General features: G+C 35.8%; 4 protein-coding genes and 4 pseudogenes across 4 annotated transcripts; 3 read left to right on the plus strand and 5 right to left on the minus strand.

Annotated features, from left to right (window-relative positions):
• Positions 1 to 8720: 8720 nt before the first annotated feature.
• On the minus strand, positions 8721 to 9683 carry LOC130848678 (olfactory receptor 1030-like). The gene has a single exon (XM_057727097.1). The coding sequence runs from the start codon at positions 9681 to 9683 to the stop codon at positions 8721 to 8723; it is 963 nt and encodes a 320-aa protein (XP_057583080.1).
• Positions 9684 to 12863: 3180 nt separating this feature from the next.
• LOC130850653 (small nucleolar RNA U3) lies at positions 12864 to 12969 on the plus strand (annotated as a pseudogene).
• Positions 12970 to 19145: 6176 nt separating this feature from the next.
• On the plus strand, positions 19146 to 20080 carry LOC130848679 (olfactory receptor 1030-like; annotated as a pseudogene).
• A 13330-nt stretch (positions 20081 to 33410) lies between these two features.
• Positions 33411 to 34358, minus strand: LOC130849896 (olfactory receptor 5M10-like). Its single transcript, XM_057729142.1, has one exon. It carries the CDS (start codon positions 34356 to 34358, stop codon positions 33411 to 33413), a length of 948 nt encoding a protein of 315 aa, XP_057585125.1.
• A 3152-nt stretch (positions 34359 to 37510) lies between these two features.
• LOC130848680 (olfactory receptor 1030-like) lies at positions 37511 to 38208 on the plus strand (annotated as a pseudogene).
• Positions 38209 to 44268: 6060 nt separating this feature from the next.
• On the minus strand, positions 44269 to 45201 carry LOC130849963 (olfactory receptor 5M10). Its single transcript, XM_057729234.1, has one exon. The coding sequence runs from the start codon at positions 45199 to 45201 to the stop codon at positions 44269 to 44271; it is 933 nt and encodes a 310-aa protein (XP_057585217.1).
• A 5413-nt stretch (positions 45202 to 50614) lies between these two features.
• On the minus strand, positions 50615 to 51551 carry LOC130848681 (olfactory receptor 1020-like; annotated as a pseudogene).
• A 13117-nt stretch (positions 51552 to 64668) lies between these two features.
• On the minus strand, positions 64669 to 65604 carry LOC130847848 (olfactory receptor 10A7-like). The gene has a single exon (XM_057725498.1). It carries the CDS (start codon positions 65602 to 65604, stop codon positions 64669 to 64671), a length of 936 nt encoding a protein of 311 aa, XP_057581481.1.
• Positions 65605 to 72089: the final 6485 nt, after the last annotated feature.

A 72089-nucleotide genomic window follows, 5' to 3' on the forward strand; every position in this document is an offset into this window, starting at 1 on the left:
CAATACTCATGATATAAAATGTAATCAATGCTAATTGTGTCCTTAGAACCTACTGTCCAAGAAGAAGAGATAACAATTATAAATATATATGCATCCAATATAGGAGCACCTCAATACGTAAGGCAGATGCTAACAACTATGAAAGAGGAAATTGACAGTAACACAATAATAGTGGGGGACTTTAACACCCCACTTACACCAATGGACAGATCATCCAGACAGAAAATTGATAATAAAACACAAGCTTTAAATGACACAATAAATCAGCTTGATTTAATAGATATATATAGGACATTACATCCAAAAACAGCAGATTATGCGTTCTTCTCAAGTACACATGGAACATTCTCCATGATAGATCACATTTTGGGTCACAAATCAAGCCTTGGTAAATTCAAAGAAATTGAAATCATATCAAGCATCTTCTCTGACCACAACGCTATGAGATTAGCAATCAATTACGGAAAAAAACTGTAAAAAACACAAACATATGGAGGCTAAACAATATGCTACTAAATTACCAAAAGATCACTGAAGAAATCAAAGAGGAAATCCAAAAATACCTAGAGACAAATGACAATGAAAACACAATGATCCAAAACCTATGGGATGCAGCAAAGGCGGTTCTAAGAGGAAAGTTTATAGCCATACAATCCTATCTCAAAAAACAAGAAAAATCCCAAATAAACAATCTAACCTTATACCTAAAGAAACTAGAGAAAGAACCTACTGTCCTTAAAAGAAATAGTGGACTTCCTAGGTGGTGAAGTGGGTAAGAATCTGCCTGCCAAAGCAGGGGACAAGGGTTCGATTCCTGCCCCAGGAAGATCCCACATGCTGCGGAGCAAAGAAGCCGGTGCGCCACAACTATTGAACCTGTGCTCTAGAGCCCATGAGCCACAACTACTGAGCCTGTGTGCCACAACTACTGAAGCCCACTTGCCTAGAGCCTGTGCTCTGCAACAAGAGAGGCCACCACAATGAGGAGCCTGTGCACCACAACAAAGAGTAGCCTCCACTCGCTGCAACTAGAGAAAGCCCATGTGCAGCAATGAAGACCCAATGCAGCCCATAAATAAGTAAGTAAATAAATAAAAAAATAGATAGATGATAGATAGATAGATGATAGATAGATAGATGATAGATAGATAGATAGGTAGAAATAGCAAAATTATGAAAGGAGAAATATATCACAAGAGAGACAGAGAAAACGATGATGAGCGTTCAGAAGAGAGAATAACTACTCCAGCTAAGGATCAGGTATGCAGAGAACTTTTACCGTAAAAAATGTAATAGCTTTTTTTCTGCCTGAGAACTACTCCCAGTATGTACATCAGTGCTATATGTTCTTGCATTTACTAAAAGACACTGTGAGCATCCAATGATTAACCCCTAAATTAAGATCCCATTAATTAAGATGTAACTTTTCCAAACACCTCCAGAAGGAGTTCTAATGATGACCCCTTGGTGATGTCTTGATGAATGCCTCAGGGATGAATCCCCCAAAGATAACCATTCAGATGTAAATCCTCCTATTAGGGGAACTTCAAGGGAGGCTAAGAAATCACTGTGCTTCTACAGGTAAGTCTGACTTCTAAAACTCAAGATCTTGAAAGAAATATTGTTTGACTTATTATTTTCTTTTTGGAATATAAAATGCAACTAGTAGTGACTATAATAACTGCTACATTAAGACCAAACATTAGGCAGACAGACCCCAAACTCTTTCTGTCAAAGACAGCAGGCAACTTGTGATGTATTAGGAGGTCACGCAGGCCTTGCCACCATCCCTGACCTTCATCACAGATCCATTTCACAATACAGCTAGGATTTAGTGTAGGATGGCATGTGGAGCCTTTACTAATTTTTGGAATTTAAAAAACTAATTTTTGGAATTTAAAAACTAATTTTTGGAATTTAAAATTTAAAAATTATAATGTATTTCATATGTTGTGACATAATGTGCAGAGAAAGAAAGGAAATAATTTTGGCATAGTTAATATTTAAGTTATCAGTCACAACTTGTATCTATCTAGAGTTATTACAATACCTATTGCTTTTTAGCTCCTCTTCACCCCTTAACTAGTACTGAATCCCCTCTTCCTTTCTATCCAGATGCTTTTGTTTACTGTCCTTTCACTTTTACTTAATGTTTTTTAAAAAACCTTCCAATTCTTGTTTCATTTGAAATTACTTCATTGTAAGTTTTAGAAAGAGAGTGACAAAGTCTTTTTGCACTTATGTCTCCTTTACCAAGAACATTAAGTACTTCATTACAATTTGTTGAATACATTAATAGTATTTCTTGGTAACACATAATGATCATTAGCCAAGAGTCATTTCATTTCTGCATTTCTCACTGGGAATAATCATATCTTTCGGCCTGCTTCTTCAAGCCAAGGTGCAAATTGTGGGCATCAGTTTGAGACTTTAATAAAATTTCCTTTCGACTAAAAATAAAGAAAATAGAAAACAGAGGCTTACTTCTGGTTTGGATATAAGAAAGATGCAAAGACACAGTATGTGATCTTTCTTTGGAGCTTATAGGCATGTGTACGTGCACACAGTTTATGCAGAGCACTGCACAAAATCATAATTGAGATGTTTCCCCAAACACAGATGTTTCACTTCATTGAGTGTGTGATTCATCCCAGCTATCAATTTGCTACCAAGATATCACAACCTGCACTGGAGAACAGGGGTTGGCACTGAGTTGCAGCTGCTCTGCAAGAAGTGTCTGGAAAGGAAATACTCTGAAAGCAGCATATTTATTTGTATGATGGCAGAAGAGAGATTTAGGAGATTTATCATATTCTTGAGCACCCAAGAAAACCCAGAGAGAGAACAGGTGGTAGTTAATCAGAACAGAGAAAAATGGAAAGAAAAAGATCAAGATGTAGCAATTTCAGATTTATAAATACGTGGCAGGAAATTGGACTGGAGATATGCATTTGCAGAAGGACTCATTTATTATGTGTCACTTGATGACTGCCTTGGGACTTGAAATGGCCTTGACTCACAGGCCCAGTGAATTGTGTGAGATCCAGACATATCCGAACTGAAGTAGAGCGGAAGCACTGAGAAGGAGAGAGATGCAAAAAAGGCTATGAAGAGAATGTGTTTACAGAGAAAGGAAATCACAGTGGACTTGGCTGCCTGAGTAAGACCATAGTTAAGGTGAGCATCTTCTGAGCAGGATACTTGTGAGTTCACTAGCTTGAAGCCAAGGAGAGCCTATATCTGATGGAGGAAGAACCAGCAAAGAAGTAGCTTAAGGTCAGTAGAAAGCTACAAATTGTTAAACCTGCAACTAGGAGATTGTACACAATAAAGAGAATCCATTACAAAATAAAATATACAATATCCTTGTTCAAAAACAATCAAGTATTTCAAGACAATGAAAGCAAAGCATTAAACCTAATGCAAAGAGCATCTGAGAACAGAAGCCTGTTAATTGCACACATTGTATGTCCATGAAGCCTGCCATTCCTGCAACGCAGAGGCCAGCACAGCTGATAATGGGGGTAAGGAGGGAGAAGGAGAGCATCCTAACTCCTGAAAAAATAAGAAATGAGAAGAGGAAGGAAAAATGAACCCCAAAGCAAGGGTTAGGTGCTCGTGAGATTGTCCTAAAGGGGAATCCACCCATCGATGAATTTTGTAGGACATTAAATTACAAGTAATTGAGAAAATATTTTGTTCCAGATAAAAAAGGCAGTAAAGATAAAGAAAAACTTTTAGGAAGAATTCAATGTAATAATAGTCCTTAAGCTTCCTCTATTTTTTTTTTTTTTTTTCTGTATCTGATGGAAAACTATGAAAAGCTATTGAAACTTCCCTGGTGTCTCAGTGGTCAACACTCCATGCTCCTAATGCAGGGGGCCCGGGTTCAATCCCTGGCCAGCAAACTAGAGCCCACATGCATGCTGCAATGAAGAATTTGCATGCCATGGCTAAGGAGCCCATGTGCCACAACTAAGGAGCCTACCTGCCACAACAAAGACCTGGCACAATTAATAAATAAATAAATAAATAAATATAAACACACCTGCACAAAATCTTACCAAGACATCAACAAACCAGTATTCAACTGGCTTTTAGATTGCCTGCCTCTAATGATAATAGCTGTTCTATCAGGATCAGCTCCAGCCCACATCTGAAGACATATCCGTACATTTCTGTGTGGTGAGCAGAATGTTTGCCTTTCTTGGTTCTTTCTTGCCTTTCTTTCAGGGACTGCTCTGTAAAATATTGTTCAGAAAGATCAATAGGAATTTCAGTAAGTCTGTTGTACAGGAAATTAACTGAATTTCAAACTCTGCTACTGAAAACAGAAAAGGCTACGTGTCCATATTTTGAGCAAAGAGGGTCAAATTGTGGGCATCAGTTTAGACTTTACTGAAGTCTCCTCTTGACTAAAAATAAAGAAAATAAGAAACACAGAGGCTTACTTCTGGTTCAGATATGCACATGTTTTCTTTTTCTCTACCTTTAATTAAGGAAGTTCATTCATTCTCCCTAAGCTCAAAAACTTAGCCACATTTCTAGCAGGATAGGGGACATAGGGACCTGGTCCTAAAGCAAATCTCAGTAGGATTTAAGAGCATCAGCCATGACTGTGACCGTGGGAATCAGTCTTCTCAGGATTAACTGGAATTCCTAGGATCAGAAAGCAAATCACATACCTCAGTTGTATTCTCCATAATTTCAAATTACTGTTGCTCTAAGAGCTGTATGGAAGGTACACAAAAAAATTCAACTTTAAATTTGTGAGAATTGTCTGATTTTTTGTTTTCTTTTATGCTTGAAAATGTCTTCTCTCCCAGATCCAGGGCTCTTATCAATGTTCTTCCCGAGGAGTGTGGATGTCTTGGGCAGAGTCAGGCTTGAGCAGGAAGGTGAAACCAACAATGTGGTTGACCAGCACATCATGTGTGGGTCATTTAATTGATTACTCAAAAAAAAAAAAAAAAAAAACTCTAAGAGATAGTGACTTACTCTTGAAGTTTCAGCTAAGATGATAGAGGCTCCACTGAAGGAACAGTGAAGGACTAATTCACCCTGTGCCACTTGGCTAGTAAGTGGCAGAATAGGGTTTGAATTCCTGCCTCCATGTACCCAGTTGACCACTTTTTCAACTGTAGGTAGCTGCCATTCCTCAACCTGATGTCACAGTTTGTCCTCATTCCTTCAACACTGTTTCCGTTTTTCCCTTGTTTTCTTTCCAGTCAGTGCTTTCATTGTTCTCATCTGGTCCAAGTTGATCCTGACACTAGGAAAGGCTTAAATGGAAATGTCCTCAAAAGATCCTTTCTCTGCCTCCACGGAACTGGGTTTGATTTCCCCCTTCCATGCTGCCTTCTCACTCTGCCCCATCCTTGGCTGACACACTCTGTTTTCATTAGCTGCTAATATTTCTATTGCCGTCACTAGACTGAAAACTTTTGTGAGCAAGGCTTTGATCTCCGCCACTAGCACATCCTTGGAATTAATAGGTGATGACCAAATATGAGCTGAATAATTTAAGGAGTGTGCAATGTGCATTTAATTCGGTGACTCTACAACAAATCTTGGTTTTCTCCTCTCAGGTAACCTAGCTCATTGAATGCATAATCTCATCCCTCAAAACTGAAAGTTGTAGGGAGAGCATATGAGATGAGAGACTAACTTGTTTAAAAACCACAGAAAAGAAAACAGAATGAGAGTAATTAGTTATAGGTAAAAGGCATTCAGTATTAAATGTGCCAGCATTAGGCTTTGCATCACACAAGCATCAGCTCAGTTAATCCTCACCAACTCTGTGGGCTGTTTTATTACTTTCACTTTACAAATGGGAAACTGAAGCAAGTAGAGGTCAATTAACTTTCCCTGGTACATAGAGTGAATAAATTGTGTGGCTGGGATTCAAACAGGCTAATAGATTGTCTTTGATACCATGTTGTTTAGGAAAGAAATGTGGCAACTTCATCCAATACTGCACCTTCTCTGGGTATAGTAGAATTCACTCATTCATTCGTTCACTCATTCATCCATCCATACAGTTAACAAACATTCAGAGAAAAGCTTCTGTTTGCCACTGTATGGTCAATGAAGAAAGTGTAAGAAAAAGCCGAAAGATGGTTTGTGTCCTTCAAGTGCATCTGTTTCATGGTGGGAGGGATGAAGCATGGAAGTTGTACAATCAGACTTTACATAATTAAAAATTAGAGGGAGTAGAGCTTGCACTACACAAAGAACTATAATGCAAAGGGCATAGTGATGGTTTATTAACTCAATAGATATTTATTGAGAACCATCTATATTCTAGGTTTGGGGATAAATTCTGACTTTAAATTAGTGAGCAAAGCCAGACGTGGACCATAGACCTGGCCCTCGTGAAGCTGAGAATCCTGGGGATAATATAATCATGACTCAATCACACCCATAATGTTAAAATTACAGTTGCAAAAAGTTCTATGAATTAAATTTCTATGATATTGTGAGAACATATCCTGAGAGGATATGACTTTGAGAGATCAGCCAAGGAGGCACTGAAAATGCAAAGGGATAAATATAACTAAATCCCAACAAAGGCAAACACTGAAACTGAAAATTAGCAAATTAAAGAAGATAATAGTTCACCTACAGAGAAATAACAATCTGGTAGTGCATCCATCTGTATAACCAAATTAAAAAAAAAAAAAAAAACAGAAAATGAAATACTTTTAAGCACTGAAAGCAAATATTTGTCTACATTCACACTCAAGTGAATTCTTCTTTGAGAATGGACAAGTGAAATTCTTAGATAAGTGAAAACTGAGAAACTCTCACTGAAAGAACTGATTAAGAGTTTATAACACACTGAAGAAAACTAAACCATGAATGAAGAGTGGGAGCAAAGAGAACAGAGAAAGAAACATTGATAAAGTCACTAAAGTTAAATGAACATGGATATTGAATCAATATTTAATATAATTATAATTTTAATCATATGCTGTATATAATATTTAAATTTCATTATTAAATAATAATTTATTATGAATGATTTATTCTATACCTGCAAATGACAGCATATAAATTAGAAGCAGCATGTATTCAGAATTAAAATATTCTAAGTTCCTCTTATTATTTCATAGCAAAGTAGACTTACTGATGAATGAAGACTAGGTTAAGTATGTATATTAAAACTTCAGGGAATTTATTAAAAATACATAATAGAATGTGTCTTAGTCAAACAAGGAGTAAAAAGGAAAAAATACTAGAAAATATGATTTAATTCACAGTAAGTAAAGGGAAAAATGACATAAGGAAAATTTGTAAAATGCACAAAATAAGCTGTTAGAAAATATCCCAAAATGTCAATATTCACAGTAAAATAAGAAACACATTGATTAAAAGCACTGAGGACCTGAAAATAAAAGAGTAGAACTACACATAATAGGAATAATTACCTAGAAACAATAAAAATACTGCTGAATATATATGAATATCAGACAAATTAGACTTTTAGACTTTATACACCATAGAAGGGATCAAAAATATAAATGATAAAAGGAATAATAAGTTCATTACTTGACATGATCTAATAATATAACCTCAATATTTAAAATATACAAAAAATTAGACAAATCTGCATCATCTTTCTCCATTTTTGTATATGAAAAAATGAAACATTTGTAAGGAAACTGAAGATCTAAAAAAGAAAAATCCACTAGATGGACCTAATAGGACCTTGCTCTGCTCATTCCCATCTCTTGTGAGGGTTTTCCCCAAGGTATGCCTTAGGAGGAGATGCCAAAGATGAGCAGTAGTGTCCAGGACATGGAGGGGTGCAGTATCTGAGTTTCTAAAATACCTGAAAAAAAAGAACCTACTTATAGCACAAGGAATGCTGCTCAATGCTCTGTAATAACATAAATGGGAAAACAGTTTGAAAAAGAATAGATACATGTAGAAATGAATCACCTTGCTGGACACCTGAAACTAAAACAACCTGGTTAATCAACTAAGCTTCAATATAAAATAAAAATTTTTAAAAATGAAAAGACACTGGCATTGTGTGAAGACATTAATGATTCGTTATGCTAATACTGGTGGTTTTTATAATAGTAATTTGGGCTGTGTATTGGAAACATTTCATAACAAAAAACAAGTGAAACCACAAAGCCAGTTCTATGAGAGGGATGCATATTGGTTTACAACATTTAAAAGAAATAATTAAAAAATTCTATAAGATATTGGTATTTCCATCATAAATATTATAAATGAGGATTATATTGGACCAGGACAGACATCTAAATAACCTGATTCCCAAAGATCTTCATTCCTATATAATTGGAATAAAGGGGAAAAAAACAGACCTGGAAAAAAAAAAAAAAAGCACATTGTATGTTTGACAAGTTTCTGAAAAATAGATCAGAAACCATTAATACCTAAAAATCTAACAAATTGTCAATGCCTTAGCATCATTTGGTAATTCTGTCTATTAAAACTCTATACCCATATGAGTATTGTGCACAGAATTATCTGTCATTTATTAATTTTATAGAACAATAAAGATGCTATCTGGTCCTGTGTTTTAATTTCTATATTGCATTTTAATATGTTGAGAGTCGCAACTCACAATTTGAAAACATTCTTCCAAGTCTCATAGGTGATTTACAAAAGACAAAAAATAGTCAATGATCAAAATTGATTTGCTAATTTAAATGTGCACTAATCGGTCAGAGAATATAGAAATGTTACATAGCTATGAACAAAATGTCTACCTTATTTGACAATTTCTCTTGAATTATTTTCCGTATTGCTCTTTTAACATCTTTGTTCCGAAGGCTGTAGATCAAAGGGTTTAACATAGGACTCACAAAGATATAAAAAACAGCTACGATTTTGCCCTGTGCTACAGATGCCTCAGACGGGGGCCTCAGATGCATGCAGAACAGTGTCCCATAAAAGACAGTGACAGCCATCAGATGGGACCCACAGGTGGAGAAGGCCCTGCGCCTCCCCTCTGCAGAGCACATACGCAGAATGGCCATGAAAATGAAAATGTAGGAGATGAGGATGATGGTGAGAGAACACGTGAGGTTGAAACCAGCCACCACGAACATGGCAGTCTCCTTGGCATAGGTATCTGAGCAGGCCAGGACTAAGAGGGGTGGGTCTGCACAGTAAAAGTGGTTGATTTTGTTGGGTCCACAGAAGGAGAGACGGAACATCAGGATGGTCTGTGCTAGGCCATTTGCAAAACCATAAATATAAGGAGTAGCAACAAGAGAGAGGCAGACACAGCGGGACATTTTGCTGGCATATAACAAGGGTTTGCAGATGGCCATGTAGCGGTCATAAGCCATCACTGTGAGCATATAACAATCTGTGATCCCCAAGGAAATGAAAAATTGGAACTGTATAACGCAACCAAGGAAGGAAATAGTTTTTCTCTTGGATAAGAGGTTAACCAGCATCTGAGGAGTGACAGTGGTGGCATAACAGAGATCTACAAAGGACAGGTGGCTGAGGAAGAAGTACATTGGCGTGTGAAGTTTGGAGTCACTTCTGATTAACAAAATCAGGCTCACATTGCCGACGACTGTGACCAGGTAGATGACTAGCAAAACCACAAAAAGGACAGGCTGCAACTCAGCTTGATTTGTCAGTCCCAGGAGAATAAACTCCATCACTATTGTACAGTTCTCCTTTACCATTGTGCTTGATTAGCTTTCAATGAGATCTAAAGTAAAGGAAATAGAAATGCATTTGTCTTTTGTTATTTTTCCACTACCTACATCATGTCATCGGATGCCTACTCCTCTCAAACTTGTAAATACATGCGGCATAAAGAAATAGTCCTGTAAGCATGCCATTGATGTTTGCAATATGTGAATTAATAATAAGCTCCTTTACATAAAGGCAATCATATTTACAAATGCTTTGCTGCAAGTCTTTTCATAGTGAAAAAGCCTTTATCTTTTCTGCAGATATCATTATCATACATTGGTCATATAAAATTCCTTTAAACATTATTTTCCTTTGAAATTATAACCTCTTGTTTTCAGTATAACTTTTGATGTGGTATCCAAAGCATCAGTCATTGAAACTAATGTGTTTTCACAGCTGAATGGACTTAAGCAAAGTGGGACTGATATGCAGCACAGATAGATTCTTATAGAACCAGAGTCTTTCTACCTGCTCCTCTAAACTCAAGATCATTTTCAAGCTGGTCCCTCACCCTGCAATGCATGTTCATTTTATCCACTCTTGTCTACCTTAGGTATCCCTCATATCACCAAATCTTACTTAACTTTCAAGACTCAGTTCAAGATATCCTGGGCTTTGTATATTACAGCCAATTATTGGGGGCAAAAATTGGTTCATGGGGTCATTGGTTCATAAAAGTAAATCAGTGTTTATGTATAAAAAAAAAGATTAGTATACTGTACATAAACTATACACACACAGACACACACACACACATCAGTGGTATTAAATAGTAAAGAGGGAGTGACTGAGTGGGGAGAATAATGTATTAAACTTCCTTGCCGGGGAGGAAACAATTAATGAAAATGATTGACAAACACATTTCCAAATTATAATAATTTTTTGGAACTCTACCTCATTTTAACCTCTGTAAAAATAAGGTAAATCTCTATAATAGGAATTCAAATTTTTCTTTAAAACATGTAAAACATCATATTGATAATAACCACATTACCTATATAACTATGACAGTATACAAGAAATCATAAAGTGCATCTCCAATTTTTGTGCATGATAAGGTGACCAAGATGGAAAAATCTACGTTTTCCTTCAGTAACATATAACCAGGTATGTCATTGTTTTACTGACTCTTATTAATAGCTACGGTGCCAGGGATAGACACTGGTCACTTTTGAAGGCACTTTGTGAATGGACCACTCCTGTTTTCTTGACCTTTTACACTACCTCGTTCTGCAGTTGAGAATTTTGGACTTACTGACCAGGGCGATAAAATAGAAGGTAAGTTATGTAAATCAATGGAATCATTATCATTTGGTTTTTCTTTTTTAAGTTCATAATATTGTAGTAATTGTCATAATAAGTCAACATTCTTTTGTCTCTGCGATTATATCTTCAATGCCTTTATTTATTAAATTATTTATTATTTATTCAATAATTAAACAAGACTCAAAATAATTAAAATCTCCATTCATTTTTTACTGTTGATAAATGAGGCAGTGTAAGCAATGAAACTTCCATTTCTTATAATTGAGTACTTTATGGTAATAATCTTCCTTTACAGGAAGAGCTCGCAATATCTTACATGATTGGGCAAGGAAGACTGAGAAAGAAGTGGACAGACATGGCTCTGGGAACAAACAAGCCTTGTACTCTTGACACTCACGCTCACCCTGAGGCTCTGTTATGTGCCCTTTGATGTACTTCTCTTTCCATTATGATACTATGCCACTATACATTTATAAATCCTTGTACTCAGAGAAGACTAGCAGCATGCAATGCAAGACATTTGCTAATTCATTAGAAGTGGTTTCAGGCCATAATTTTATTTTTATTGATGAAAATATTTATTTCTAGATTCCAAAATATATTTTAAGAATATGTAATCCTACCTGTGAAAAAACAGTGATTTCCCAATGACAGCAAGGATGTGAAGAATCTGAGGAGTTTATAACAGAATTGTCATAGAGGGACCATCTCCCTATGGTTCAATTATTTCTCAGAGAAAGCAATTTAGACTATAAACACCCACTACTGTTTTATTTTTTTAAGTCTTAAAATCATTGAGGATGGGACTTTTGGGCACTCCTCAATATCATCAGGGAATCAAATATCCTGAAATGATACAACAATGGGATTCATTATTTAACTTATGCCTTAATGTCTTGATATTTTGAGACTTGACTTAGGGGAAATATGAAGTTCTCCTGTTTTCATCATGTAAGATAGAATAGTGCATGACGTGAAGAATAAGTTGAGGAATTTGGAAAACCATTGGAAGATCTGTTAACTTTTTTTGAACTTGGACTACTTATTTCCTGATTCTGAGCCTTCTTCTTTATTTTTTAAATAGTTATAATAATAAATACATAGCAAAGCAAGTGTCAATATGAAGATCATATAAATGGGCTGATGATTTTTCCTTTGTCACTCTAGCCCTACTAGACCTATTATTTTTCTTCTCTACTTTATTTTTGTCCACCTGGAGTTTAATCCTTAGATTCTATCAATAGAGCTCCTTTGGTATCTAGTTTCAATCTGAGTTTGGCCAATGGGAGAAACCATGAGTATGGCAGAGGTGGGAAGGAGAGAAAAGTAGCTCAATTTCTTTTTTATTTTCCTCCCGTTTTACAATGAAGGTGTTAGAGTGACTGAATCCTTCCAAGGAAAACTGCTGAGGTGTGTGTTGGGAAGAAGATGGCCAGGGATGTTCTTCTTAGTTCCAGTTTCATTGGACTCCTGACAGTAGCCCTTGGGTTGGCCCCTTCAGGACTGGGATGGAAATTGCCTTCTGCACTCAGCCTCCAGGTGCTTCAGCTGCTTTGACTGATCCTTTAACATTGTCTGTGTTCGTTCTCTTTACAAAATTAAATTATCTTCATTAAATTCTCTTCAATAAACCATCTGAGTAGAATTTTGTTTTATATGTCATGTCTGTGACTTAGACCACAGTGGCAGACTATAGTTACTCAATAAATGTTGCAGTGGAAGAGATATTTCTGGCTCCACCATTGTTGGATGTTAGAAGGGTCATTGGATCATGAATTCATTGTAGGCTACACACAGGAGTCAGATACTAACACCACTACCATTTCTGCAGATAAAATTGGATTTGAAGCTGTGGCCTAGACATGCTCTTCTGCCCCTTTACACTGAATTGAAGTCACCCAAAGACTATACTTTCAGGGATCATTTCTATAGTTTGTGAATTGAAGTCACCCAGCCCAGCAGAGCAGTGAGAAAACTCTTGCTCCCTCCTTCCCTTTCCAGAGCTGTTACCAACCAGCATAACTGATTGAGATGGGACATGTATCAATCACACAGAGAAGAAGAGGATGCTTTGTATTAATAGCCATGCAGCTGCATGATCTTCATAAGCTCATCAATCTCCGTTCACCCTACCAGGTGAATATGTGGGAGTATACGGAGAGGAATGTAATGTGTCCTTCAAAATCTTTCCCTTCAAAGTCATTTAAAAACTTCAGACTTAATCCTTTTTAATCATAGATCCCCCCCCTTCATCTGTGTATGCATTCCAGAAATCTCTGTCATCCTCGATTTCCTCCACTCATTCCCACTCCCTCCTGTATTCAAATATCACCTCCTTGACTTTTCAATTTCCCAACACGAGGAAGAAGAAGGAGGAGAAGAATAAAAGGAGGAGGAGGAGAGGAAAGAAGAAGAGAAGAAAGAAATTCCCACAATTGAAAGGAAATTCCCAGTGCTGGTAAAAGAGGCTTTTAACTGCATTCATTATCTTTGTGCTTCTCTCTGATCTTTCTTGGCCTCTCATCTGCATGATTATTCTTTGCTCTGCTGCTGTCCATCAGGACAAGTGTATCTTCGGGTCATTACTCTCTCTTGGTTGCACAGCCTGCTAATTCCCCTGCTGACCCAGCAGCATCTTGGCTCTTGGGGGAATGACAGACCCCACTTAGGTCTGTGCTTTGTATTTATTGCTACCTGGCCTGGGAAGTCTGTTGTGTAGGACTCACCTTCACTGGTGCCATGTGTCCCAGTTAACAAATTGTAGCCATTTTCATATTCCTCTGTTAGGATGATGCTGGCAGTTTGGATATATGTCTACTGTTCATGTCCCATGGAGACTGAAGTAACTTTAAGAGCATTAATTCCAGTTCAAGTGTGAACTGCCTAAGTAAGTTGAGCCCAAAGTTCACTTTGCTTTGGCTGCCCAGCTAATTGACTCAGGGCCAAAGCCTCCAGCAAGGAGATTGGGAACCAGTCTCAGAGAGAGCTCCTGAGGCTTTGAATCATCTCTTGTTTTTTTTCTATTGATTATTAGTATTTCCATGCCCAAAGGCATAACTTAGGACTCAACTTTTTCCTGTCATAATCTGCATTTTTTTTATGTCAAGCATGAATGGTGAGCAGAGTGTAGGGGAGGAAGAGTGGCTTAAATATATGGAAGATATAATACTATTTTATAATTTTCATTATTCATAATAGTATTATCATGACCCTGGTCAGAAATACTAAATTTGACTCTGATTTCAAATACTAATGTAAATAAGAGGTAAAGATGAAATATTACATGTTAATAGTTATCAGGAATCATAAACTAAACATATCTTTGTATAAATGATCCATGCTAATGTCTACTTGAACTAATTTTATTTAGACTGTTTCAATAAGATCCTAGTCTAAAAATTGATTCAAGGTAACTTGCATTTTAATTCATGAGATGAAATGACCTTAATTAACCAGTAAAAATGAGGTAAAGTATTATTTACATAAAAGGCCACTGATTCATAGGCCTTTGTCTGGCATCACTGTTTAGTTATTTGATAATTCTTTACTAAACATTAACTGTGCACCCAAAATGTATACAGAGCAATACTCGTGATATCAAATGTAATTGACATTAATTTTGTCCTTAGAACCTATTGTCCCTAAAAGAAATAGAAAATTTATGGAAGGAGAAATGTATCACAAGAGAGACAGAGAAAATGATTATGAGCATTCAGAAGAGGGAACCTATTTCAGCTGAGGATCAGATAAGCAGAGACCTTTTACTATAAAAAATGGAATAGCTTTTATCTGCCAGAGAACTATTCCCAATATCAACATTGGTACTATGTGTTTTTGCATTTACTAAAAGACATTATGTGCATCTAATGATTAACCCATAAATTAAGATCCCATTAATTAAGATATGACTTTTCTAAACACCTCCAGAGGGAGTTCCAATGATGTCCCCTAGGTGATTTCTTAATGAATGCTTCAGGGACAAATCTCCCAAAGTTAGCCATTCAGGTATAAAACCTCCTATTTGGCGACCTTCAGGGAGGCTGAGAAATCACTTTCCCTTCACAGGTAAGTCTGACAGTTTTGAAAATCAAGAACTCTTAAGAAATACTGTTTGACATTTTATCTTTGGAGCCTAAAATGGAATTAGTAGTGAGTATGAGAATTGCCATATGGAGACGTAACAGTAGATATACAGACCCCAGACACTTTCTGCCAAAGACAGCAGGTAACTTGTGATGCATTAGGAGGTCAGGCAGAATTTGCAACCATCTTTGACCTCAGTTACACATCCATTTCACAAAACAGCTAAGATTTAGAGTATATGTGGAGTCTTAGCCAATTCTTGGAACTCAAAAAGTTCATAATTGTACGTCCCTTATAACTTGTTTTCTTTCTCCAAGCTTAGAGCCTTAGAATTTGGTGCAAGAAAATGTACTCCCCATTCCTATGACTTTGATGATTATTCATGTGTAATTTTTAAGAAAAAAGTTTAAAGGAATTTTGGGTAAATGAAAGTAAGTTTATAGGTGAGAAAGAACAAAATAGATGTGAACACATTTCCTTCTTCATTTGAAAGGGCTTGTCTTAGGTTTTTTCAGTTTAGTTTTGCATTGAAATATGACAGCTTTGGTGTATCTACAATGATCCCAACAGGTTTACACTGCTTTATTCAAGAGGAATACACTTTTCTCTACTCTTTTTATGTCCCTTCTCAACACTGCTATGGATTTTATTGAACTTTCAACTGAATCATTCCATTTGGTCAGCGTTCTTAGATAACATTGCATAGGGCTTATGGTATTTGGCTTTCTTCCCTTTACATTGTACATAGATCTTTAATTCATTCCTATACTAAGCATAAGTGTAGGTCTTTTCAATAGTTCCATTATTTGATATACTACTAACTGTAAAATAGATAGCCAGTGGGAAGTTGCTGTATAACAAAGGGAGATTAACTCGATGATGGGTGATGCCTTAGAGGGCTGGGACAGGGAGGGTGGGTGGGAGTCACAGGAGGAAGGGGATATGGGGATATGTGTATAAATACAGCTGATTGACTTTGGTGTACCTCATAAGCTGGTATAAGAGTGTAAAGCAATTATATTCCAATAAAGAGCTTAATAAAAAATATTTCTATTATTTGAACTGTAATGATTTTATACATAGAACTATTATCTTTTGGGGAATATTCTTATTCCTTCCATTTTCTCATTCACCTTCCTCTTGAAATTAAGAAAAGGATTTCAACAATTTTCAGTGTAGCCACCTGGTGGAGACCCATGGCATCATGGGCTATGCTATGTAAGGGGGGGCTGAAAAATTCTCGGACACCATTCAACACAAACAGTCTGCATTATCATTTTTACAACTCTGATTACTTTACTGAGAATGATAACAGTGAGTTCTACTTCTCCACTCCCTCACTTGGGCTCATAACTTGCAAAATAACTAACTAATTCCACTTTTACAAGGGGTGTTTCTCCATGTGAATCCCAGAAATTAAGTCCTGAACTGCATGGAATAAATAATAGAATGGTGTGATCCTTGATAAGAAGGTTTTCTTCCTTCCTCTTCTATTTGTTGGGTGCAAGAAAACTTAAGACAAAATCATGGAAACTTTCAGAAAAATATTTTCTTTTCGAGCTTCCTTAAACGAACAGACTGTTATGAGGACTGAAGTCAGAGGCTGGGGTTTTCCTTCATCAAATCTAATAGAAAAAGCAAAAAGTTCATGTACCATTGGTGACAGCAATTTCTATAATTAGGGGGAATTTGTGGCAATACCTTAGAATCCACTGAAATAGGAAGGTGTAAGTTATCAGAGGGTAAAACTATGTGATAAAAACTCTTTTGTTTAGTTCAAACATATCACTTCAGTGGTTTCATTCAGTGCTTCAACCCTGGCTGTGCGTTAAAATCAGATGGAAAGCTTGTTAAAAAATACACCAATATGTGTATCCGCCTCAGTTGAGCTTGCAGAAAGCTCAAGGATCAGTGCTTTTAGAAATGCCACACCTGATTCCAATGTGAAGCCAGAGCTGATAACCCCTGATATGAGTATTGGATTTGTGAAAATATGATTTTAATAAAGTAATAGAGTTGTGTTTTAAAAATTGTGATTTTCTATGTCTTCCTGGACTTGCAAAATTTGCTGAGGTGATTAAAGATAGCTTGTTTTTTCAGTCAACTTCCACCTGTTTCTAACAGTCCAACCTGCAAATTTTAACTGTCAATTATTGAGGTTTTAAATCAGGTACAATTATCATTAGATTGTGCTTTATTGTAAAAGCACTGCTTAACTGTTCTCCCTTTAGAGTTTTTGTAGCAACTCAATCTCCATTGGTAACATCAGGGAAGTAAGAATTCTACATACCATGGAAAATCAGCTGATGTGAATGGCAAAGAAACCTCACTGGTTCATCCATTTATTCAACAAATGGATAGTGCTTTTTGACTCTGATTCAGGCATTTGCCCAAATTAAGGGGATATGGCACAAATAAAGTCCATATGCCTATGCAGCTAATGTTCTAAGGGTGGGAGGGACAGACAATAAAAATATGAAACTAAAAATTATTCACATAAATAATAATTTCAGAAGTGATATATGATATGAGAAAAAAATCATAATTCATGATTAAAGAGCTATTTGGAATGGAGTCACTTAGACAAGAAGCCAGGCACGCTTTCCAGAGATGTCATGAGATGAGAGAGCTAAATGAAGTGATGAAATGAATCACTTAAAGATCTGAGGGAAGAACATTCTAGGCAGAGGGAACAGAATATGCAAAGGCCCTGAGGTAGGAACACACTCGCTTATCGTGTTTAAGGCACAGCAAGACGTTCAACGTGGCAGGAAAAAGGACTGAAGAGAAAGTGGGGGAAGAGTTTGGAGAAGTGGATGGGAAGACATCACACAAGTCCTTATAGACTCTGGTAAGAAGTTTAGGTTTTAGCCCAAGTGTGATGGAAATTCTTGGACAACTTTACCATATCACTAATGTGATGTAGTTTGTATTTATAAAAGATAGTGTCTTGTGTTGGAGGATAGGAGATTTCAAGTGTGGGAGAAGGAAAATAGGGATGTAACTTAGGCAAGAGATAATTTTGTCTTAGACTGGACTGATAGCAGAGAAAATGCTGAGAAGCTATTTTAAGATTCAATAAGTATAACGTATATGGGGAAAAATCTGAGAAAGGGTATATGTTTATGTATAACTGAATCATTTTGCCATACACCTGAAATTAACACAACACTGTAAATCAACTATACTCCAACAAAAATAAAAATTTAAAAAAAGAATGAGATCTTAGAGACACTTGTGAATAAAAATGAAGGCAGAATTCAAAAAATAAATAAAATATTCAATAGATAATGTGTTAAAGGGAGACCAAACAAGAATTTTAGATAGTTGAGACATAAGGTGCAAATCAAAGGTATGAGATTAATTGAAATGTGAATCTAAAATATAATATATATATATATATATATATCTCAAATAAATTGAGATTTTGTGAGATAAAAAGAGATGAGTGAGATCATAGCAGGTATTAGGAAAAGAAATAACCCAGACTATCAATTGTTGATTTGGAGCAAAGGAAATGGGATGGATAGAACATCAAAGGACTGGGAGAAGTTTATTGCTGCTGGAGAGTAAGAAATAAGGAAAAAATTGAATCTGAATAAATATAAAACAGGCTCTCAAGAAGAGTATGCAACTCCAATTATGGAAGGTTTGCCTTTACTGACAATAATAGAACCAATCTACAGAAAGCTAGCCATTCCCTCCATTCCCTGGTCAAGCATCTATGTCATGATCAGACAATGGCAGTAGGTTAGTTTAAGCATCAGGTGTTCCACAGCCTAATGAGGGAAACGAAAGAGCTACATCAGATTCCTTGCATGCTAGTTGAGTTAAGGTGGGAGTTGCAAAGCAGCAAGCGCAGATGGTGCATGAACTTCAAAATATGCTCATCAAATATACTGTCCAGTTTAATCAGCACCACTGACCACCTGAGGAATCTATTGAAACTCCTCTCTGAGGGAAATAATAGCCTAGTTAAACCTCTCTTTTCAAAACCAGTTTGTTTTAGTTCTGATTAATTTTGCCTATTCTTGAACTGCATACAACTTATTTCTTTTTATATATGAAACAATATTCTTCTCTTATTAGAGAATATAAAAATGAAGATATTTCCCCAGGGCAATGGCACTGAGGTGACTGAGTTTACTCTGCTGGGACTTACCAGTCAGTAAGAGCTGCAGCCCTTTTTTTTTTGCGGTTTTTCTCCTGATGTATCTCATCACCTTGACCGGGAACTTTGGGATGATTTTATTAATCAGATTCACTCCCCAGCTGCAAACCCCCATGTACTTTTTCCACACCCATTTAGCATGTGTAGATATTTTTTATTCTATGAACGTCGCTCCTCAGATGCTTGTTAACTTCTTATCGGAGAAGAAAACCATTTCCTATGCGGGGTGCCTGGCCCAATGTTTTGTTTTTGTGACTCTGCTCCTTACTGAGTATGACATGCTTGGAGCCATGGCCTATGACAGGTACATGGCGATCTGCAATCCCCTGCATTACAACAGCAGGATGTCCAGGCCACTTTGCATCTGCCGAGTCACTTTCCCCTACCTCTGGGGTTCTATGGTGGGCACAGTGCAGGTAATATTGACCTCTCGCTTGTCATTTTGTGGACCCAACATCATCAACCATTTCTACTGTGCTGACCCACCCCTCTTCATGCTGACCTGCTCTGACACTCACATAAAGCAAACTGCCCTGTTTGTGTCTGCAGGGATTAAGCTCACAGGCTCCCTACTCATCATCCTCATCTATGTTTTCATTTTCACCACCATTATGAGGATCCGTTCCAGTGAAGGGCAGCCCAAAGCCTTCTCTGCCTGTGGTTATGTTCTATGGGTCCCTGTTTTGTATGTATCTGAGACCAGCAAATGAGCAATCTGTTGAACAGGGGAAAATTGTGTCAGTGTTCTGTATTTTTGTGAATCCCATGCTGAATCCATTTATCTACAGCCTGAGGAACAAGGATGTGAAACAGGCTTTAAGAAGAATATTTACAAGAAATCTTGGTACAATGGAGAAAAGTTCTATTTTGAGTTTCCCAATAAAAAAAAAGTCTCAAAAACTATCCAAAAGTATAACTTCTTAGTTCTGTCAATATTGAAATGTGATTCTCTGGAATAGCAATAATATTATATATGTATATATGCCAAGCTTGGGATCAAGTGAGAGTCTAATGGAAACTGAGAATGGAAGCATTGTTTGGAAATGACGATTTACAGAAAACACAACAACAGAAGTCAGATGTTTGTGATTAAGCAAGCTGAAGTTTTTAGTCTCACTCAAGAACTCATCTCCACTTGATTAACATGCATTTCTACTTTTTCTTCCTAGGTCACCAATATTGAGCATCACTGAGCTACTCTTACCAGCAAAGGGATGTGCATTATAGTGTATTTCATTAGTAAGAAACTGATCTACTTCCCTATGATATATCACATATATTCCTTTAATGAAAACTATCTTGTCAAAAAAAATCTCATTTCTCTAATTGTCAATGTTTGTTCTGAATAAACCTTTGGTGAATTTTTGTGTCTACATCTTTTGAATGTAAAACTGTATATGTTTTATTATTTCAACCAAAAAACCTGATATTTTACATTTTAATAATCAAATGATTTGTTTCATTAGCTCCCTTGAATCAAAACAGACACCTTTATTAATGGGAGATATCCTTTTCTAACTTAGAATTTTCACTTCTTATATGAGATTTATATCATTATGTCCCCACAATATAAACAATTATTTGTGCCATAATTTTACATATTACCTATTACCTTTCAGTTCTTGTCTAGCCACAATTTAAAAATAACATCTATTCTAATATGTATGAAAATTTGGTTTTAGTGTTTTGAAACTAAATTGTAGTATAAGCATATTCCAGACAACCTGATACTCTTTGGATTTGATCTTTGTTTAAAAGCATAATATAACTTAACATTGATATGACATATATAGTTCACCACTTCCTTTTAATATTTAGGGAGGTTCTTTTTTTCCACCTTTAGGAAAACCTTTATGCATATAAGTTACTAATTCTGATCAGTTTTTACATTAAGATAGATTTCCACAGTTTCATTCTTAGTTGTCTTGATATATCTTTCTTTTTTGGGTGTAGTCATGTATGAAATCAACACCAACAAATGAGACCCTAGTTTTCCCACATCCTTAATAACACTGGGAGTATCATTTCATTGTGTGAATATAGTAGATATAAATGCAACATAGAAAACATTCACATATCAGATACAATTTATTGGAACTCCGCTTTTATTTATTTCACTTTTTCTCAATTTTATAGCCTAGTACCATAGCTACTATGATAGTGATATTTAATCTCAAGAAGGAAAAATCCTTTGCTTGGAGGAATTTTCTCTTGAGAAGTAAACTTCTGAATGAAAGAAAAAAATTGGTTCCAGATTAAAATATTGTAAATAGAGATATTGACACTCACTAGCCCTCATCACTCACTCCTAATAAACATAAAAGGACAGCTTTGTTTACCCCTGAAGATCTCAACCTATTCAGAAGCACAATATTTTTTTTTTCTCTGTCTTTGACTTAATTAGGGCATGTTAATTTTTTTAAGAACTTTTATTGAAATACAGTTAACATACAATAAACTGCATATATTTAGAGCGTACAATTTGGTATCCCAATCTCCCAATTCATTCCCCCCTCCAACCCTCCCCGCTTTCCCCACTTGGTGTCCATATGTTTGTTCTCTACATCTGGGTCTCTATTTCTGCCATGCAAACAGGTTGATTTGTACCATTTTTCTATAGTCTGCATATATGTGTTAATATACAGTATTTGTTTTGCTCTTTCTGACTCAACTTCACTCTGTATGACAGTCTCTAGGTCCATCCATGTCTCTAAAAATGTCCCAGTTTCATTGATTTTTACAGCTGAGTAATATTCCATTGTAGGTATGTACAACATCTTTTTTATCCATTCATCTGTTGATGGACATTTAGGTTGCTTCCATGTCCTGATTATTGTAAAGAGTGCTGCAATGAACATTGGAGTGCATGTGTCTTTCTGAATTATGATGTTCTCTGGGTATATGCCCAGCAGTGGGATTGCTGGGTCATATGGTAGTTCTATTTTTTAGTTTTGAAAGAAACCTCCATACTGTTCTCTATAGTGGCTGTATCAATTTACATTCCCACCAACAGTGCAAGAGCATTCCTTTTTCTCCACACCCTCTCCAGCATTTACTGTTTGTAGATTGTCTGATGATTCCCATTCTGACCGGTGTGAGGTGATACCTCATTGTCGTTTTGATTTTCATTTCTCTAATAATTAGTGATATTGAGCAGCTTTTCATGTGCCTCTTGGCCATCTGTATGTTGTTTTTGGAGAAATGCCTATTTAGGTCTTCTGCCCATTTTGTGATTGGGATGCTTGTTTTTTGTTATTGAGCTGAATGAACTGTTTATATATTTTGGAGATTAGTCCTTTGTCTGTTGATTCATTTGCAAATATTTTCTCCCATTCTGAGGGTTGTCTTTTCATCTTGCTTATAGTTTCCTTTGCTGTGCAGAAGCTTTGAAGTTTCATTAGGTCCCACTTACTTATTTTTGTTTTTATTTCCATTACTTGAGGGGGTGGATCAAAAAAGATCTTGCTGTTATTTACATCAAAGAGTGTTCTTCCTATATTTTCCTCTAGCAGTTTTATAGTGTCTGGCCTTACATTTAGGTCTTTTATCTATCTTGAGTTTATTTTTTTGTATGGTGTTAGGGAGTGTTCTAATCTCATTCTTTTACATGTAGCTGTCCAATTTTCCCAGCACCACTTATTGAAGAGGCTACCTTTTCTTCATTGTATATCCTTGGCTTCTTTGTCATAGACTAGCTGACCGGAGTTTATCTCTGGGCTTTCTATCCTGTTCCATTGATATATATTTCTGCTTTTGTGCCAGTACCATACGGTCTTGATCACTGTAGCCTTGTAGTATAGCCTGAAGTCAGGAAGCCTGATTCCCCCAACTCCATCTTTCCTTCTCAAGATTGTTTTGGCTATTCGGGGTCTTTTGCATTCCCATACAAATCGTAAGATTTCTTGCTCTAGTTCTGTGAAAAATGCCATTAGTAATTTGATCGGGATTGCATTCAATCTGTAAATTGCTTTGGGTAAGATAGTCATTTTCACAATGTTGATTTTTCCAATCCAAGAACATGGTATGTCCCTCCATCCGTTTGTATCGTCTTTGATTTCTTTCATTAGTGTCTTACAGTTTTCTGAGTACAGGTCTTTTCCCTCCTTGCTTAGGTTTATTCCTAGGTATTTGATTCTTTTTGTTGCAATGGTGAATGAGATTGTTTCCTCAATTTCTCTTTCTGATCTTTCATTGTTAGTGTATGGAAATACAAGAGATTTCTGTGTGTTAATTTTGTATCCTGCAACTTTACCAAATTCATGGCTTAGCTCAAGTAGTTTTCTGGAGGCATCTTTAGGATTTTCTATGTATAGTATCATGTCATCTGCAAACAGTGACAGTTTTATTTCTTCTTTTCCAATTTGGATTCCTTTTATTTCTTTTTCTTCTCTGATTGCTGTGGCAAGGACTTCCAAAACTATGTTGAAGAGTAGTGACAAGAGTGGACATCCTTGTCTTGTTCCTGATCTTAGAGGGAATGCTTCCAGTTTTTCATCATTGAGAATGATGTTTGCTGTGGGTTTGTATATGGCCTTTATTATGTTGAGGTAGGTTCCCTCTATACCCACCTTCTGGAGAGTTTTTATCATAAATGGGTGTCGAATTTTGTCAAAAGCTTTTTCTGCATCTATGGGGACGATCAGGTAGTTTTTATTCTTCAATTTATTAATATGGTGTATCACATTGATTGACTTGAATATATTGAAGAATCCTTGCAATCCAGGGATAAACCCCACTTGATCATGGTGGATGATCCTTTTAATGTGTTGTTGGATTCTGTTGTCTAGTATTTTGTTGAGGATTTTTGCATCTAAATTCATTAGTGATATTGGTGTGTAGTTTTCTTTTTTGTAGTATCTTTGTGTGGTTTTGGTATCAGGGTGATGGTGGCCTCATAAAATGAGTTTGGGAGTGTTCCTTCCACTTCAATGTTTTGGAAGAGCTTGAGAAGGATGGGTGTTAGATCTTCTCTAAATATTTGATAAAATTCACATGTGAATCCGTCTGGTCCTGGACTTTTGTTTGTTGGGAGATTTTTTAATCACAGTTTCAATTTTATTACTTGTGATTGGTCTGTTCATATTTTCTATGTCTTCCTGATTCAGTCTTGGAAGGTTATACCTTTCTCAGAATCTGTCCATTTCATCCAGGTTGTCCGTTTTATTGGCATATAGTTTCTTGTAGTAGTCTCTTATGGTGCTTTTTATTTCTGTGGTGGCTGTTGTAATTTTTCCTGTTTCCTTTCTAATTTTATTCACTTGAGTCATCTCCCTCTTTTTCTTGATGAGTCTTGCTAGAGGTTTATCAATTTTATTTATCTTCTCAAAGAACCAGCTTTTAGTTTTATTGATTTCTGCTATTGTTTTCTTTGTTTCCATTTCATTTATTTCTGCTCTGATCTTTATGATTTCCCTCCATCTACTAACTTTGGGTTTTGTTTGCTCTTCTTTCTTTAGTTTCTTTAGGTGTTAGGTTAGATTGTTTATTTGGGATTTTTCTTGTTTCTTGAGGTAGGATTGTATCGCTATAAACTTCCCTCTTAGAACTGCCCTTGCTGAATCCCATAGGTTTTAGATCATAGTGTTTTCACTGCCATTTGTCTCTAGATATTTTTGGATTTCCTCTTTGATTTCTTCAGTGATCTGTTGGTTATTTAGTAGTGTATTGTTTAGCCTCCATGTGTTTATGTTTTTTACAGTTTTTTTCCTGTAATTGATTTCTAATTTCATAGTGTTGTGGTTGGAAAAGATGCTTGATATGATTTCAATTTTCTTGAATTTACCAAAGCTTGATTTATGACACAAAATATGATCTATCCTGGAGAATGTTCCATATGCACTTGAGAAGAATGTGTAATCTGCTGTTTTTGGATGTAATGTCCTATAGATATCTATTAAATCCAGCTGATTTATTGTGTCATTTAAAGCTTGTGTTTCCTTATTAATTTTCTGTGTGGGTGATCTGTCCATTGGTGTCAGTGGGGTGTTAAAATCCCCCACTATGATTGTGTTACTGTCAATTTCCTCTTTCATAATTGTTAGCATTTGCCTTATATATTGAGGTGCTCCTATATTGGGTGCACATTTATTTATAAATGTTATCTCTTCTTCTTGGATTCATCTCTTGATCTTTTTGTAGTGTCCTTTCTTGTCTCTTGTAACATTTTTTATTTTAAAGTCTATTTTATCTGATATGAGTATTGCTACTCCATCTTTTTTTTGATTTCCATTTGCATGGAATATCTTTTTCCATCCCCTCACTTTCAGTCTGTATGTGTACCTAGGTCTGAAGTGAGTCTATTGGAGATAGCACATATATGTTTTTTTTTTTTTTTTTTTTTATATTCATTCAGCCAGTCTGGGTCTTTTGTTTGGTGCATTTAGTCCATTTACATTCAAGGTCATTATCGAGATGTATGTTCTAATTATCATTTTCTTAATTGTTTAGTTTATGTTTTTGTAGGTCATTTTCTTCTCTTATGTTTCCCGCCTAGAGAAGTTCCTTTAGCATTTGTTGTAGGGCTGGTTTTGTGGCGCTGAATTCTCTTAGCTGTTGCTTGTCTATAAAGCTTTTGATTTCTCTGTTGAATCTGAATGAGACCCTTGCTGGGTAGACTATTCTTGGTTGTATGTTCTTCTCTTTCATCACTTGAATTATATCATGCCAATTCCTTCTGGTTTGCAGAGTTTCTGCTGAGAAATCAGCTGTTAACCTTATGGGAGTTTCCTTGTTTGTTATTTGTCATTTTTCCCTTGTTGCTTTTAATAACTTTTCTCTGTCTTTAATTTTGGTGAATTTGACTAGCAAGACAATTTTTTTCTTGGTGTGTTTCTCCTTGGGTTTATCCTGCCTGGGACTCTCTGTGCTTCCTGCACTTGGGTAGGTATTTGCTTTCTCATGTTAGGGAAGTTTTTAACTATAATCTCTTCCAATATTCTCTTGGGTCCTTTTTCTCTCTCTTCTCCTTCTGGGACCCCTATAATGTGAATGTTGGTGTGTTTAACATTGTCCCAGAGGTCTCTTAGGCTGTTTTCAGTTCTTTTCATTCTTTTATCTTTATTCTTTTCTGCATCAGTGATTATCTCCATTCTGTCTTCCAGGTCACTTACTCACCCTTCTGCCTCAGTTAACCTGTTATTGGTTCTTTCTAGTGTATTTTTCATTTCAGTTATTGTGTTGCATAGCTCTGTCTGTTTGTTCTTTAATTCTTCCAGGTAAACTTTTTGATCTTTGCATCCAGTCTTTTTTTCAAAGTTCTGGATCATCTTCACTATCATTATTCTGAATTCTTTTTCTGGAAGGGTGCCTATCTCCTCTTCATTTAGTTGTTTTTCTGGGGTGTTAGGTTGTCCCTTCATCTGGTACAAAGTCCTCTGCTTTTTCATTTTCTCTATCTTTCTGTGGCTGTAGTTTTCAGTTCCACAGAAGGAAATACTGCTAATACTACTTGACACTGCTGTCTGCCATCTTGTGGAAGAAGCTAACTAGGAGGCTCATGTGTGCTTCCTGATGGGAGGGACTGATAGTGGGTAGGGCTGGGTGGGCAAAGCTTTAAGACTTTAATCGGATTTGGTGAAATCAGTAACACTTTAATCTGCTTGTCTGCCAATGTGTGGGGCTGTGTTCCCACCTTGTTTGATATTTGGCCTGAGGCTACCTAGCAGTGGAGCTTACAGGCTCTTTAGTGAAGCTAATGGCAGACTCTGGGAGGGCTCATGCCAATGAGCACTTCCCAGAACCCCTGCCTCCAGTTCCCCTGTCTCTTCAGTGAGACACAGCCACTCCCCACCTCTGCCAGCAACCCTCCAACACCAGCAGGTAGGTCTAGTTCAGTCTCCTATGGGGTCACTGCTCCTTCTCCCTGGGTCCTGGTGAGCACACTTTTTTGTGTGCCCTCCAAGAGTGGAGTCTCTGTTTCCCCCATTCCTGTGGGGGTCCTGCAATCAAATCCCGCTGGCTTTCAAAGTCTGATTCTCTGGGCATTCCTTCCCCCATTGCTGGACTCCCAGGTTGGGAAGCCTGATGTGGGGCTCAGAACCCTCACTTTAGTGGGTGGACTTCTGCAGTATAACTGTTCTCCAGTTTGTGAGTCACCCACTCAGCATTTATGGGATATGATTGTAATGTGTTTGTGCCCCTCCTACCATCTCATTGTGGCTTATCCTTTGTCTCTGGATGTGAGGTGTCTTTTTTAGTGAGTTCCAGTGTCTTTCTGTCGATGATTGTTCAGCAGTTAGTTGTATTTCCGGTGCTCTTGCAAGAAGGAGTGAGCTCATGTCCTCCTACTCTGCCATCTTGATCCGTCTCTAGGGCTTTCCTGTGCCAGTTTCCTGGTACAGCTCTCCTTCCTTCTTCTCTCTCCAGGTCACGGATTCAGATCCTTGAAGATGTCATGTGCACAGATGTTCCCCAGCTGCGCCTCGGAGCAGAGCAAAGAGACACAGCCATCCTTGTCCCGGTCCAGCAGCTACAGTTTCAGCTACAGCTCCAGCCTCATCCAATCAGAAGCACAATTTTTTTAAAAAGAAAAATAATAAGTGCTTGAATTAGAAGGACCCTGGATAACCATCCAGTTCAACACTTTTAGAGAATAGGTTTTAAATCTTTCCTTTTTTTTTTTTTTTTTTTGCTGTGCTTTCTTTAGTTGCGGTGAGTGGGGGCTACTCTTCATTGTGCTGCGCATGCTCCTCATTGCCATGGCTTCTCTTGTAGTGAAGCACGGGCTCTAGGTGTGTGAGCTTCAATAGTTGCAGCACACGGGCTCAATAGTTGTGGCTCACGGGCTTAGTAGCTCCACGGCATGGGGGGTCTTTCTGGAGCAGGGATCGAACCCATGTTGCCTGCATTGGCAGGCAGTTTCTTAACCACTGCACCACCTAGGAAGCGCCCCTGCTTTTTTTTACTTTCATTTCCTAAACTAACATTCATAAATAAAGATCCTTTAATTTTGTATCTTGGGATCTAGATGAGTTTGGAAACATGCATTTTTTTTTTTTTTTTTTTGCTTATCCAATCAATAATTGTTTCTCATGGAAAATTGGTGCATAGATATGAAGAACAAATTTTAATTTTCCTTAAGCCTAGTATTTTACAGTTATCATAATGTATATATTGATGTACCCTTATTTTTTCATTAAAAATAACTATATAAAATGATTTGGCCTTTTCTTAATTGGGAACTTCTTTATTTTAATGTCTGTATAACATTCTAATGAAAAATCTGTTAGGTGATAGTCAAACTCCCCCTTATGATCACAGCCAGCGCACCCTTCCAGGGGTTCTGGTTGTATACATTGAGCCTCTCTCCTGTCTGGCATCTGCCTGTGCCTCACACTGTGTTGAGTGCAGGTAGCCCTCACTTTGCACAATTCTGTGGTCACTGAGATCCAACCAAAGCAAGGACACATTTCCAAATTCTGTGGTTTCAGTTACATGAGATCATGCAAAGTGGGGGCTGCCTGTGTTAATACATCATTTGTTTCCTTTTTCTCAACTATAAAACAAACATTACAATGAAAATCTTCACCTAATTTTCTCATTATGCCTCAGCATATGCTTAAAATTGGACTGATTGAAAGTATACATTTTTAAGACTGTTGAAAACATAATATTAAATGAATTTCTAGAAAAAATGGTGTATTATCATTTTTCCTGGCATCAATATTTGAAAGTGCCAGTTTTTTTTAACTCTTTTAAATACAGATATACAAAACAGTATCAATTCATATTTTTGATCACCAATAATTTTACTCATTAATTTTAACATTTGTTAATTTTTATCAATTTTCTGTTCATAGCCTTCAACTTGTCTTTGTTCATATGATTTCTATAAAATTACCATATTTTAGCATTATTTCCACTTTTTCTTATTTGCAACAAAATCTTTTGTCATTTTGTTGGGTGCTGATTAATTTTAAATTATTTTATGATCAAACTCAAGTGACTTTTCTATTGTGAACTTCTACCACTGCTATTAAGCTGAGAGATATTTTTTTCTCATTGTTCAAATATTTAATATTGATTTTAATTCTGATCAATACAATTTCTCAGTGATTAAATGACTGAGTTAAGGGTACATGTGTGAATGTCAATTCTTTTGGGAGACAGTGGTTGGCAAAAGGAAAATCCACTTAGAAATAAGATTCTGTATATATATATATATATCTTTTTTAAACCTAATTACCATTCACTATATATATATATATATATATATATATACACACACATATATATATGCATATATATACATATATTTTTTTAACTTTAATGTTTTGTTAAACTTCATTTTATTGAAGTATAGTTGATTTAAAATGTTGTGCTAGTATCAGGTGTACAGCAAAGTGATCCAGTTATAAATGTATATTTAGATATCTTTGTTGCAAAAATATGTTGCATTATAAACATGGGAATGGTGCAAAAATAAATATTCATATAAAAGTGTTAATAAATAAGCAGCATTAATGTCCCAAGCTTACATGCTTTTCTCCTCATTTATAGGCTACCAGCTCTTCTCTACCTTTCTGGCAAAAACAAACAAAACCCAAAACCAAAAAATTTAACTCGTCTGTAATCTTTCATCCCAAAGAAGTCCTCTCTACAGCTTCCATTCCATACATCTTCCCTTTGGATCAAGGGACCAAACTATATTGGTACTATTAATGCTAAAATTTTTTTGCATATTTTTCAAATATTAATAGTGAATACCTATTGTATGTATAGCTATATTTGATTGATTTTTATGTATACATATGCATATAGTTCATAAATCAAACCATCATATGCATAATTTCTAGGTTATAAATATCAGAGAACTAAAAACATCTGATGTGTATTCTCCTGTGATCAATTTGAAAGGGAAAAGTAAAGAATATGGAATTTCTCTACTAGAAATTAAAACAATGTATATCTACATAAATTCCAAAAATTTAACATAAAATATATATGTAGATTGGTCTAAGAAGAAATAAAAATGGATTGATTCAGTATACAATGAAGATAACATCAAAAATTCGTGGGGAAATAAAGCATTGCTCAATAAATAGCAGGAGGAACTGGGTTAAAATGTAAGAAAAAAGTTATACATAATATTACAACATAACGAAATTGTATCTAGCATATTCAAGACATTCTTATAAAATATGATTATGAAAATTAATAACATACTATAGATGCTTGTTTATTTAATTTTAAGATGGGCAAAAGCTACTAAACAAAAAAATGATAAAATATTCCCAAAAATGTAAATATTCTTCATGTTAATAATCATCACAAATAACATAAACAACAATCATTAAATTTAATGTGTATCCTTTATTTATTTGTTAAATATATATTTGAATTCTTCTGTCCCAATTAGAATTTCAGCTGAGACAGAGACACAATCTTAAATATTAATTTGCAAAATTAAAAAAGGTACAGTGAATGAATGTAACAGAACAGAAACAAACTCACAGATACAAAGAGCAAACTAGTGGCTACCACTGGGGAAAGGGAGGTGGGGGAAGAAGCAAAATAGGGATATGAGATTTAGAGGCACAAATTGCTATGTATAAAATAAATAAGCTACAAGAATATAATGTATAGCACAAGGAATATAGTAAACATTTTATGATAACTTAAATGGAGTAAAATCTATAAAATTATGGATTCACTATGTTGTACACCTGAAACTAATATAATATTGTAAATAATTATACTTTAATTTAAAAAAAGAAAAAATAAAAGTACAGTGAAATGGTTTCTTTCAAACATTATTAGTCATAATTGTGCATGGCTGATGCCTTATAAAATTTACCCATAGAAATATTTACCCATAGAAAAATTTAGCAATTAATGCCTTTAAAAATGTTCAAAGTATTAAAGTCAGCATTTCCACATTTAGAAATCTATCCTAAAGGAGCAATTAGAGGGATATGTATATAGAGATATGAGTTGATGGTAAAAATAATAGGATCAATATGGTGGAATAATGGTTTGCGAGATAACCTAAATGGAAAAAAATACATCCAATGCAGAAAGAAGCTCTCTTTTAATAGGAGATACAAGTAAACTGTACTTTTATTCCAAAATTTAAATTAGATTTTATTCCAAAATTAAAAAATCTTTCAGCATTTTCCCCTTTGCTTTTCTGTAATTGATATGTAATATTTTTGTAATTAAGTTCAAGTGATTTGATATTTTGTATTATACTACATGAAAAACAATGTTCACTGAAAAATTTAGTCTGTATGAAAATACAAACATTATACTATTAAGTGAAAATCAACGTTCAAACTTGTATATGGCATATTATTCCAACTTTGTTTTATGAATTATAAAAATATGTTTGCATATCTATTTAAAAAATAACAAAATATATACAATAGTATACAATACATACTATTCAGCCATGAAAAAGAATGAAATAATGCCATTTGCAACAACATGGATGCAACTAGAGATTATCATACTAAATGAAATAAATCAGAAAGAGAAAGACAAAATCCATACTATATCACCTATATGTGGAATTTAAAATATAGAACAAATGAAACTATCTACAAAACAGAAGCAACTCAAAGATGAAGAGAACAGACTTGTGGTTGCTGGGAGGTGGGGGGTGGTGGGGGAGGGATTGGCGGGGAGCTTGGGTTTAGTAGATGCAAGCTATTACATTTCGAATGGTTAAACAAAAAGGTCCTATTGTATAGCACAGGGAATTATATCCAATCTCCTGGGATAAACCATAATAGAAAAGAATATAAAAAACAATGCATAAGCATGTATAACTGAGTCATTTTAGTGTGCAGCAGAAATTAACACAATGTAGCAAATCAACTATACTTCTATTAAAAAATACATAAGGAAGTTGTCCTTTGGTTTAGAACATATCACTGGTAAATGTTACTTCCTCACATCTGTCTGTTTTTTTTTATGTATTTATAGTTGAACACATTTGATAGAATCAGTGTTATTCAATCAACTGAGACTTAAGAATGGAGCCCAATTTTCTAAAATTGTAGGTCACCTGGGTGATTTTCTAGAAAATAATTTGCAAACATCACAGTAAAATAGCAGTTGATTTCACATGAACATTTAGTATTGTGGTCTTAGTTAAAATCAGAGTGTACAATATTAGATTACAAACATAAGGAAATTTAAAGAAAGTTTAATATATGTTTCAATACACAACCATCTAGTTGATTGCTAAAGCATGTATTGATACAATTGGATGAATTATGTATCTGTTTATATATGCTTCTATACTACTGATTTTCTCAGTAGAAATTTTGAAAACTACTAGAACAGACTTATTTAGACAATAATGTATCACAGACAGTTTTACGAACCAAAGTAAACACTGGGTTTTCTCTTCCAGAAAGATATGTGTACATCTATTCATTTGTATACTGTTTCAGGGCTTTCTTTCTTTCTTTCTTTCTTTCTTTCTTTCTTTCTTTCTTTCTTTCTTTCTTTTTTGATTTGCAGAACCAATTGAAAGAATTTATTAACTCTTAATGGTTTAGACCTGTCAGAGCTACTACATGAGAAATACATTAGAATGTCATTATACATTATTGATGACTGAATTGAGTCCATATCCCTGGAAACTCATAAACAGATGTTGATGGTTTATTTTCCATATTGAAAAGCATAATCAGTATTTCAAAATGAACAAAAAGTTTCTCAGGATATCTACGATGTGGGTTGGGGGAAAACTTACAGAAGGTTTTAACATGTGGGTGATACATACATCTAAAATTTCCCCAAGGTGGTTCCAGAGATAATTCAGGCACCAGAGCCACTGCTCTATATCACACATTTGAAGAAGAAAGTATTTCATAATTAAAAAAAAAATTGAAGTGCAAAACTAGTCACCCTATTTTGAACCTCACTGTAGTTCTATAGACAATAAAGAAGGATTTTTAGTTTTCCCATAAGAGTAAGTTAATTACAATATTTACTCCCAAGTCAGTAAAACCATTAAAGTATTATATAGAATTATAAAATACTGCCCAAATTATTTTCAGCAGATCTCTGCTAACGAACATACTTTTTCATTTCAATATTAAAGTTTTATGAAATAATTTGTCTTGAAGTTACTAATTTTGAGGAAAGTTTATGGAGACAAATTAAAACTATAAAGTGTCAGGTTTTCTATTGAAGGGAGTCACTATGTTATTACAGACACTTTTAATTACAAATGAACAGATGTTTAAATTGTAAGTCTATAAAAAAAAGTTCCAGTAATCATTTGTTGCAAGGCTTGGATCACATGCTTATTCCGTAAACTGTAGATCAACGGGTTCAGCATTGGGCTCAAAAAAGTATAAAAGACTGCAATTATTTTGGACTCCTCTACAGACTTCTCAGATGGAGGCCTTAAATACATGCAGAACAGGGTTCCATAAAATATAGTGACTATGGTCAGGTGGGAACCACAGGTAGAAAAGGCTTTGTGCCTGCCTTCTGCAGAGTGGATCCTCAAGATGCATGCAATGATGAACAGGTAGGACAGGAAGATGATGAAGAGAGAGCTCAAGAGAGTAAAGCCAGCAACTACAAACATTGCCATCTTTTTGACATAAGTGTCAGAGCAGGCCAACATTATAAGAGGAGGATCAGCACAGTAGAAATGATTGATCTCAAGGGAGCCACAGAAGGACAAGTGGAAAGTCAGCAGTGTCTGAGAGAGTCCATTGAGGAAGCCATAAGTGTAAGGGACTGTGACTAGAGAGATGCAGATGTTCTTGGACATCCTGGCGCTGTAATGTAGAGGGCTGCAGATGGCGACATAGCGATCCAAGGCCATTGAAGCAAGGATGTAAAATTCAGTGATGACCAGGGCAATGAAGAGAAGACACTGTGTGAAGCAGCCAGCATAGGAGATGGTCTTCTGGTCTGAGAGGAAGTTGTACAGCATGTTCGGAGTAACGTTGGAGGAATAGCAAATGTCTACAAAGGAGAGGTGGCTGAGGAAGAAATACATGGGAGTGTGGAGGTGGGAATTGGTCCTGATCAGCATGATCATGCCCAGATTCCCCACCAGTGTGATCAGGTAGATCACCAGAAAGACCCCAAACAGGATCTTCTGCAGCACTGAGTCAGCTGTGAGTCCCAGGAGAATGAATTCCTTCACTACAGTATGGTTTGGGGAAGACATTTTCTCATTCCCTGAAGACTGAAAGTGACAAAGAAAGTGAGGAGTTTTGTCTGATACAGACTCTACATTTATTCCATGCATTTTATATTTACTCATTGATCTATTTAACTGTGGAGAAATTCCTATTCTTTTTTCAACAAATATGTCAGGATTTCTACATAAATATTTTATCCTGTATCTCTGTGTTATCCCTCTCTCTATATATATATCCCAAGCTCTCTCTTTCTCTCACTTGTATACATACATATATCATTAATCAAAGATTATTATGCAACTCTATTATATATTAGTAAATATATTATAATCTAATAATATTACATATTATATACATGTAAGCATTTATACTTGTCTTTTTGGGGAACTACACATTTGATATTTTTTTCAAATTTTGTGGCAAAAATAAAAAGCCAAACAAATGCAAATCAGGTATGAAAATCAACAAGTCATTTGCAACATTCAAATGGACAAATGAAAGAAGCTGTCTTTGTAGCGTCCCAGCAACTCTGATAGCCTATTGTTTCAGATATAAAACAGAAAATAAATGTTCCATACAGCATTTTCACCTGAAACTCATGGTTGTCTGACTTAATTTCATTTAGAGGACATTGAATTAGTGAAATTTATCTCAACACATGGCTAAGAAGGTACAAAATGAAGAATTTTTCTTTCTGTTTTATAAATTCAGGCACTCATTTATTCATTTACACTGAAAGGATTAATTTTTTTTTCACTGTTCTTGGTTCTGGTGTTACAGCAGTGAACAAATTCCCTAACCTCATAGAGTATATACTGTAGGAGAAGAAACAGATATTAAACATATAGATAAACATATATTGCATAATGTCAGTTAGAAGCAAGTACTATGAAGAAAAATGAAAATGGGATGCTTCTAAATTCAATTTTTACACATGATGAATACTAATTTCCACACAAAGAACAAAACATATTTAGTGAACAACTGTATCAAATGACCTACCTGTAAGACTGGAATTACTGTATTTTGAAAAAATAATGCGGGAAGATTTATAATGTAATATTTCTTAAGGATAGTCCCTATAGTATTTTAAAGATAATTCTAAAAACCAATTAAAATTGTCTTTGTTTTTCAAAAGCATAATGTTAATTTGATGCTTTGGGAACTAGATTCTCCTTTGAGGCCAATATCCCTACATAACATCTATATACATGCTTGTTACTGTGTGTGAAGTCTTTAGCATAGACAGAGACATTAGCCATCACTTTTAGTACCATGGAAGGAAGAAAATATGAGTAGACAAGATTAGCACTTACATTACAGTAAGGAAGAAAGATTCTAATCAAAAAGTGTCAGTTTTTCTATAAACACTAAGGTGAGGTCACCTGCCGAGAGTGAGAAGCAGGAAAGTGAAGTAAGGGAGAGATTTGAGGAGCAGAAAGACTAGGAAAGCCACAGACTAGGAAAACTATTCACGTTTAGTCATTTTGACAAGGATTTCTACTCAGACTATATAAAGATCCTCCACTAGTCACTGATCAAAATATAACCAGACCACTTTCAAAAATTTATGATGTGACTAGACACTTCATAAAAGAAAATATATGAATATCCAATAACCATATGAAAATAATTTCAATACCTATAATTGTCAAAGAAATATAAATTGTAACTCCCATGAGAAACCACTTCACGTCCACATCAATAGTAAGAATTAAAAAGATTGACAGAAAAAGTTTGACAAAGACAATGTGAATCAACTGTTACTCTCATCATACATCACCTAATGGAGTGTAAACTAATTCAACTAATTTGGAAAACTAATTTTTCCTTCTAAAATTCCTTATAATGTTTTAATTTCCTATAAAACTGTGACCCAGCAAGCATTAGGTTTTTATCCAAGAATGAAGAAGACATATATCCACAAAGAAACTCAAACATATGTAGGCAGTTACTTAGGTAAGCAAATTGTGATGTATCCACATAACGGGATACTAAGTAGAGATAAAAACTGAACAAAGTACTAACATAACTTATATAAATCTCAAAAATATTGTATTAGAAGGAGATCAACTTCTGAAAATGGCAGAGTAATGGCCTCCCCAAAACTGTTCCTCCATAAAAGCAATGAAAACAGGCCAAAATTGTCAAAATTATTCTTTCAGAATTCTGGATATTAGGGGCTTCACTGGTGGCCCAGTGGTTAAGAATCTGCCTGCCAACATAGGGGACATGGGTATGATATCTGGCCCAGGAATATCCCACATACCATGGAGCAACTAAGCCAGGGAGCCATAACTATTGAGCCCACGTGCCACAACTACTGAAGCCCATGTGCCTAGAGCCTGTGCCCCGCAACAAGAGAAGCCACTGCACTGAGAAGCCCATGCACAGCAATGAAGAGTAGTCACTGCTTGCTGCAATTAGAGAAAGCCTGAATGAGGCAACAAAGATCTAATGCAGCCAATAAATAAGTAAATACATACATACATACATACATTTATATAAAAACAAATTCTGGATATTAAAGGCTTGAACAATCCTAGGAGTGTTTATTCAAGTAAAAATGTCAGAATCTTGCTAAGAGTGAGTTTTGTGGCTTTTTCTTCCTATTCTACCCCTCTTCCTACCTGCATAGCTGTCTTGAAAACTTGACTTATAACTCCATGGCTGTGCATTGTGAAACTGCTTTAAAATTTCCACATTTTAAATGAGTAAATTGTAAGTAAATTTACCTCCCCAAAATTGATTTAAAGGTAAGTTTTGCTTTCCTCATAGTAAAGCAGATCAAAATTTTCACTGCATATTTAATACTGAGTTACTATTAATAAATAATAACACAGGCTCAATGTTAGGAGTCTTTCCCTGATTAGATTAAAGGAAGTCAATAGCTAAGCACTAGAAGCTAAGGATTTCTTCGAACCCATAATTTACTCCCCAGATTTTTAAAAAATTCCATCGAGAATGGAATCCACAAAGGTCTCCGATTTATCTCTGATCTCATTACTTTGTTCCCAGAAACAAGGAAGCCTCTATTTAAAAGAAGGAGGAAGAAGAGAGGAGAAGGCAGCGGAGGAAGAGAGAAGCAGCAGCAGGAGACGTATAGTTAGATGAGGAGATTAAAGAAATAAATTGGAGTGGTCCAGAGAAACACTATGAGCTTTCTCTCTGAACATTCATGACTCTGCTCCTTACTGAGTGTGACATGCTTGGAGCCATGGTCTATGATAGGTACGTGGCAATCTGCAGTCCCCTGCATTACAACAGGAATGTCCAGGCCACTTTGCATCTGCCGAGTCACTTTCCCCTACCTCTGGGATTCCACTATGGGCACAATGCTGGTAATGTTGACCTCTCGCCTGTTCTTTTGTGGACCCAACATCATCAACCATTTCTACTGTGCTGACCCACCCCTCTTCATGCTGACATGTTCTGACACTCACATAAAGCAAACTGCCCTGTTTGTGTCTGCAGGGATTAAGCTCACAGGCTCCCTACTCATCATCCTCATCTATGTTTTCACTTTCATCACTGTTATGAGGATCCATTCCAGTGAAGGGCAGCGCAAAACCATCTCCACCTCTGGCTCCCACCTGACAGCTGTCACTATGTTCTATGGGTCCCTGTTTTGCATGTATCTGAGACTAGCAAATGAGCGATCTGTTGAACAGGGGAAAATTGTGTCAGTGTTTTGTATTTTTGTGAATCCCATGCTGTATCTATTTATCTACCCTGAGGAACAAGGATATGAAACCGGTTTTAAGAAGAATATTTATGAGAAAACTTAATATAATGGTTCTATTTCAACAGGCTCCCAATGGGAAAAAGAAAGAGTACTGTAAACAATCCAAAATTAAACCTTGTATTTCAACCTGAATGCAATTCTCTAGAAAAGTAATAATAATCACGTGAGAGTCTAATGAGAACATTGTTTGGATATGATGTTTGATAAGAAACACAACAGCAGAACACCTTTTATGATTAAGTAGGGTCATGTTTTTAGTCTCACTTAAGAACTTGTTCCAGTTGATTACTAGGTCAGTGATATTGAGCATCGCTGAGCTACTTTTACCAGCAAAATGAAGTGCATTACAGTGTATTTCCTGAATATGAAAATGACTTACTCTCATATGTTATATACACAATTTCCTTTAATAAAAGCTATATACTCTTAAGAGAACCTCAAATCTCTAATTTTGAATTTTTTACTGGACATTTGGTTTATTTTCTAGTCTACTTCTCTGGAATATTAAACTATATGTGTTTCATTATTTCAACATAGAACTTAATATTTTACATGTTTTGATGATTCCACAATTTATTTTTTTAGTTTCTTTTAAACAAAACAGATTCCCTTCTCTGTAGAGGCTATTCATTCACGATTTAGAATTTTCTATTTTTACAGAAGAGTTTTGTATCATTTTGTCTCTACGACACTAACAAATATTGTTATATAATTTTACACAATTACCTTTCATCTCTTATCTTCCCACAAACAATTTTAACTTAGCTGCTCAAATATGCCTGAAAATTTTTAAAACTCTTTATTGGAGTATAATTGCTTTACATTGTTGTGCCATTTTCTGCTGTACAACAAAGCGAATCAGCTGTATTTATACATATATCCCCATATTCCCTCCCTCCCACGACTCCTTCCCACCCTCCCAGGACTCCTTCCTACCCTCCTTATCCCACCCTTCTAGCTCATCTCCAATCATCGAGTTGATCTCCCTGTGTTATGTAGCAGTTTCTCACTAGCTATTTATTATACATTTGGTAGTGTATATATGTCTATGCTACTCTCTGTTTTTTTATTGCAAAACAATGCTACTCTCTCATTTCACCCCAGCTTCCCCTTCACCCCCACCCCACCCCCTTCCCCCTTTCACTTGCTCCCCCTTCTCCTTTCCACCTGCCCACCCCTCCACAGCCCGCCTTGTCCTGAAGTCCGTTCTCTACATCTGTGTCTTTATTCTTGCCCTGCCACTGAGTTCATCAGTACCATTTTTTTTAGATTCCATATATATGCATTAGCATACAGTATTTGTTTTTCTCTTTCTGGCTTATTTCACTCTGTATGACAGACTCTAATTTGGTTTTAGAGTTTTACAATTATATAGTAGCATAAGCATATTCTGGATTGCTTGATATTCTTTGAAATTAGTCTTTAAGAGCATAGTATAACAACATTGATATGAAACATTTTAATACATCACTTCCTTTTAATATTCAGAGGGCTTTTATTTTTCCATCCTTAAGGAAATATTTATGCATATATTATTATTTCTGAACAGTTACTGTATTAAGGTAGATTTCCAAAATTTTATTCTTATCTCTCTTTATACTTCTTTCCTTTTGGGTGTAATGATGTGTGAAATCACCACCAGCAAACAGATACTCAGGTTTTCCTATGTCCTCAGTATCATCGTGAGTGTTCATTTTATTGTGTGTATGTGTGAATGTAGTAGGTATAAATTCAACACAGAAAACTTTGATCCATCAGACACTATTTATTGGAACTCAACTTTAATTTGTTTCTCAACATCATAGTATACTAGGCACCTGGTGGTGATGTTTAAGCTTGAGAAGACAAAAAGCCCTTTATTAGAGGAATTTTCTCTTCAGAAGTGAACTTCTGAATGAAAGTAAAATTCTGTTTCCCAGATTAAAACATTGTGTGTAGAGATCGATATTGACTTGTCCCCATCACCCACTCTTAACAAACATAAATGTGTAGCTTTATTTACCACTGAAGAAACTCGACCTATTCAAAATCACAAAATTTTTAAAGGAAAAAATAGAAGTTTTCATTAGAGGGAATTTGGATGATAATTGAGTTTGACACTGCTATAGAACAGGTTTTGAACTGCAGCATTTTCATACTTCCATATTTAAATTCTCACATGAATCAGTGAATATCCTTTATTCTTAATCTTAATATCTGAGTGATACCAGAAATATGCAGTTTTTTATTTGTTTTCTTGCTTATATAAGAAATAATTGTTTATCATAGAAAATTGGTACCTGGATACAAACAAGTTTTATTTCTTTAATTATAGTATTTTACAAAGTTTTTGTGATGTATATATTGAAGCACCTCTTTTTTTTTCATAAAAAGCCATATAAAATGATTTGCTCTCTTCTTTTTTTTTAATATTTCTTTCTTTATTTATATATTTATTTTATTGGCTGCGTTGGGTTTTTTTTTGCTGTGCGCGGGCTTTCTTTAGTTGTGGTGAGTGGGGGCTACTCTTTGTTTTGGTGTGTGGGCTCCTCATTGCTGTGGCTTCTCTTGTTGAAGAGCTCGGGCTCTAGGTACGTGGGTTTCAGTAGTTGCAGCACATGGGCTCAATAGTTGTGGCTCACGGCCTCTAAAGCACAGGCTCAATAGTTGTGGCACACAGGCTTAGTTGCTCCACGGTATGTGGAATCTTCCTGGAGCAGGGATCGAACCAGTGTCCCCTGCATTAGTAGGCAGATTCTCAACCACTGTGCCACCTAGGAAGCCCCTGCTCTCTTCCTAATTGGGAACATCTTCATTTCACTGTCTGTATACATTCTAATGCAAAATATTTCATATAATAATCAAAGTCTTCTTTATTTTCACAGCCAACACACCCTTCCAGGGGTTCTAGTTATACACATCCAGCTTCTGTTCTGTCTGCATAGGCCTGTGCTTAACCGGGTATTGAATGCAGGCAGTACTCACTTTTCAGAGTGCTATGGTCACTAAAATCCATGCAAGGACACATTTCCAGGTTCTACCACTTTCAGTTACACAAAATCTTGCAAAATGAGGGCTGCCTGTATTAACATATCACTTTTCCTTTTTCTCAACTATAAAACAAACATTAGCATGAAAATCTTTACCCAAGTTTCTTATTATGCCTTCAGCACATTTTAAAAATAGAACTAAGTAAAATTGTAGAAACATTTTTAAGACTGCTGAACACATGACATTAAATTCATTTCCAGGAAAACTGTATATTTTTATTTTTTCTGACATCATCAAATTATAAAATGCCAATCTTTTTGAACTCTCTTAACTACAAATACACAAAACAATATGTTATTTCATATTTTGATTACTAACAATTTTACTCACTAATTTTAGCATTTTTTGTTTATTAATTTTATACTTAGCCTTCAATATTAACTTATGTGATAATGTTTCAGTACTTCAAATGATTTCTATGAACTTATATTTTAATAATGTACTACTTTTTCTTATCTGGGGCAAATAGTTCACCAAAATACTGGATGTCTCTTTTAGCATCAAAGTCAGGTGACTTTTCCACTGCTAATTTCTCCAGTGCAATTAAGCTCCAGAGATATTTTCCTTTGATTATTTAAAAACATAACATGTATTTTAGTTTGGATCAATATAGAGTTTTTTTCTCAGTGTTTGAAATTACCCACAGTCAAGGCATATGTGTGGGCATGTCAGTTCTTTCAGAAGACAGTTCTTGGAAAAGTCTAAACTAGTTAAAGCTAAGACTCTTTGTTGAAAAATAATGTTGCATAATGGAAACATAATGATAAAGTGCAAAAGTAAATGTTTGGGGACGTCCCTAGTGGTGCAGCAGTTAAGAGTCCACCTGCCAATGCAGGGGACATGGGTTTGATCCCTGCTCCGGGAGGATCCCACATGCCCTGGAGCAACTAGTTCCATGTGCCACAACTCTTGAGCCTGTGTGCCGCAACTACTGAAACCCTTCTGTGTAGAGCCCGTGCTCCACAACAAGATAAGCCACTGCACTGAGAAGCCTGCACACCATAAAGAAGAGTAGCCCCCACTCAACACAACTAGAGAAAGCCCATGTGCAGCAAAGAAGACCCAATGCAGCCAATAAATAAATTAATTAATAGATTAAAATTAATAAAATAAAACCCAATAAAATATTTTAAAAAATTAAAAAAATAAATGTTTGTGTAAAATGTTAATAAATACACAGCATTAATGTGTAAAGGTTAAATGCTTCTCTCTTCAATTGTAGGCCACTTTTCTGGCCAAAAACCAAAAAAACAAATCTTAATTCACCGATACACTTTCATCTCTAAGTAGAGCTCTCTATGGCCTCCATTGCACACATCTTCCCATCAGATCTGGGGACCAACCAAACTACAACAATATTACTAAGAGTAAGAAATTTCTCCATATTTTTTCACATGATTTACAGTAGATATGTATTGTGTGGATAGCTATACCAGAGTTTCATGTTTATGTGTGCATGTACTTCCTAGATTCAACCCTAATATGCATAATTTCTTAGGTTACAAAGGTTGGATATCTAGGAACATCTGATTTGTATTCTCCTAAGATAAATTTGAAAGCAAAAAGCAATGAAGATGAAATTTCTCTACCATAAATTAAAACATGTTTTAAATCTACATTAGTGATGAGTATTTGGTTCAATATTCATATACAAAATGGTCAAAAAATAGAAGAAATAGACGGAAATAGATTCATTTAGTGTAAAATGAAAGATAACATCACAAATTAGTCAGAAAATAGGGGTTACTTAATTAAGAGTAGGAGGAAATAGGTTACAATGTGAGGGGAAAAGTTATATACGTTTATATGTTTTCAGCATTTCTCAGTTTTTCTACACTCGATATGTATTATTTTTGTGATTAACTTTAAATATAATTTAATTGTTAATATTAACTGCATTAAAAATGGTGTTCACCAAAAATAGTCTGTTTGAAATGTAAACCTTACACTATCAAGTGAAAATCAATGTTCAGATTTCTATATAGCATATGATTCTAATTTTGTTTTATCAATTATAACAATATATGTATATAAAATTACAGAGAAGACATTTTTAAAACACAAACATATGACTCATAAAACTTATTTCTTTACATCTGTTTATATTTTCTAGTTATTTATAATGAACATGTGTGCTTTTATAATCTGGAAAATATATTCTTAAAATACAGTCTAAATAGATCTCTCATATACCAAAATTGCCTCCTTTACATGAAACAGCAAGACAGCCCTATTATATTGCCCACAAATTATTATGTTCACCTGAAATGCACAGTAAATCCACTTGTTATACTTCTCTCATCACAATCACCATGATCAGGTATTGCAGTAACCTCATCAGTTCATCTTCCCCAACCTGCCATCCAGCATTTGCAGTGTATTGAGTTTAACCACTGTAATGTGAATTAGAAAAAGAGAGAATTTGGATTTAAGGGATTTGTCTTTGTACTGCTAAGTGGCTGAGTGACTTTGGGTAAGCCATTTACTTTCTCTCTGCCTAAGATTTCAAATGTTATAAATGGAGATGATTGTTTTCTCACTACTGCATTTGTGAGGATTAAATGCATAGTGATATAAAAGTGAGAACTTAACTAGAATTGAGTGTTACTTGTGAGAATTTGTATGCGTGTTCATTTATGGTCTATTCTATCTCAAGAATTTCTAAGGTGGGTTTCACTCAAAGACTTACAAAATGAAAAAACCTAATCACAAATAGAGGTCCATAAGTAGAATATAAAAAAGAGAGAGATTACAAACAGATCAAATATTTGAATTGAGAGTTGCCAAGATTTAGTTTAAATTTGGGTCCTGAAAGCCACAGTGGTTCTCAGGATTATAAAACAAAAGGAAGCATATAATTACTTAGGCAAAATGTAAGTACTTCGCAATGATTCTTAAACACATTTTCAAACAGGATAAGAATCTTGATATCAGAACATTCTGGTGCCTAAGAATGAGATACAACTCTGCATAACAAAAAGGGAAGTTTGCTTTAAGTTAAAGGAATGTCCCACAGACTAAATTATGCTGATCCTCAAAAAGAAATGAGAACCAGGTACTGTGTCACAGGTAGAATCTAATGTTACTCATTCTAGGCTCTACACACTGTCTTGTCACAGACACTCAGTCATTTCAAATGAACAAATACTTAAACTGCAATTTTATAAATGATTTCTCTTAATCATTTGCTGCATGGCTTGGATTGCATCCTTGTTCCTCATACTATAAATCAACGGGTTCAGCATTGGGCTCAAAAAAGTATAAAAGACTGCAATTATTTTGGACTCCTCTACAGACTTCTCAGATGGAGGCCTTAAGTACATGCAGAACAGGGTTCCATAAAATATAGTGACTATGGTCAGGTGGGAACCACAGGTAGAAAAGGCTTTGTGCCTGCCTTCTGCAGAGCGGATCCTCAAGATGCATGCAATGATGAAAAGGTAGGACAGGAAGATGATGAAGAGAGAGCTTGAGAGAGTAAAGCCAGCAACTACAAACATTGCCATCTTTTTGACATAAGTGTCAGAGCAGGCCAACATTATAAGAGGAGGATCAGCACAGTAGAAATGATTGATCTCAAGGGAGCCACAGAAGGACAAGTGGAAAGTCAGCAGTGTCTGAGAGAGTCCATTGAGGAAGCCATAAGTGTAAGGGACTGTGACTAGAGAGATGCAGATGTTCTTGGACATTCTGGCGCTGTAATGTAGAGGACTGCAGATGGCGACATAGCGATCCAAGGCCATTGAAGCAAGGATGTAAAATTCAGTGATGACCAGGGCAATGAAGAGAAGACACTGTGTGAAGCAGCCAGCATAGGAGATGGTCTTCTGGTCTGAGAGGAAGTTGTACAGCATGTTCGGAGTAACGTTGGAGGAATAGCAAATGTCTACAAAGGAGAGGTGGCTGAGGAAGAAATACATGGGAGTGTGGAGGTGGGAATTGGTCCTGATCAGCATGATCATGCCCAGATTCCCCACCAGTGTGATCAGGTAGATCACCAGAAAGACCCCAAACAGGATCTTCTGCAGCACTGAGTCAGCCGTGAGTCCCAGGAGAATGAATTCCTTCACTACAGTATGGTTTGGGGAAGACATTTTCTCATTCCCTGAAGACTGAAAGTGACAAAGAATGTGAAGAATTCTGTCTTACCCTGATTCTGCATTTATTCCATTTTTTATCATTTACTTTTGATCTATGTATCTATAAGGAAATTACTCTTCTCAAGAAATGCATCAGAATGGCTATGTAAATATTTTCATTTTATCTCTCTGTGTTATCTCTTTCTCTATATATCACAAACCCACTCACAAACTTGCACAGGCTCTTTCTCTTTCTTACTTGTGTATGTGTTTATATACATACACATTTATACCTGCCTTCTTGGAAAACTCTATATTTGGTATTTTTAAAAATTTTGTGAAAAAGAAAGCCAAAGAAATGAAAATCAGGTATGGAAAGCAGCAGGTCAATAGCATCATTCAAATGCACAAATAAAGGATGCTGAATTTCTGGGGTCGCTGCAGTTCTGATATCCTATTGTTTCAGACGCAAAATAAACAATAGATGTTCAGTATAGCATTTTCTCCTGAAATCCGTACTTGTCTGGCTTAATTTCATTCAGAAGGCATTGATTTAGTAAATTTATCTCTTGATATATGGCTAAGGAGTTACAGAATGAAGAACTGTTCTCTCTGCTTTGTAAATTCACCCACTCATTAGTTATATACACTGCAAATACTGATTTTTTTTTCTGTTCTAGGTTCTGGGGGTACATCAGTGAAAAAATTCCCTATCCTAATGAAGCATATATTGTAGGAGAAGGAATGGCTTTTGAACACATAGACAAAGATTTACAACAGAATGTCAGTTTAAAAAAATACTGTGAGGGAAATTAAAGGTTGGGTGCTTTTAGATGGACATTTAGAGAAGGCCTTTCTGAGAAGGCAGAATTTGAACAGTTAATAAAGAATTCAAGTATATGGAGAAAAGCATGGAATTTTTTGTTTCATTTTTTTGTAACTAATAGACATATGAAAATATTTGTTTAGGAAAGCACATTAGGATAGCTTGAAATGTGGACTTAGCTCCTAGCTGGAGCACTGTCTCTGTTTTTCTTCTGGAAATAAAATATGACTGGAAAAAGCATGTCTTAAGAACTTCACCTTAATGCCTTTTTAATTTAGTTTTCACATATACATAAAGAAGAGCTTGCATATTATACTTGATTTTTTAAAGATGCCATGAAATATTAACATATGAATAGAAAATAAAGTATAATTGATGAAAATAACTTTTCTACATCAGTGAGATGGTAATCTTTACACAAAAGAACAAACATATTTTTAGCGAACAAATGTAGAAAATGACCTACCTGTAAAAGCTGACTTACCATATTTTCTAAAAACAAGGTAGGAAGTTTTTTAATGTGTTTCTTTGGAATATGCCTAGAGTCTTTTTTAAATAATTTTTCAAATCCAACTAAAATTGGTTTTGTTTCTCAAGGGAATAACCTTAATTTTATGCTTTGAGATCTTAGATTTTCCTTTGAGGCCAAAATCTCTACTTAGCATCTTTGTATACTGCTTGGTCTTCTGTACCTGAGGTCTTTAACAAAGAGAAATTCATTATCACTTTTAATAATTATGAAAGGGAGAAAATATAGATGGGTGAGTTTTGCATTTTTCATGTATAAAAATTCGGGTATTCTCATCAGAAGTCTTCAGTGTTAATAAAATTAAAAAAAAAAAGAAGAAGTCTTCAGTGTTTCTTTATAAACACTGAAGTAAGGTCATCTAATGAGAGTGAGAAATTAGAAGGTAAAGTTGGTGAGAGATTTGAGAAGCAGAATGCGTGTAGAGAGCAGAAGAGTGACATAACCAATGAACAGAAGTAAAAGTACTGGTCAGGTGTGAGCATCCTTGGGAAGGTGGGCATTGTAGATTTATACTGGAACCAGTCTGTCCCATTGAACTGATTTCATTAACATGCTAGGAATCAAAGACAGGTCTGAGAAACAGAATCATTCATAAAATTGATGATTTATGAAATTGGTGACTTAGGAAGAGAGTTCAAATTTGAGTAAAGAATATCTGAACATTGTTTGGTACTGCATTTGTTAGAGAATAAAGGAATCTAGAAACCTCTCACTAGTCTCTATCTTCCAGTGCATTGATAATCCCAGCCAATACAATCAAAAGAGTTAAAGTATAGTCTCACCAAGACAAGAAAGGCATCCCCGATTGTGTTACATTTCCAGATGCTGGGTTACACTCTAAGAAATCGGTCAGTATAGAATCTCCTCTTAAAATACACAAATAAAATGTTAACTAGATTTATGGTGGTGATCATTTTGCAATATATACTGATATCAAATCATTATATTGTACACCCAATCTTTTTTAATATGTGACAGAAAAGTTTAGAGTATATTTTGGAAGGTCACATGATTACAAAATCAATATCCATAGATTATTTATATTATTATGTGTAAACCAACCACAGCTGGCAAATAAAATTTTCTAAATATCACTTATAATAACATCAAAAGCATAAAGCACTTAGAAATGAATATTTTAAAAAAACTGCAAGAGATACATACTGAAAACCACAAAACACTACAGAGAGATATTAAAGAACACCTAAATAATGCAGAGATATATCTCACTTGTGAATTGGAATATTCTATATTTTTAAGTTGCTAATTTTTCCTAAGTTGATCAATAATTTTAATGCCAGTTCAGTCAACATCTCAGCTGGCTTATTTTCTTTAGTAGATAAAATGATTCTAAATTATATAGAAATATTAACAAAAAACTTAGATCAGCCAAAACAATTTTTGGAGAGAATAAAATTATTGAATGATTTACACTGCCTAATTTTAAGAATTAGTAAGGAACTACAGTACTCAAAACAAAGTGTTGATCCAAGGATAACAAATTAATGATACAGAAGAGAGAATTCAGAAATATAATTCAGAAACATATCCACTCATATGCAATGAGTAGATTTTAGAACAAAAGTACAAAAATATTTCAGTGGGGAATGCTACTGGAATAATTATCTGTATAGAAAAATTTAACTTCAATCCTTATATCATATCATGAGCTAATATCCCAATATTTATTTGATGTGAATCATAGGACTAACAGTAAATACTAAGTCTACAAGTCCTCTTGGGAAAAACAAAATAGAAGAAATTGTTCACAATCTGGAGGTAATCAAAGATTTCTTAGGGAGGAAAGAAAAAGCATTAATTGTGAAACAAAAAATATATGTATTTTATGTCACCAAATTTCAAAATGTGGAAATTTCATATATTTGTATTATTCAAAAATAATGTTAAAATGATGAAAAGGCAAGTCACAGACTTGGAAAAATATCTGTGTCAAATTTTGGTAATTCTCACAATATTTCAAACTTTCTCATAATTCTTATATTTATTATGGTGATCTGTGACCAGTAATCTTTGATGTTACTACTATAATTGTTTTGGGGGACCATCTATGCTCATATAAACTAGGGAACTTAATAAATGTTGTGTGTGTTCTGAAGGCTCCATCAACCAGCTCTTCCCCATCACTTTCCCTCTTTTAGGGCCTTCCTATTCCCTGAGACAACAATATTGAAATTAAGCCAGTTAATAGTCCCACAATAGGTCAAGAAGATCTAGTTGAGATAATTAATGAAAGTAGCTACACTAAACAACAGATTTTCAATGTGGATGAAATAGGCTTATATTGGAAGAAGATGCCATCCAGAACTTTCATAGTTGAAGAGAAGTCTCTGGCTTCAAAGTTTCAAAGGACAGGATTTTCCTGACTTCAAAGCTACAAGGAACAAGCTGACCCTTTTGTTAGGGGCTAACGTAGCTTATAACTTTAAATTAAAGCCAGTGCTCATTTACCATTCTAAAAATTCTAAGCCCTTTAAAAAGTATGCTAAATCTACTCTGCTTGTGCTCTACCAATGAAACAACAGCCTGGATGAGAGCACATTTGTTTACAATATAGTTTACTGATATAGTTTATTTTAAGCTCATTGTTAAGACCTACTGCTGAGAAGAAAAAATAAAAAAAAAAAAAAAAAGAAAAAGAAAGAGAAAAAGAAAAAGATTCCTTTAAAAATAGGATTACTTATTGACAATGCACTGGTTACCCAAGAGCTCTGATGGAGATGTACAACAATATTTATATTGTTTTTATGTCTGCTAATACAACATCCACTCTGCAGCCCATGGATCAAGGAGTCATTTTGACTTTTGAGTCTTTTTATTTAATAAATACTTTTTGTAAGGCTACAGCTTCTGTAGATAGTGATTCCTCTGATGTATCTAGGCAAAGTTAATTGAAAACCTTCTGGAAAGGATTTACCACTTTGGATGTCATTAAGAACATTCACGATTCATCGAAAGAGTTCAAAATATCAATATTAACATGATTTTAGAAAAACTTGATTCCAAACTTCATGAATGACTTTGAGGGGTTCAAGATTTCAGTGGAGAAAGTAACTTCAGATGTGGCAAAAATAGCAAAAGAACTTGATTAGAAGTAGAGCCTGAATATGTGACTCAGCTGCAATCTCATGATAAAACTTTAATGGATGAGGAGATGCTCCTTCTGGATGAGCAAAGAAAGTGATTTCTTCAGATGGAATCTACTCCTGGTGAAGATGTTGTGAAGACTGTTGATAACAAAGGATTTAGAATGTTATATAAACTTAGATGATAAAGCAGTGGAAGAGTTTGAGAGTATTGATTCCAATTTTCAAAGTTCTACTGTCAGGAAAATGCTACAGAGAAATCCTTTGTGAAAGGAACAATTGATGCAGCAAACTTCATTGTTGCTTCATGTTAAGAAATTGCCACAATAACCCAAATCTTGAGTGAATGCCACCCTGATTAGTCAGCAGCCATTGACCTTGAGGCAAAATCCTCCACCAGCAAAAAGATTATGCCTCACTGAAGGCTAGGTGATAGTTAGCAATAAAGCATTGGGTTGGCTATAAATTTCATCTAGGCTTTTCCGTAACAGCTTATGAAAAACCTGAACGAACTTTTTGGCCAACTTGACATTTGTTTAATTAAAATATCATAGATATGATGCTGTTACACACAATAGACTATCATATGGTGTAAATATAACTTTCATATGCACTGGGAAACTAAAAAATGTGTGATTTACTTTATTATGCTATTCACTTTATTGCAGTGGTCTGGAGTGGAGCTTACAGCATCTTTGAGGTACGCTTGTACTGGGTTTTATACCTCCAAACAGGGAGTTGAACTGTGATATTTGGTTATTTTCAAGCATATAGGTTCTATGGAATAAGTGGGATTTATACAGAGCAACCATATTCCTCAGGATGCCTGGGACATTTGATCCAATTCCACTATCATAAAAATAAACAAACAAAACCTCATGACAGGATAAACAGAGGCAGAGTAAGTGGAGGTGAATTGGGTCATTTCTAAGTTCCCTCAGAGTCCTAAAGTCCCATGCTTTAATGATTCTAAGTATAGAAGCAAAAAGAAGTTGTTTTAAAAAATTTACCTAAGGAAGTTTTGACCTCCTTGTTTCTCAGACTATAAATGAGAGGATTTAATATGGGGATGACCACTGTATAAAACACAGACACCACTTTGTCTTGGTCCATTGAGTAGCTGGAGCTGGGGCGCAGATACATGAATAGGATTGTGCCAAAGAAGATGGTGACCACCATCAAGTGGGAAGCACAGGTGGAGAAGGCTTTGTGCCTCCCCTCAGCAGAATGGATCCTCAAGATGGCAGTGATGATGTAGAGATAAGAAATAAGAATAGTTAGGAGGCAACTCAATTCATTAAAACTGGCAAAAACAAAAATGACAATTTCATTGACATGTGTGTCAACACGAGAGTTTCAGGAGGGGTGGAATGTCACAGAAGAAGTGGTTGATGACATTTGAGTGGCAGAAAGATAGCTGGAAGGTGAGGCCAGTGTGAATGGCAGCATTTATAAAGCCTGCAAGATATGTAGCCAACACTAGCAGAATATTAAGATGGGGAGACATAGTGACTGTGTAAAGAAGAGGCTTGCAGATGGCCACGTAATGGTCATAGGACATCATGGTCAATAGGAAGCCCTCAATGCCAGCAAAGGAACCAAAAAAAAAGAACTGGGTGGCACATTCATCAAATGAAATGACTGGGTTCTCCACCCAGAAATTCACTGGCATATTAGGGGCAATGACAGAAGAATAACAGAAATCAAAAAGGGAAAAGTTACTGAGGAAAAAGTACATTGGCGTGTGGAGATGTGAGTCAATCTTGAATAATAAGATCATGCCAAGATTTCCAAACACGGTGATCATGTAGATGACTAGAAATACCATAAAAAGAAGATCCTGTAGCTCTGGGTGATTACTAAATCCCAGGAAAATAGATTCAGTCGTTGTTGAATTGTTGCTCATACCTTTGTCTCAGAATGGATGATTCGTTTGCTGAGATAAGAAAGAGATAAAGGAAATACATTACACCAAAATACAAAGAAAATCAAACAGTTTGTTCTCTGCTATAAGATTACTTCTAAGGTGTCCTAAGAACATGTGTATTAAACCTCTTTTTTTTACTGAAGAACAACAAACAACAAAAAGACAGATTTCTTAAGTAAACTCAGTAACCTATTTTATTTAAAAATGAATACTTATGCATGTGTGTGAAGTCTTTAATAATCAACCACTGTCTATATCCCACCTTAACTCCCAACTTTTATCCCTTCCTCCCTTGATCTTACTACCTTCACTACCCATCATCCAATTCCTCTGCATTCCCCTTGTCAGTGAAATGTATAACATAGTTGGATATACTTGCTAAATCCATTTCTGTTTCCCCTGTTTTCTCTTAAACCCACCTTAATCAAGCTTTCACTCCATCACTCCACAAAAATTGCTCTTTTCAAAGTCATCAGGGGTCTTTATGTTACCAAATTCAGTGCTCAGTTCTCAGTCCTCATCTTTCTCATTTATCAATAACTTTTGTCAGAGTTAATTGTTAACTACTCCTTGAAAAACTTTCTTCTCATTTTCCAGGACACCAGACTCTGAGTTTTCCTCCTACCATATGGGTTGCTCCTTCTCAGTCTTCTTTGTTTATCCCTCCTCTTCTCTCTGACTCTTAAGGTTGGAGCAGCTCAGAACTTACTTCTTGATCCTCTTCTCTTTTCTCTTTACACTCTACATTGGTGATTTTATTTAGTCTCATGACTTTAAATACTATCTATATATGTACAACTCCTCAATTTATATCTCCAGCCCAGACCTCTTTTCCAAATTCCAGACATAATTAAATTGTTTACTCACATCCCCACATTAATATGAACTCATACTAATGACTCAACATGACTCAAAACTGATTTTCTCAGGCCCTCTTTAGTCTGTCCCAACATAGCATTCCCTATGCAAGTCAATAACTCTCTACTTCCATTTCTTCAGATAAAGTTGAATACAAACTAATAAATATTAGAGAAATCATTCTCTTTTCTTTCTCATTCACTCCATAACCAGTCCATCAGATAATTGTCTCTACCTTCAAAATGTCTATATCAGCAAGCCAACTACCTCTTACCATCTCTGTACCTACCATGGAGGCTCAAACTAACATCATCTTTCACCTAGATTACTGCAATAGTCCTTTAACTGATCTTTCTATCTCTAAAAGAAATCTGCAGGTGTTCTATAGAGTTCTACTTTATGCATATATATGTATAAATACATATTATATATGTAAGAAACATATAAACTGACATAAATGGAATTATATTCTATGTAATACATATAATCCTTCCTGTGTGTATGTGTATACGTGTGTATGCATATATGTACATAAAGGCTGAAAATGTCAGTCATTTCCTCAATGTGTGCATATAAAAGCATAAAATAATTTTATTTGATATCCTACACAGAGCATTATGCCAGGTGTTTTGACACTCTTTGTGCACAAAATTAAATTTCCATGCTTTATACATGCACACAAAAACACACATATATACATATACGCATACAGATATGCATATATGCATATATTGAATATTTTATAAAATTCTCCTCTGTTATTACTCATCTTAAATCCCTCGTGTCTAAAAAAATTGATGTTAGTTTACTTTCTAATATTAAATTTAGTGTTTCAGGCATATTGCAACTGAAAGATTCAGTCTTAATTACTTGAATGTTTTTTGAGTTCTCTTGGAAGCTTTCTATATCTGAACACTTTGAGATAAAATAAATCATCTTACCTTTCATCCTTAAGAAATATTCACTGGAAGTAGTGGTTTATTAGTTAGTTTTATTTACTGGTTTTTGAAGGAATACAAGTTTTCTTCCTTACAATGTGAAGTTTGTAGCTTTGAAGAAAATGGAAGTGGTATAAGGAATTCAGCTATGACAGAATTAAGACATAATTAATTAACTTAGGGTATAAAATGTTGCTTCTGAATTTGAGGCAGAGGGTCAGCTTATTATGTCTGTGATAATGCTCTTGAGATTTAATCATCTCTGCAAAACACTAAAAAATCTAAAGCTTGAAATGTGCTAATCCAAAATTAAAACATCCACTTATTTTTCACTGAGATAATTGAACTACATTCTCCCCAGTGAGTCACTTATACCTTGGAGAGTAATAGGCATTTAGAGAAATACAAAATCTCTTTTATGGTCTTGAGACTCCATTGTGCACAACATTGAATTTAATGGTACACATTTGATTAGGTCTTGCCTCCAATTTCAGAATTCTACTGAAGATATAATCCCTACTCATGTCTACTGTAATACAACTCTCAATGTATTCATTAATTAATTCATTCAACAAATATTTAGTGAGTTTGTTTTATGTAGCAGAAGTATCCTTGGTACTGGTAGAGTAACAAACAAAATCAATCTTGTTTATTGCTTCATGCAGCTTGCAATCTGGGGTTAGGAGAAAACAGCTGTTTTAAGGTGATATGAAAAAATAAAGTCCAAAGCTTATTTACTTACTACAAGGCTACATTGATCTGCCATTCTTTCCCAAACACCTTTCCAGTTGCAGTTTTTTCCCTCTTTTTATTTGCTCCCTCTGGTCCACATAAACTCATTTCCTTATTATTCCCTTAACAAGACCAAAGAGGATCTTGTCTCAGGGTCTTTGTATTCACCCTAAGTATACAAGTAATATTCTTTCACAGACATTCATGTGATTTTATCCCTTTTCAGGACTTGCTCAGATGTTATTTCCACAGTGAGCTCTTCTCTGACACACCCTATTCTCTTGCCTGCTTTAATTTCTTTAAAGCACCACTCATATCCATGTCAAACACACACACACACACACACACACACACACACATATGAGAACAAATACCTATGCATGCATGCACACACATTTGGTATAGACAATAAAGTCTACCTTACTCAGAAACAAATTTCATGAAATCAGGACTTTGTTTTCTCACCTGCTATATCTTCAGTATGTGTTACCTACTGATTTTTCCACTAACAGTTTTTTTTTTTGGGGGGGGGTGGGAGTGGAGGGGGCAGGCAGGATCAAGAAGGCCTAGTAGGAGGATCCTGAACTCACTCCCTTCTACAAACACACCAAAACTACAACTACGTATACAACAACTATCTCTGAGAACGACCTGAAGACTAACAGGACAGATTGTCTACAGCTAAAGACACAGAGAAAAAGCCACATTAAGTTGGGTAGGAGGGGCAGAGATATGGTCAAGTGAGAACCCACAGTCCTCATGTAGAAACCCACAAGCAGAAATATATCACAACATTGGAGATCCCCTCTGAGGAGTGAGGGGTCTGAGACCAATGTCATCTTCCCATCCTGGGGGAAGATGAGCCTGCATAACATCTGGCTTTTGGAAACCAGCAGGGCTTACATCTGGGAGAGCCAGAGGGTTGTGGGAAAGTGAAATTTTACCCTTGAAGGGCTTGCACATAAAATCACTAGCTCTGAGTCCCACTCAGTACAGAGGCAGAAGCATGAAAATCACCCAAGTCATATGAGAAGGAGATTCATTGATTAATTTTAGGGCTTGTGCTGGAATGCAGGGGTCTGGTGAGAATTTCACTAGGAACAAAATCTCTGGTGGGTGCCTTTTGTTTTTCTCTCCTTCCACCTAGCTGGGAGACACCATCTCTATCACTCTCCATCAACTTAGCTAACATATGCCCTTTGCCAGCATTTCTCTGACAACCAGCCCACCCAATCCTTCTAGCATGGACAGCACCCCCAAACCAGCTCCTGCCCCACCAACCCAGAGGGCAGCTCTGTCCATTACAGCACAGTTCTTGACTTCCACCCTACCCCACCCAGTGGGTGGTGCCAGCTAGCACTGGTAACCACCCAAAACCACTTCTACCCCACCTCACCCAGCAGGCAGCCTAAGTTGACACAAACACCTCTCCAAAGTGGCCTAGGTGTGAACCCTATGCAATAGCACACCCACAGCAATTGCATCCCAAATGCAGCATTAGGAAGCACACATCCCACACAGGGGATACCACTGGAGCACCTGGCTCTGGTGACCAGAAGTGATTGTGCCACTGGGCTCCACAGGACACCTTCTACAGAATGCCACTCTTTCAAGACTGGGGTATTTAGCTGATATACCTAATACATAGAAACAACACACAGAGAGTTAGGCAAAATAAGGAGACAAAGGAATACCTCCCAAACTGAAGAACAAGACAAAACCTCAGAAAAAGGCTAAACAAAATAGACATAAGCAATTTAAAAGGTAAAGAATTCAAATAGATATTTTAAAAGATGCTTACCAAACTCGTAAAAGATAGATGAACTCAGAATTTCAACAGAAATTCAACAATCGTTTCAGAAATATAGTTATTGGAAAACTCCAAAGGTGTGAAAGAACTGGTCTTAGGTAGACTCAGGGACATATTATCTGTTATGACAGGTGGGAAGGAAAATGTATCCCTAACAATTTAGAGGTGGCAAAACGGGGATGATCTTACCTGTTTACATTTTGGAGGATAAAATATGAGGCAAGATCAGCAACATAGAGTGAAGTACTGACGGTTTTCTTTAATTGCACTAAGGAGCTTAAATGGAGGACACAGTGAAGAAACAAGTTTAACTAGTTGGGATTTAATCAGATGCATAAATGAATGTGGAACCATGGACTTCGAGGTGAATGAAAATGTGTCATTATCTAATAGACATGGAATCTCAGGTGGGCAATCAATGAAATGTGGATATAAGAATAATGATGAATAATGATAAAATATCACTTTTTTTAAGATGGGTGTAAAAGAAGTAGTTAAATGATAGCTATTACAGTAGAAAAATTAGAATAATAAGGAACAATAAGGAGAATGCCAGTTTTGATACTACTTTGAATGTCTTTGAGAGAAACCTTGGTTAATAATTAAAAGGGGAAGTTACAGGGAGATCAAAGGATTGTTCTTGATGGACAGGACAGTTATCTTCTCCTCTGTGGTCTCTAAAAAGTTTTTCAGGGATGTGGTGGTCTCTGGAGCATGTAGAGTACTAGTGTTCTCCCTTCTGGTCTGCAGTAGATAGTGGGATGGAAAGATATAGGAAATAGACATTTACCGGATTCCAAAATCATCACTTAGTCCTCCATCAACATGCCTTCTCATCAGAGGTTTTCTCCCCATTGCTCCAACATTTACAGCCCCCAACCCCACTAGAATGAGCAATAGATAGATAATTTAATTTGATAAATGTTTATTGAAAACTGTGTGGAACATTGGCAGGGCCAGAGATAAAAAGTTAAAGTACTTTAACTTTGAGATTACTACCCTAAAATATTTAAATTAATTCACAGTCAGTAAACTATCCCCTCATTATTGCTGTGATACCTGCATTATTATGACAGCTGATAAAACTCTCTCTTGTATGTTATTTGGTACTTTTGACATCTATGTGAGTGGAGCAGTGTTACTTCAAGGATGAGTCAAAAATTATCCGCACTCAAGTTATATTAAAACTGCTATAAATTCTACAGGCAGAGTGTGGATAATTTTTGACTCACCCTCATATTTATAATGGATGCTGTGATATACCACCCAGATTTGCTTTTCAGGTTTGAAGTATTTATTTGTCCAGATTCCAGGCATATTTTCAACTGACACCTCACAGCTGAGTTCCACTCTTGGAATAACCACTGCTGAAAGGAAGTGTCATGCTCAGGATTATACCCACTTCTAGTGGGTGACCCATATCTAAAAATGGTCACAATGTGGAATGTCTCTGAAGGATAATCTCAGCTCCAGAGCTCCATGTGGAATTGGCTGAATACTCTGTTCATTACAATTAAACTTCTACCCAATTCTGTTTCCCTACTCCCTTATAGGTATTGTACCTGGGAATACTCTCCAACAAACTCCCTAAATACAAATATCTGTCTCAGTGTCTGTTTGCTGAGTTCCGATCAAAGTCCATTATATATATTTTATATATATATATATAAAATAAAACTGAGAGTGAAATAAAGCTCAATATTGAAATTGAGACTTAACCTAGGTCAACCAATTCCAAGTGTTTTGATACTTTACCAGACACTGCCTTCCCTCACTGTATTGATTCATCCTATAGGCCCATGAATACACATTTACAACACCAGGAGATTAAGAAGTATATCTCATTTTAAACAATCTGCTTTAACACACACACACACAAAACAGCTTAAGCAATTAGACAATACAATTAATACAAAAACATTTTTCTTCTGCATAACAGGGTGATGTGTAACATGGCTTTAGGGTATTTGTTTCTGTAAGATCTTCTTTAGGACCTCTTTCACATCCTTTTTTTCAAACTGTAGATAAGAGGATTTAGCATAGGGATCACTACTGTATAAAAGACAGAGACAATCTTGTCCTGCTCCATTGAGTAGCTAGACGCAGGGCACAAGTACATGAAGAGAACTGTCCCAAAGAATATGGTGACAGTGGTAAGGTGAGAGGCACAGGTGGAGAAGGCTTTGTGTCTGCCCTGTTCTCAAGGTTACAAATCTTGATTTTAAAAACAAGAGTGCCAGGTATAAGTAGCAGGTAAAGGCAGCAGACTGAGATCTGGGGAAAGCTAAGTTTTTCTCAGATATGCTGAAATTCCATCACACCATCAGTTTCAGGCAGTTATAATTGATAATGTTTCTATCTCAGCCCTTCCTGCAGTCCAATATAGTTAAAGTTCAAGGAAACACAATGGTTGCCTTAAAGTATGCACTATCCCCACTCATCATGAAAGGCACAAAAGAGTTTTAGAGATAAAAGACTCAGAATCTACCAGGTTTTCTAATGGGTGTCATTATATATGAGTTGAAATTGACCTGGTTCAAAATTACCCAGTCATATCATGAAGTTCTACAAACATTCCTGGTGTCACATTATGGAGGAAAGTACTTGGGTTAATAGACAGTCCTGAAACAGTCCAGAGATTTAGCCTTCAGTTTTTTTTGTTTGTTTGTTTTTCTTTTTGTTTTTAATTATTCAGAGAGTAAACCTACATGCTGTGTGAAAAATAAGAAAATAGGGCTTTCCTTTCCCATTAACTATAAACCAAGTAGTATGTGTCATAATTAAAAAAGCAGGAGCCTTACCAGCAGGAAGATCTCCAAATACCATTTCTATGTCTCTAATCAGTGACCAGTGACCTTGCTCATAGAGTACTACCTTTTCTTTTTTTCCTTTCTTAATTGATTGCTGTATCCAGTCAGTAAATGCAGCACTTTAAATTTCTTATTTTCCTACAGCAATCAACAGAGATAGGCATTACCCCCATTTTAAAGAAGATAAAACCAAAACTCAGAAAGGTCAATAAACTTGTCAAATTAAGTAGTAGAATGATATACTAATCCAAGGCTACACCTTCCACTCTGACCAATGGCAAATATTCAGGCTTTGTACTATTTAGAAAGAAGCCCTCATCTAGACTCTACCATATCTTTTTGTATGACTTTGGGCAAGTTACTCAGTCTCTATTAAGCCTACATTTCTTCATCTACTAAATGGGAGTAATAATGCTTACTTTTTAGCATTTTTCCAAGGATATGTAGTAATCTCTGTAAAGAATCGTCACATAAAATATATTTAATAAACGTTAGCTCCATACTATTTTCCTTCATTTATATATTAATTGTCTTAACCTTGCTCTTACTGTGATACAATTAAGTGAAGAAACTAATTTTTTCTATGTAATTGGTGGTCAAAACACACATATCAACTTATAATGGCAACAGAAAAATGGATAGAAGTTGGATAACCGTAGTCTTAGTCCCAGTCTCACCAATAGTTCTGTCAGATAAATCCCTTAATATCTCTGTAATTCAGTCTCTTCATGAATAAAATGAGGGGTATTTTTTACACCTCATCTATCCTATTAGTTTGCTCAAATAAGTTATACATAGCTGTCTGATTTTGAAAAGGCTTGAATTCCCTTTCATACATTAAAAACTTTTTCCAGTATAAAATCATAATAAAGGTAAACATTTCAGCCATATTCTCTACAATAGACTGCAAAAATCTTATAAAATGGTATTTCTTTTAATCAATGAAGAGCTGGTAATCACTGTATTAGGAGCTATGAATGGCAAAAATTGATGCCAGAGGTGTTTAATATGGAAGATGTCAGAATGAGATAAAGATGAGGTTAAATTCAGCTCCTCCATTCTCAAGCTATACCATCTAAGGTGAGATTTTTTTAACAATTTGTACATATAAATATATATATACAGACTTCATATACATGCATATATATTGTGATTTCACCTAGTTGACATTCATAGGGAGATGAAATAAATGCAAATATTCTATACTACAGGAAAAAATAATAACAAATGTCAAAAGAGAATTGCAGAGAAAGTGCTGTGAGAGCTCACAAAAAGCATTCCTCTCAGGAGATCAGGGAATTTTATGGAGGAGAGGGAAGCAAATGAGGTAGGGAATGCCAGAAGGAGGAAACATAGTGAACAAAGGCAAAGAGGCTGGAAACCATGAGATGTCTCCATGGACCAGTTAAGCTGGGTGTCCCGTGAAAACATTTAGTGGTGAAGTTGGAAAGTGGCTCAAGACCTGACACCAACTGAAGAGCATGGGAAATTATTACCTGGGGAGTAGGGACTTGATCACTCATAGATTCTAGAGAAGATTCCTCTTTGCTCCCTGAAGTCCTGTCACATCTCCATCCTCAGAGTGACCTTTGGGGAAGCCAATGTAGCAGCACACCTTTAGGTTGGTAAATCCAAGTAGACTCTAGCTACTTCAGACAGGTTTCATGGCATAAGATGGTGTGCTTTTCTTATTGGAACTTGGTTAAAACTCTTACAGTTAGCCTTATGTGTGGTCTTCTGCCTGAAGAGGAACTGAAGCCAAAGTCCCTGCCTTCAATCTCTGCCTTAGAGAGGATATCTGGAATAAAGAGAGTCTAAGATTCCTCAACCTACCCCACAGTTACTGCTATTCCCTAACACAGAAGCTATAAAATTGCCAAAGTCCTTTGTTTGGCACTCCAAGTCCTCTTCTTTAAATCCCCTCTGTGCTATTCTTTCTTCCCGCTCTCTTTGTGCAACAAATTCTCCTGTAAAACTATTTCTTAAATGGTCCTCTCGTTTTTCTACCTCTGTACGCTTCCTAATTTTCTACCCCTTCCTAGTCTACTTCCTGCTTCCCTGATAGTCCTAATTCCATGTCTTAGAAATTTAAAACTTGTCTCTTCCTTCAAGGACCAGCTTAAATACCACTCTTCAAAAAGCCCTCTTTCTCTGGTCTACTGGACTGGTGAAAAAACTAATCTCCTAAACAGCAAAATCCTTTAATTTATAACTTTCTTTCGGTTGTATGTGTGGATGTTAGAGTTACAAACATACATGTGTAAATGCCTTAAAATTCAGACACTATGTAAGATGTACCTGGGTTTCCCCATCACAATACTAAACTCATAATGGACACATAAGGAATGTTTAGGAAAAGAAAGGCATGAATTGAAATGTCCGGTGTCTAGACTTCTTCAAAGACACAAACACCAAAAATGTGCAGCCATGTGAGGGGCTCTGGAAACAGCTATGTTGGCATCTGTGTGTTTAACTCTCTTTGATCAAACATTAGTGAGATAATAGCCACTTCACCAGAACTGGTTCCCAGAAATTGGAATAAGAGCCCATAATAAAATCAACTCTATGAAAGCCATCCACAGAGGACATACGAAATTCTAGATTTTCAGCTTCATCTTAGTCATTTGCTTCCACATCCCATCCCTTAGATGTTCAAATGATAGTGAACTCAAATACACCATAAAGTTTCTCCTTTTGCTTATTTTTGCTTATACTAGTCCTATGCATCGAACACCACTAACCGACCTAGGAAACACATACTTCTTTTAATGTCACAAATCAAGCATCACTTTTTCTAGAAATCACTCCCGAACTCATCTTCCAGGTTTTTCCCGTCTGTATAACGATACCGGTAGTACCCACAAACATCGAGTTTCTGTGAGAACTAAGCAAGATAACATTACCATAGCAAGTTGTCCCTTTGTTCAAGTGTTTTGTTTTTTGCTTAGTATTGTCCTAGAGTAACTATCGATAGTGCTACCTTTTATTCTCAAAGTGCCCTGATTCAAATATAAAAATATGAGAAAATCCTAAGTAGTGTATTTAAGCATTTGGGGCCTTAATTAATGAAAGCTGTCCTTGGTGCTAGAAAAGTACCATACATGTAATTTTGCTATAACATTAAAACATACTCTTTTAATATAAAGTCTTCTTTGGTAGATTGTGAAACTTCAAGGCAGTTACTTTTTATCCTCAAGTCCTGTGATATGACAAGTAAGCAACAAACATTTATTTAACAAATGAATGGCAATTCCCTGTTGAACTAGAGAGCTACCAAAATCTACTTCCAATTCTGGGTGACAGGAAACCTACTGAAAATATGTATAAGATTCTGAAATTCACAAGGTGACATTTATTGATCCCATATTTTAAGATGATGAGACTGGAGTAATAGAAGTTTAAAAGGCATGCCAATGTGTTCTTACATAGCAGAGCTGGGAAGAAATGAATTGCTACTTGTTCCTAGACCAGTGTTCTGTAAAACAGGGAAATGTACAACATTATAGAAAGTCACAGGCCTAATTAGAATTGGGGGAAAGTTTTGGGGAACTTCCATAAATGTCAGGTTCATGGCTATATTCAATCTGATATTTTGATTAGATTGATTAGTCAGGATTTAGGCAGGATTGTGTTGTGAAGTACTTGTTGAAAGACTCACATTGCCTATGACTATGGTGAGGTGAATCACTGCAAGTTCAAACCAGCTAAAAAAAGAACTATTAGATGAATAAACAAAACAGAGAGGCAAAATAGATAATATCAAAGAATCAGTTCAGCTTTCAGATTACTTTGGAAGAGTGGTACTGATGAGAAATAATTCATTTCACCATGACTTTACTCCTTTTCAGTGTTTTACAATCCTCATACTTGCTAACTGTAACTCTAAATTAATTTTTTTCACTTGAAGGAGAAAGATACCTATTAGGAAAGCTGGTAACATGATATATGGGAGTAGTGTCTATTATATCCTCTATACCTACTTTTATAAACATTCAATCTTTCCAACATTGCATTATTGTCCTTAAAATTAATCAAGCATGTCTAAAAAGTGAAAGCCATTTCAGAAGAATTGTTGACAGGTTTATAATATATTAATTTTATTATCAGTTTATAATAAATCTATTCTAGAGAGGTTAGAGACTTCTAGATAAAGATAGGGAGATGATTGCTTGATTGCTTTTTACATTTTTCTTTTTAATTTTTAAATTTTATTTACTTTTTTGGCTGTGCAGTATGTGGGATCTCCATTCCCCAACCAGGGATTGAACCCACGCCCCTGGCATTGGAAGTGCAGAGTCTTAACCACTGGACTGCCAGGGAAGCCCCCACTTTTTACTTTTAAATCAATTTTAAACCAGTGATGCTTACTTCACCTATTTCATCAAGGAGAGTTCATTTACTCTTGTGTACAATCTTTTTATCTAGTTAAAAGAAATGGTTGCATTTAATTATTGGATATCTGTAAAAGAGGAATTATATTCTGTTTATTCTATTCTAATTGTGAAATAAACTAGTGAGAACATTTTAGAAACCACTTATCTCTAATTTAATAACTAGTTAGTCAAAGGCGATATTTAAGCTTATTAAGTATACTGTGATGAAATTATATTTTGCTATTCTCTTAGTTCAAAGAGTAATTTTTTTCTAAAGATACCACTGGCTGAAAAGCTTCAAAACATAGGAAATATTTGTTTCCACACATTTGTGACATATTTACATGTATCTGTCTGTCTTCTACACAGCAACCAGAAAAAGCTTTCAAAAACTTGTGTCATATCATCCTTCTTCATAAAACGTACACATTTCTAGGAATAACCCCCTACTCCTTACCGTAGTCAGCTTAGTCCTGCAGGGTCTGACTACTGTCTGCTCCCCACACACCTCCCTCCTGCTGCTCTGCTTCTCACTAGTTTTCTTTAGCCCCTCAAATAGAGCAAACTGTCTCCAGTGTTTGCCCACAAACATCCTCTACATAGAAAACTCTTCTCGATTTGACTGCTGCCTCTCCTTCCAATCTTCGTATGCAGCCTCCTCAGAGAAGGTCCTCCTACCTGTTATTGTCTGTCACTGCCTCTTGATGATATTTCTCTTATTTCATTTACCCTAATTTGTCAATATAAGTGAGTACATTATGTGTATATTGTAAATATTTATATGTATATGAGGAAAGGAAGTATTTCTATTTTATTTAACATTATGTTCTACAATCATTCAATACTATGTCCTGAATGAAAGACCTAATTCATTAATTCATATTTGACCAAATCTTCTGCTTCTGTTCATTGCTATCCTCCTATCCACACAATCAACATAAAATCACCAAGAATAAGCCTATAGTCAGATACAATCAGATTTATTGATCCACTGCAAAGAGGAATACAACACACCAGCATTTGGGGAGAAGGGCGGAGTTAAAGTAAAATTTAAATGAAGCAATATTTTGATAGATTCATTGCAAAGCAGCGCAAAATAAGGTCTAAGCCATAAAGTAGACACAGGGTCTTGGTTCCTTGGAAACTACAAAATTAAGGTAGATGTGAAGTGTTGCATCCCAAAACCCTTATTGGAAGCTCTGCACCTGAGATGAAAATTAAGAATGCTTCTATCAAGGTGTTTTACATACTCCAGGCAGAAGTAAGATGTTCCATCTTATTGGTATCATTTAAAGCAATTAATTCTCAAGAGTCTATGATTTTAGAGAACCAAGATTTTTCAGCGACTAAAGTAATATTAGTCACTCAATAAAGGGCATTGTTTTGACACATGAAAGCTGTGATTTGTCCTTGAAGGAGACATGATTCTTGTTGAGTTTGCAGCTGGAATTATATATCTCTCATGAATGGTAGGGCAGATGTTGACTGTCCAAGCTAATTTTTACTGTATCACTTCATATTCAGAAGTCAAAGGTCTTACATTAACAGTTAACTTTAGTGTCCCATTAAGAGCTCTCATGTCCTCTGTTTTGCAAGAGCTCTTCTTAAAGCTCCTTTTACATCTTGGTTCCTTAGGCTATAGATCAAGGGGTTGAGCATGGGTGTGATCAAAGTGTAGACCACCGCGACGATCTTGCCCCCTGCCCTGGAGGACTTCGACTGGGGTCTCATGTACATGAAGATGCCAGTTCCATAGAATAAGGCCACCACTGTCAGATGGGAAGCACAGGTGGACAGTGCCTTGTGCCTTCCGGAGGCTGACCGCATCCTGAGGACGGACAGAAGGATTCGGGCATAGGAAACAGCAATGAGGAGAAACGGAATGAAGACGATGAGGATGCTGAAGATTAACACAACCATCTCGGGAAATGAGGTGTCAGTGCAAGCTAACCTCATGACGGAAGGAACCTCACAGAAAAAGTGATCCAGGACATTGGGCCCACAGTAAGGTAAACTCAAGGTGAGGACATTGATGACCATGGAACTCAGGAAACTACTGGACCAAGAAATGGCTGCCAGCTGGACACAGGTGCTTTGGTCCATAATAACTGTATAATGAAGAGGATGGCAGATGGCTACATATCTGTCATAAGCCATGGTACCGAGGAGAACGCACTCGGTCATCCCAAAAGAGAGGGAGAAGTACATCTGAGTAGCACAGCTGGAGAATGGGATGGTCTTCTTTTTTCCCACCAAGTTGGACAGCATTTGTGGGACATTGGTGGATGTGTAGCAGATATCCAGAAAGGATAAATTAGTGAGGAAGAAGTACATGGGGGTTTGGAGACATGTTTCTATCTGGATAATAGTGATAATAATAATATTCCCCACCACGGTTAATAAATAGAAGAACAAGAACATAATAAAAAGAATGAGCTGCATCTTTGGCTGTGATGAGAGCCCCAGGAACACAAATTCAGTCACAGTGAAGTTGGTTTTTAACACGTTCATGTTTTAGGTCACCTCCCATTCATAGAACAATCCATTCACCTGAAGAAAAAAATCAAATGCCCTATTTGTCACAGTGTTGGAAATTCAAGACATGAGTAAGAAAGCATTGAAAAGTCTTGGTCTGAGATTACATCTTGAGTATCTGAGTTGTATTACAAGTGGAAAGTACTTCTTCTGCTTTTGAAGGGAGTATTTGTAAAGAATATTCAAACTTAATACTGATGCAATTAAATAGACATTCTTGCCTTTTCTCTAAGGGTTTGCTCTTTTGACTGTTCATAATCTTTCCAAACCATATCCATTCTTCAAAGTCTAATTTATGCTCATTTCTTCAAAAAGATCTAATTATGTCTGTGTTCTACACCTACCAACAGCAAGATGTAGGACTCAAGTAAAAAGCAATAAGGGACTATGCTTCATGTGCTACCCACTAACCTAAAAGTAAAAGCCAGAACAGCAGCCTGTGCATCTTCTTTATCACCTTGATGCAGCTTTCTAATGATTAGACACCCTGATACCCTAAAGAACAAAGACTCTGCACACCAACACCAAAACCAGTGATAGATCACATATCGCCAATTCTCCCAGCTTCACCACTTTCATGCACCGGGGTCTTGGATGGTTTCATTATTTATGTAAAATGAGAATAATAATAGAACCAATTTTTTGAGGATTAAATAATGTGTATGAAGAATTTAAGACAATGTTTACACATAAAACTCATCCACAAATAACACCTATTACATAATAACATACAGTGTTCCTACATTTATCCAGAATTCACTTCTCTGATGAAAAATAATTCAGAGAAATAATATCACTAAAAAGGACCCAGACAAATTAAGGTTAGTAGGTCTAATCACTGAGAGCTCCTTAGCCCCAGCCCTATGTTTACCTACTCTTAGTTTGTTCACAGAGTTATCAATAGTATGTTTGGTTAACTGACTTGCAGCAGATCAAAAGCAGGGAGTTTAGAAATGCATGGGGTAATGAAGAGTTCAAAAGGTAGGTACAGGTACAATAGCAAGAAGCTGCCAATTATTCATCTACTCATTTATTCATTCTTTCTTTCTTTTTTCTTTCTTTCTTCCTTTCAAACTTTGTTTTTAATAATCTAGTACCTACCGGATGCTGGACTTGCTGTGATAAACACAACAGATGTTCTGATACTTTCATAAACCTTACAATCCAGTGGAAAGTTGAGATGAGGGAAACAAACTGATTCCCAATGGAGCGAGGAATCTTATCAAGAAGACCTTTAAGAACCAAGTAGTTGCAGGTCATGAAAAAACACTATGCAAAATATCATATTTCAAATATTACTTTGCATGTAATACATTTTAGAGATTTTCTCATATTTTGTTTTACATCAGGGCTTTTCAAATCAAATAACTCAGTGCACTGGTAAACTAAATGATCTAAAATATGAAGTCCAGAGATGAAAAAGGGATGGGCCTGGAAAGAGGAGAGAGAAGTTAAGTCACAATCCTGTTTCCATCAAGGGTAGAGAGAAAGAGAGGTTACAGAGTTCCCTTTCAGGCCCTCCAAACAGCAGTCAGAAAGTCCTGCTGAAAATAAGAAATGCTTGGTGATGTCTAGGAGTGATGATGATGCCAGCAAAGGACATCTACAGTGGGTTTCTCCATTGACCACAAGATGGCACGTACTCAGGAGATCGCAGGACCAGCAGTGGGCCCACAGCATCCGCAGCTGTTGAGCCCACATCCCATGCCTGGATGCACCGTGAACCAGCTGGGAGGCCTTGTCCGCACGGTCCACACCACCATTCTGTGCTTAACTTTCCTTATCTGCAGGATGGGGGCAAGAGTAGCATCTTCAAAGAGTTTATGGACCACATAAATGAGAGGATACGTGTACAGCACCTAGAACAGAGTTAGGCATATGTAGATGAGGGCTCCATATGTGTTAACTGTTATCATTATTATACATGGGATCCTCATTAGGGGATCTTTGTTAAGTGTACAGGAATTACTGGCACTTCTCAGCCCCCACCCCAAATAACACAGAGACTAAGTCTTTAAGACAATAAACAACTCGTCCAAAATCACTTGAGGAATTACTGAATACGTGTGCAAGAACCTATGACAAACATGCATATAGTATATTTATATTTATATCTGTAGTAATAAAACTAGGCCAAAATAGAAGTCTTGGTCCCATAGGCAGGCATGCATATGTAGAATTGTGGTCACATAAAGAAACATAAATATACTGGTTCAATATTTAACTAAGATATCCCTTCGTTCCTCTAAACCCACCTTTGCCTCAATAAGCATTTTTCGTTACTTTATAGCTGAAACTATTTAAAGCAAGCTATAACCTATTCTATGGTCAGGGTTTCAAGGTATAAATCTGTTTCTGTTCCTATGAGAACACAAAGAGCTGCATCTTCCTCATAAGGATAAGAGGAATAAAGGCACTTCTGTAAATAAATACAAAGCCCATAATATAAAGCAAATTCACCAAGTCAAATCTAGGGTTGCAAAAGCCCTGGATGTTGTGTAATTACCTGTAGATCCTATACAAGCATCTCAATCAAGCAAGCAATCACAGAGTAAACTGTACACCCTCCACTTCACCTCACAAGGCGAAAGTTACTGTTGCCAAATGCAGTCTTGAAGTATGTCTGCCTGGAAAACTCCTATTTAGTCTTTTAAATACTGGGCATTCACGACATCCTTTTCAAAATTCTCCTTGAGTCACCCAGTCAGAGTAAATCAGAGCCCCCTCTGCTGAACCATTTCCATACTTTGAACACCCTTTGTTGTTGTATTTGTGTGTGTGTGTGCCTGTGTGTTTGTGAACAAAAATTTATGTCTATCTCTCCAATTAGCACTGGGTTTCTGGGGATCCTGTCATGTTTATTTGTGCTTTTTCCATTCCCTAGCACATAGTAAGCACTATTAAATACTCATATACTCATAAACCTCAAATAAACCCTTTTTATGTCCTGCTTTACTTAAGTCTTGAGCTCAGATTAAGAATAAATACACACTCATGGTAGCCATGATTTAAGTCAAAGAATATGGTCAAAGTAATTTACTCCCTAATAGTTTGTTTTTCTGAACAACACGGTCTAATGCTCAAAAAGCCATCTAATTCAGTTTAGGGAAAAAAATAAAAACAGTTGATGTAGCTTGATGCCAAGCAGGTACAATATGTGCTAACTTATACTTTACCCAAGTTCAGGTTATTTGGGCATCATATGGACACAGCATCGTAAGTATTTTATGTAGTACATGGATAACTGACTCACTTTTCCGGTTCGGCAAGTCACAGGAAGAAATGTAAAATATATTTTACACCAAACTAGAAAGTCTAATGTTGCTTCACAATTTAGGATTTTCAAAAGCTAGCTCATTAATCTTCATGTAATTTAAATGCCTTGTATAACTGAAGACATCATTTACTTCACTGTGGGATTTAATTGTTTATTAAATTTAGTAGATAGATCTGATAGATAGCAAGGATATTGTTGGTCTTTGGTAATTCCTTATTTTCTAGGGACATTTTTGCAATGCACTGTAGTGTGGGGGTAAAACATCAGGTCTGGACAAGGACAACCAGAATATGATTCTGACTGCACATTTCTCTGCTGGGTCATTTGGGTAAGTTTCCAAACTTCTCTAAGCCTCATTTTCATCTATGTTAAGTTGGAACTATATTAATACTTACCATAGCATTATCATGAGGATTAAATTAGAAAGTACATCTAGCAATTTTAGCATAGTATCTGACACATAGTAAAAAAATAAATTATAGCTAACAATATATAAACTTTATGTTTATTCAATTTGCTAAAAATATACTTGTGATATGAGTTGAAGAGCCATTAAACATAATCATATTGAAAGTACTTACTATATCACTACAGAGGTGTTTAGAGCCTACCAAACTCATACAATCCCTGTGTGTGTTTAGTATTACCAAAACTGGTGATTTCATTAGTTATCAGTTCTTCAGTCAGTGAAACTTAGTGTTTATAAAAATGTAAGGAGCAAGAAGTTTAAGGACTAGGAATAAAGATAGCATCATTCCCTACCTAATTAAGGAATAATGTTAGAAAGGGCTTTCAGGAAGCCCCTAAATATTTTTCTAATGAATCCCTCACTGAGTTATGAAAATACCCTAGGAAAGGAATGATCATTTTTGAATAAAAATACCACTTACAGTGTTTACACATTACATCATAGTTGGTAATGCACCACATTCTGTGAATTTGCTTCAGAAATCCTCTTGAACAAGTCATTGGGGTCTGGTTTTGATAACGCATTGGGGGAGACAGAGGAAAATATGAAAGTAGAGTCTCCTGGAAGCCCAGGCTCTAAGTGAGGGCCAACTCCAAACATCAGCAAGATTGCTATGTTGGAAAACATAACAAAAGCTAACAACTTCTGATATTCAGTAGAGGCAATTAAATCACTTTTCTATCCCCCACCCAACCTCTAGAAAAATCTTTCTGTATGGAAAAAAAATATTAAAAAATTATATTAAATGTTACCTACTAAAATTCTTTATTACATATAATTTATTACCTATTATATTTCTTTATTACAAACACTTAGGTATTTTGCTGATAATAAATCACATCTTCACAACTCCAATATATTTATATCCTTGTTAAGTATGAGAAAATTGAAGATCAGAGAGGCTATACAACTGTCTTAAGGTCAGGTTATTTAGCAAAGCCATAATTTGGACTTGAGTTTACCTAATTCCAAAATGTCCTTTAACTAAATAATTGAGAGTTTTATTTTACTTATTTACTATATTATTATTTTTACTATCTCAATAAGCAATTGCAATCATAAGCAAAACTGATTTAAACAATACCTAAAGCAAGAAGTGTTGTGTGGAAATAATCTTCATACCTGTCCTCACCACATATTCATGGAAAAAAAAAAATAGGAGACAAAACAGTATTGATATCCATGTGCAAAAAATATGATTCCACAGAGATAAAATACAGCCTCTTTTATGATAATCACAAATAAGCTACTGCTATAAACCAATTCAGCCCAGTGAAATCCCTAAGTTATCTGAGTTTCTCATTTTAGTTCCTCAGGCTGAATTTTAAATTCTTGAGGGATGATGTCCCAGGATCAGTAATTAAAATTTTAATTATTAGTTCTGAGGGATTCCTGGTTGATTTGTGTGTTGGTTCCTCCCTTCTTCTCCCTCCCCTGCGTGGGAACGTTTCCCAAGGTTAAATGCAACATGTCTTCAAGTGACCAAGCTGTTCTCATCCTTCCATGTGGCTTAATACTGGTTACCATGAAAATGGATGTATTCAACACAAAAGCAGCAAAACCTAAAAGGCAGGCTTCAAAGACCATACACAGAGTCATGCCCTGGAGTCAACTGGAATTTAGGGATGGTTATGGCCCTAGCATACTCTCAATTGTCCACATAGAAATTTTCTAGATTCTCTTCTCCCTGATTATAGCAACTCTGGAGCCATCCACGATTGCATAGCTAGTAAATGTGAACTGTTTATAAGTAAGGGCAGCATGGAAACTTGCTAGTTTGGGGAGCTCAAACACACCATTTCATTTTCATAAGCCTTGGTTTATTCATTTCCAAGTGGACATTAAAATATTTATCCTACTGTATTGCTCCCTTGTTATGGATCTAAAGAAAAGAAAGGAAGGAAGGAAGGAAGGAAGGAAGGAAGGAAGGAAGGAAGGAAGGAAGGAAGGGGGAGGGAGGAAGGAAAAAGGAAAAAGTTAATATTAACTAAGTATTTTCAATGTATAAAGAGACAGCTGAGTCAAATAATGCCTCCACATAATAACTTAACTTAATCTTATAATTCTCAAATCCTGAGTGCACTAGAGTTGGTTGTTGTTCATTTGTTTGGTTTTAATATCAATTCCCAGGCCCAATTCTTAATCAGAATCTCTGCAGATTGGACTCAGATATAGGTATTTTTAAAAATTCCGCAGGTGAGCACTTAAAACCTTATTTTTCCAACACTTTTTACTGGAAAAAGGATATGATTGTGGATTTGGAAAAAGCTAAGCCCAAAATATGCATCCTCTTAGGGAGTTCCATGTTGTTGCTTCCACTTTTTCCCTACTGTATTACAACCTTTAAGAAATGTTGTGCGAAAGCAATCTAAAATGTCCAATACTCGTCTAAGACTCTTTGGAACGTCCAGTTCCCTTTTGCTTTGATGGAACCTCCCAGCGTAGATCCCCACTAGTTGTCACCCCTCTCAGAGTGCATTGACTCTGGCATTGTGATGGAAGCTACTCAGTATGCATACATGGCAGACACAGATTCTTTAACATGCATTTCTCATTTGAGTATCACAATTCCTCACCCTGTCCTTTCCAAGACATCCCTCCATATACCTCTTCTAGACTTCCCTGTCGCTTATTTTCTAATCTTATTGTAAGTCCCTGCTCTGTCAGTCAATCAACTAGTTACTGCTTAGGAAACCATGTAGAGAGACATCTCAG

This window comes from Hippopotamus amphibius, chromosome 3, assembly GCF_030028045.1.
Source record: "Hippopotamus amphibius kiboko isolate mHipAmp2 chromosome 3, mHipAmp2.hap2, whole genome shotgun sequence".
Classification (NCBI taxonomy): domain Eukaryota; kingdom Metazoa; phylum Chordata; class Mammalia; order Artiodactyla; family Hippopotamidae; genus Hippopotamus; species Hippopotamus amphibius.

Coding starts and splice junctions, on each gene's coding strand:
- LOC130849963 (XM_057729234.1), bottom strand. CDS start 45,201: ATGTCTTCCCCAAACCATACTGTAGTGAAGGAATTCATTCTCCTGGGA.
- LOC130848678 (XM_057727097.1), bottom strand. CDS start 9,683: ATGGTAAAGGAGAACTGTACAATAGTGATGGAGTTTATTCTCCTGGGA.
- LOC130849896 (XM_057729142.1), bottom strand. CDS start 34,358: ATGTCTTCCCCAAACCATACTGTAGTGAAGGAATTCATTCTCCTGGGA.
- LOC130847848 (XM_057725498.1), bottom strand. CDS start 65,604: ATGAACGTGTTAAAAACCAACTTCACTGTGACTGAATTTGTGTTCCTG.